This window comes from Melanerpes formicivorus, unplaced genomic scaffold, assembly GCF_026170545.1.
Source record: "Melanerpes formicivorus ecotype bairdi unplaced genomic scaffold, bMelFor1.0.p_v2 SCAF_19, whole genome shotgun sequence".
Classification (NCBI taxonomy): Eukaryota; Metazoa; Chordata; class Aves; order Piciformes; family Picidae; genus Melanerpes; species Melanerpes formicivorus.
The window spans coordinates 15,181,671-15,249,572 of NW_027142371.1; the positions used below are offsets into that span (position 1 = coordinate 15,181,671).

At 57.0% G+C, this 67,902-nt stretch overlaps 2 protein-coding genes and 1 long non-coding RNA gene across 6 annotated transcripts in view; 1 reads left to right on the top strand and 2 right to left on the bottom strand.

Annotated features, from left to right (window-relative positions):
* Positions 1–677: 677 nt before the first annotated feature.
* SLC2A4RG (SLC2A4 regulator) lies at positions 678–5,590 on the top strand. Its single transcript, XM_068150313.1, has 8 exons — positions 678–738; positions 2,489–2,691; positions 3,204–3,313; positions 3,400–3,635; positions 4,172–4,272; positions 4,388–4,637; positions 5,318–5,400; positions 5,479–5,590. Exons 2-8 carry the CDS (start codon positions 2,612–2,614, stop codon positions 5,588–5,590), a joined length of 972 nt encoding a protein of 323 aa, XP_068006414.1. The 5' UTR covers positions 678–738; positions 2,489–2,611.
* A 3,537-nt stretch (positions 5,591–9,127) lies between these two features.
* Positions 9,128–58,293, bottom strand: ZBTB46 (zinc finger and BTB domain containing 46). 4 transcript variants are annotated; one of them, XM_068150253.1, is made up of 8 exons: positions 58,160–58,293; positions 48,419–49,382; positions 34,714–34,899; positions 26,580–26,752; positions 24,700–24,751; positions 24,307–24,612; positions 17,616–17,791; positions 9,128–14,931 (listed from the first exon to the last, which is right to left on the bottom strand). In XM_068150253.1, the coding sequence occupies exons 1-8, from the start codon at positions 58,211–58,213 to the stop codon at positions 14,545–14,547; spliced, it is 2,298 nt and encodes a 765-aa protein (XP_068006354.1). In that variant the 5' UTR covers positions 58,214–58,293; the 3' UTR covers positions 9,128–14,544. The 4 variants fall into 4 exon arrangements, with proteins under 4 accessions (XP_068006354.1, XP_068006352.1, XP_068006356.1 ...); XM_068150251.1 differs by having other exon boundaries at positions 34,618–34,899; XM_068150255.1 differs by lacking the exons at positions 24,307–24,612; positions 24,700–24,751; positions 26,580–26,752.
* A 2,169-nt stretch (positions 58,294–60,462) lies between these two features.
* The window catches only part of LOC137447078 (uncharacterized), a 7,963-nt gene continuing 523 nt past the window's right edge, over positions 60,463–67,902 (bottom strand). The window contains exons 2-3 of the long non-coding RNA XR_010988778.1: positions 67,675–67,856; positions 60,463–60,558 (exon numbers count right to left, since the gene is read on the bottom strand). This is a non-coding gene — a long non-coding RNA (uncharacterized lncRNA). The remainder of the gene's footprint in view (positions 60,559–67,674; positions 67,857–67,902) is intronic.

Sequence of the window (67,902 nt, forward strand, 5' to 3'; positions counted from 1 at the left end):
AGCTTGGGAGGGGCAGGAGGAGCTCTGGGGGTCCCCGAGCCGGCGGTAACGCCGCCGTGACAGGCACGACCCCAGTTCCACCCGCTTAGGGCGAAACCCCGACTTTTGGGAGGCACTCCGCAACTTTCGGGGTGCTCCGATTTTGGCGGGAAGGGGGGCGGGGACTTCCCGGGGCCCGCCCGTCGCTGCCGGAGCCCCCAAACTCCCGGGAGGGGGGGTCCCGAAAGGCGGCGCCGGGGGGGGTGCGGACGGCAGGGGCCGGGGTGGGTGGCTGGGGGGGAGGGGGGGGGCAGCGGGAGGGCGGGGCGCGCGAAAATGGCCGCTGGCGGCGGGGGCGTGTCCCGCGGGGAGGGGGGGGCGGCGGGGGCGTGGCGCGGCGGGGCGGGGAGGGCGTGGCGCCGAGCGCACAAGTGGCAGCTGGCGGCGACCAATCAGAAGCGAGAAAAGCGGCGGCCTCGTTCCAACCCGCGGGCGCTGGCCAATGGCGGGCCGCGGGGGGGGCGTGGTTTAACCGGCGCCGACACCGGAGCGCGCTCCCCCGCCGGGCCCGGCCGCGGCCGCCGCCGCCGCCGCCGCCGCTTCTTCTTCTGCCCCCCTCCCCCCCCCCCCCCATGGAGCCTCCGCGGCCGCCCGCCGCGCTGCTGCCCTCCGCCCGCCGCCGCCGCCGCCGCGACCCCCCGCTGCCGCCCCCCCCCGCCCCGGCCCGCCGGCGGCACCGGCACCGGCACCGCCCTGAAGGTACCGGGGAGCGGGGGGCGGCGGCCACCGGGCAGGCGGCGGTGTGGAGGGCGAGGGGGGTGGGGTGCGGGGGGCCAGGAGCCGGCGGTGGGGGGGGGGAGGCGGGGTAGGGGGTGTGGGGGGGCGGTGACAGCTGACAGCGGCCCGCCCGAAACTTTCCCCGCCGATAAGATGGCGCCGCGCGGGGACAAACTTCGGGGGGGTGTGGCGCCCCCGCTGCCACCCCCGGCCCGCCCCCGAGCGGGGTCCGGCCGCTCCCCGGCTCACCGCCGCCCGCTCCGCCGCCGCCCCGGCGGGAAAGGAGGTCCCCGGCGGGTGCTGCCCTGCAGGAGCCGAGCAGAGCCGAGCGGAGCCCCGCTGCCCACCGCCCGCCCCCGCCGGCGCCCGCCAGAGCCCCGCGGATCCCACCGGGGCGGGGAGCCCCCTCACCCTGCCACACACCCCCGGGATCCAGTAGACCCCTGGCTCACCACCACCGCCGGTGCGATCATGTGGATCCCCGGTTGATCCCGGGGGGGTGGGGGGTGGCAGGTGCCCACGTCCGCACTGCCACACACCCCTGCCCCGCCGGGATCCCCAGCTGGGGAGCTGGGGCAATCTGCCTGGTGCTCGGGGATGCTCTCCCCTTGGAGCACCCTGCTGGGGTGATCCTCGTTGGATCCCAGTCGTGGGGAATCCACCTGGAGCCTGGTGGTGAGGAGGGGCCGTGGGCGCTGCTGCCTCAAGCCAGCTCTGCCTGCTGCCTGCCCAGCGAAGCTGCCAGGCTGTTCCCACTGGATCCCAGCGCTGGCCCTGCCTGGAAAGGGATCTACTGAGTGCTGCCACACAGCCAGAGATCTCTTGGAGCAGCCCCCACCTGCTCCCTGCTCTGCACAGCTCCAGGAGGATCCCTGCTGGATCCCAGCCCTTTGGGACTTCCCTGGGATCTGCCCTGGAGGGATCCACTCGGTACAGGCTGCCAGTGGATGTGGTTGTCTCGAGGAAGCCTGCAGCTGCTTCTTTCCTAGGCAAGGCCTGGGGGAGATCCCTGCTGGATCTGAGCCCGGGGTGATCTGTTGGGGCATAGCTTGTAGAGGAATCCACCAGGGGACCAACTCTCCAGTGAGTGTTGCTGGCCTGGGTCAGCCCTGCAGGAAGGGCTGCTCCTTGCTTCCTGGGGATCCCCAGGCTGATGACCTGGGATCCCCCTGGAGGGAGATCCACTTGGTGCTGGCCCTCAGCCAGGGGGTGCTGCTCTCGGACTGGCCTGGCAGGGCCAAGCCTGCTTCCTGCTCTGTGGGGATCTCTGCTGGATCCTGGGTGATCTCTTCAGAGAAAGATCTGCTGAGGGCTGCCACCCTGGAGCCATCCTTCAGGAGGGTATCTGGGCTCTGCAGAGACCCCTGCTGAATCCCCACTGTGGCCCTGGGGAGGGATCCACTGGCTGCCAGTGCTTGTCTGGGGGCTGACAGCAGCCTCCCAGGGGCTGTTAGATGCTCTCACTCCTGCAGAGCCCCAGGGAGGGATCCCAGCCACGATCTGATGGGATCCACATGGGATCTACCCCAGAGGTATCCACTGAGTGGCTGGCAGGATGCCACTGTAACCCTGCCTGGGGGCGCTGAGCTGCCTGCCCAGGGCTGACTCTTCCCTCACCAAGGTCCCTGCAGGGCCCCAGGCCGGGGGTGAGGATCGATGAGCTCTGGGGTCGCTTCCAGCCCTGCTGTGCTGTGTGTGATCCACTTCCTAACTGCCACTTTCTCTCTCCCAGGCTCCTTTCCGGGCCCTGGCAGCAGGAGCTGAGGGCTGGTTGCCACGCCTGGGAGAGCCCCTGGCACAGCGGGACCCCCCGGGCCGGGACCCCCCGGGCCGGGACCCCCCCAGCCGGGAAGCCATGCTGCGGGTGCTGGACGCCGGCGTGGAGCAGTGCCTGGCGCTGCACTCCACCTACATCCCTGTGCCACCGCGCCACAGGTAGTGCCACGTGGTGCCCAGCGGGGTGGCAGTGACAGCCAGGGCCGCGGGGAGCCGGGGTCCTGCTGCCCTCCGGCTGCAGGGGGAGGACTTTGGCCGCTCCAGCCCCGGCTGGGACCGGCTGGCCCTGGATGGCAGCACCGAGGGCTGTGCCTGGCTGCCCCCCTGCTGGGGACGAATGTTAGGTGCCACATCCCAGCATCACCCAAAGATGTACTCCAACCCCCCCCCCCGACTTTGGTTTTTGGCCATTCAGTGCTTTTTGTTAGCTTCCCCCCTCAGCTGCAGAGGGCTTTGGTTGGCTGCCCGCTGGGGATGCCAGCACCCACCCTGGCACGATGCCTGGCTCAGCCCAGGGATGCCCCCAGCAGGGTGGGACCCTGTGCCACCCATGTCTCCCTCCCTGTCAGCAGCCACTCCTAGTCTGGGTGATGGAGGCTCCCTGCTGGGGGTTGTCCATCTTCATCACACCTTCCCTCCCCCCACCCCCCAAATTCTGCTCTCCCTGGCAGGAAGCTCTCGGGCAAGGCAGGCATCGATGAGGTGATGGCAGCCACGGTGCTCACCAGCCTCTCCACCAGCCCTCTGGTGCTTGGTCACCCCCCAGCCACCCCTGCCCCAGGTAAGAGCAGGCTCCTCTCCCTCCCACCCCATCCCTGGACACCTATGGCACAGCCTGACCTTCCTCCTCCTCCTCCTCTTTGCCAGAGCCGGGTGCTGAGGTCTGGAAGGAGCTGCCTGCCATGTCCTCCAGCTGCAGCAGCAGCAGCAACACCAGCGGGGACTGGAGCTGGGACCCCCCCAGTGACCGCTCCACGCCCTCCACGCCCTCGCCCCCGCTCTCCAGCCACGTGCCCAGCACCTTCCTGCCCGCCCCGCTGCCCGACGAGGAGCCGGACGGCGCCCACTTCGTCTTTGGGGAGGCCATCCCGAGGAAGAGGAAGGTGGGATGAGCCTGGGGGGGTGGGGGGGGTGAGGCTGGGGTTGGGATTGGTGCTAGTGGGATGGGGGTGTTAGAGGTGGGAATGGTGATGGGGATGAGGGTGGGGATGGAGGCAGTGAGGGTGGGAGTGAAGGGGAGGGGGAGGCTGGGGATGGGGAGGATGGTGGGGGGGAGGCTGGGGATGGGGAGGCTGGCGGGGGGGAGGCTGGGGATGGGGAGGATGCTCTGGAGACTCTCCAGACCTGTCTGGGTGTGCTCCTGTGAGGCCTGGCCTAGGCTGGGAGTTGTCTGCTCCTGCTCCGCGGGGGAGTTGCAGTCGATGGTCTCCGGAGGTCCCTTCCAGCCCCTAACAGCCTGAGATGGGGTCGGGGGTGTGGAGGATGATGAGGATGAGGTCAGGGGTGTAGATGATGATGGGGATGAGGTTTGGGGATGGCAATGAAGATGAGGATGGGGCTGAAGATGGCACTGGGGACGACAGGAGGGGTGGAGGTGAGGCTGAGGAGGGGCTGGCAGCCTGGCGCCTCTCTCCTGCAGAACTCCACCAAGGTGATGTTCAAGTGCTTGTGGAAGAGCTGCGGCAAGGTCCTCAGCAGCTCCTCAGGGATGCAGAAGCACATCCGAACCCTGCACCTTGGGTAAGCGACGAGGGTCCTGCTGGGCGCCCCCAGCCCCACCCCTGGCGCCCCCTGCAGGGCCCTGCCGTGGCAGCGGGAGAGGAGCTGCTGCAGCCCGGCCCTGCTGTCCCCGCAGCCGCAAGGCCGACCCGGAGCAGAGCGATGGGGAGGAGGACTTCTACTACACGGAGCTGGACGTGGACGTGGAGTCGCTGACGGACGGGCTCTCCAGCCTCACCCCCGTCTCGCCCACCTCCTCGGTGCCGCCCTCCTTCCCCGGCCCCGAGGCGCCGCCGCCGCCCAGCCCCCACCCGGCGCCGCTGTCGCCCTGCAGCCCCGCGGCTCCCCCGGGCCTCTGCCACGTCCACACCGACCACGCATACCAGGTGAGGAGGGGCGCAGTGGGGGGCTGGGGAAGAGCAGCCGTGGTCCCCTCCCCATCACCACCATCACCATCACGAGGGGCAGTGGTTGGAAACCGGATCAGGGCAGCAGAGGAGGTTCTGCCCCTGGGCTCTGCTCAGACCTCACCTCCAAGCCTGCCTCCGGCTCTGCTGTCCCCAGCAGGGGAAGGACACAGAGCTGCTGCAGAGAGTCCTGAGCACAGAGATGCTCCCAGGGCTGGAGCAGCGCTGCTGGGAGCACAGGCTGAGGGAGCTGGGGCTGTGCAGCCTGCAGGGGAGAGGGCTCCAGGGAGACCTAACAGCAGCCTGCCAGCAGCTGAAGGGATCCTGCAGGAGGGCTGCAGAGGAACTTCTCGTGAGGGTGCCAGAGCCAGGCCAAGGGAGAAGGGTTTGGAGCTGAGGCAGGGCAGGGTTGGAGTGGAGCTGAGGTTCTCCAGTAGCAGGGTGGTGAGGCCCTGGCACAGGCTGCCCAGGGATGCCTCCTTCCCGCAGGCGTTCAGGGCCAGCCTGGCTGTGTCCCTGGGCAGCCTGCTCTGGCTGGAGCTGCCCCTGCTGCCCGCAGAGGGCTTGGACGAGATGCCCTTGGAGGGTCCCTTCCCACCCACAGCCCCCCGTGCCCTCCCAGCTCAGCGCTGACACAGGGCCCTGTGCTCTCTCACCAGGGCTGCCCAACCCCACCGCGGCCACCGGTGCCCCCTGCCGCCGCTCTGGCCCCACCGCCACCTAAGCCACCAACCATTCCCAGGTGAGCCACCGCCATCAGCACCCCCCCGCGCCCCCTGCTGCCCCTTCCCCTCCCTGTGACACCGCCCTCTGCCCGCAGGAGGCCGCGGGGGGAGGCCAAGAAGTGCCGCAAGGTGTACGGCATGGAGAACCGCGAGATGTGGTGCACGGCCTGCCGCTGGAAGAAGGCCTGCCAGCGCTTCCTCGACTGACCATGGCCGTGCCAGGGGTGCCAGGGGTGCCAGCGGCGCTGCCAGCGCTTCCTCGACTGACCATGGCCGTGCCAGGGGTGCCAGGGGTGCCAGCGGCGCTGCCAGCGCTTCCTCGACTGACCACGGCCGTGCCAGGGGTGCCAGGGGTGCCAGCAGTGCTGCCAGCGCTTCCTGGACTGACCACGGCCGTGCCAGGGGTGCCAGGGGTGCCAGCGGCGCTGCCAGCGCTTCCTGGACTGACCACGGCTGTGCCAGGGGTGCCAGCGGCGCTGCCAGCGCTTCCTGGACTGACCACGGCGGTGCCAGGGGTGCCAGCGGCGCTGCCAGCGCTTCCTGGACTGACCACGGCGGTGCCAGGGGTGCCAGCGGCGCTGCCAGCACTTCCCCTGCCAGTGGGGCCAGCAGTGCCAGCAGTGCTTCCTTGGCTGACCCCTGGCAGCGGTGCCACCGGTGCTGGCAGTGCCAACAGTGATGCCAGTGCCAGCAGTGCCACCTGTTTTGCCGGTGATGCCAGTGCCGCCTGTGCTGGTGGTGATGCTGGTGCCACCAGTGATGCCAGTGCCGCCGGTGCCAGCGGTGCTGCAGGTGGTGCCAGTGCTGCCGGTGCCGCCGGTGATGGCAGTGCCGCCGGTGATGCTGGTGCCGCTGGTGCCGCCGGTGCCGCTGGTGATGGCAGTGCCGCCGGTGCCAGCAGGGCGCTCCCTCCTTCTTGCACATTTTGCACTCGAGGTGCCTTTGCGCCCCCTCCCCTGCCCCCGACCCCTGCTGCCGCCCCCGGACTCAGGGACCGGCCCCCCCCGAGAGCTTTATGCACACAGAACCTGCCCCTGCCCCTGCCCCTCCCTGCCCCTGCCCCTCCCTGCCCCTGCTCCCCCTGCCCCTGCCCCTGCTCCCCCTGCCCCTGCCCCTGCCCCTGCTCCCCCTGCCCCCCCCAGCCTGTGCTGGCCTTTGCCGATAAGCTAAACCTGCCCCCCCCCCCGCCTCTGCCAGCGCCGGGCCGGGGGGGGGGGGCAGCCAGTCTGGGGACACCCCTAAGGGGCTGGGGGGAAGGTGGCAGGGGGGAGGCTGCCCACAGCTGCCCTAAGCTGTGCCTGCAGCTGGCAGAGCCGGGGGGGGGGGGAGCTCAGAAAAGGGGGTGTCTGTTCCTGCCCCCCCCCACCCCCCCCATCCCAGGGGAGCGCCCCCCAGGGGGCAGAGGTGAGCATCGACCCCCCCCCGCCCTGCCCCTGCTCCCCGGGGGGGGTGGTTTGGTTTTTGTTTGTTTTTACTCTCTTTATGTCGTTTTCGGGGGGGGGGAGCAGCTGCTCCCCCCGGGGCCGCGCTCCGGGAAGTGCCTGCAGGAACTGCGTCCATTTGCACTACGCCAAACTGCACAGAGGGCTTCGCTCTTCCTCTGGGCGGTCTTGAGGGGAGGGAGGGGTTGGCTTTTGGGGGGGGGTTGGCTTTGGGGGGGGTTTTTGGTTGTTTTTGGGGTTTTTTTTTTTCCTCCCCCCCTTTGTATGTTTTTATTTTTTAAATAAAATATATGGGAAAATGACAACAAAAAAAAAAAACAAAACCATGAAAAGCCTAAAAAGCTGCCCCGGGCCGGGGGGGAGGGGGAGGGCACTGCCTGCGGGGGGGAGGGCACTGCCTGCGGGGGGGGAGGCACTGCCCTAGGGGGGGGAGGGCACTGCCTGCAGGGGGGAGGGCACTGCCTGCGGGGGGGGAGGCACTGCCCTAGGGGGGGAGGGCACTGCCTGCAGGGGGGGAGGGCACTGCCTGCGGGGGGGGGGAGGCACTGCCTGCAGGGGAGAGGGCACTGCCTGCAGGGGGGGAGGGCACTGCCTGCAGGGGGGGAGGGCACTGCCTGCGGGGGGGGGAGGGCACTGCCTTCGGGGGAATACCCCCAGCACTTGAGGGGGGGCAGGGTTCAAGGCCTTTATTCCCTTTTTTCCTTCCAAATTCCCTTTTTTTCCCTCCCCCCCCCCCGCCCCCAACCTTCTTCCTCCCCAAAATTCCTCCTCCCCCCCCCACCCCGGAACAGTTTTTCCCTCCCCAAGGCCTTTCTCCCCTCTCCTCCTGCCCAGGCAGAGGCTCAGGGCTGGGGTTGGCAGAGCCATGTCCCCCCCCCCCAGCTCCCTGCACCCTCCCAGTGCGGGGCTGGGGACAGCCTGGCACTGCCCCCCTTGCACCCCAGCCAGGGCAGGTCCCTACCCCTGCAGGGAGGATTTCCTTGGCAGCAGGGACCCCTCCCCTGCTTGAAGGGTACCCCCCCAACCCCACCCCCCCCCCAGGGGCTCAAACCGCTTCAGCCCCAGGGGCTGGGCTGGCACCAGGATTGGCCTCCCCCCGCCCGGTGCCCCCTCCCAGGGCTGGGAGCTGGCAGCCCCCGAGTCAAAAACAAACAAATGTTTGGAGTCTGTTTTTTAACCCTTCTGGCTCTTTTCTGGCTCTTTTCTGGCTCTTTTCTGGCTCTTTTCTGGCTCCTCACATGGGCTCAGTGCTGCGGGGAGGAGGTCCCGGGACCATTGCCGGCCCCCAGCCCAGTGCTGGCAGCTCCCCTCCTGCATCCCGCAGCCCCCGGGGGTGGCATCGCCCCGGGCTGGGCCTGAGCCCAAATCATGCCCGAAAGTGAGGCAGGGAAAGGGCAGCGACACAGCGGCACCGGCTGGGGGCGGTGGGGTGCAGGCAGCAGGGAGGGAAAGGGAAGGGGAAAGGGAAAGGGAAAGGGAAGGGGGGAGGGAAAGGGAAAGGGAAAGGGGACAAGAAAGGTGGAAAAGGGGACCCAAACGGGAGGAAAACGGGGAGCGAAGGGAAGAAGAGGGGGAAAGGAAAAGGGGGGCAAAGAGGAAAAGGGAGAGGGAAAGAAGGATAAAAAAAGGGTAGAAGAGGAAAGGTAAAAGACGAGAAGGAGGGAAAAATAAAAGGGAGAAGGAGGGAAAATGAAAAAGAAATGGGGCAAAAAAAGGAAGGGAAAAGAGGGAAAGGGGAAAGGGGAGAAGGAGGAAAAAGGGAAAAAATTAAAAGGGGGAGAAAAAAGAGGGGAAGGGGAAAGGGAGAAATAAAAGGGAAAAGAGGAGAGAAGGGAAGAAAAGAAGAGGGGGAAAGGAGGAAAAAGAAAGGAAAATAGGGAAAGGTGGGGAAGGGAAAGGGACAGATGAAAGGGAAATGGAAGCAACCAGCCCAGGCTGCGGTCCCCACGGGGTCAGGGAGGGATTTTGGGGAGCAGAGACCTCACACGGCCCCAGCTCAACACCCAGGAGCGCTGGGGGCGGGAGGGGAGGAGGGGATGGGGGGGAGGCGGAGTGCAGGATCCTGCAGCATCGCAGCGCTGCAGCTGGGTGGTGCCCGAGGCCCCCTCGCACCCCGTCCCGTCCCGTCCCGTCCATCCCATCCCATCCCGTCCCGTCCCGTCCCGTCCATCCCATCCCATCCCATCCCATCCCGTCCCGTCCCGTCCCGTCCCGTCCCGTCCCGTCCCACGACGAGGAGGAGGAGGAATTAAGAATGCTTTGGGGTTCCCCCCCCCCGCCCCAAAACCAAGACCAAAACTGGTAGCAGCAATTTCCCAATTTATTGATCCAGACCGATGGCTGCAGGTTTGCCTAAGCTAAACCCCACCACAAAGCCAGGACCGGCCCCGGGCTGGCCCCCGGGCTGGCCCCCGGGCTGCCCAACGCAGGCTGAGAGCTGGGAGAGCAGCTCCAAACCAAAGAATAAAATAATAGAAAATAATAATATAACAATAATCATCATCATCATCCTCATCCTCATCCTCATCATCATCCTCATCCTCCTCCCCAGTTCTATTCACCTGGACTACCAAAGGGACAGCGAATCAGCACAACAAAGCCACCAACCTTCTCCCACTGGCCCCCTCCTGCCCACCAAACCTCTTCAGCCTTCCCTCCCCCCCCCCCAAATATTCACCACCTCTCTTCAATGCAAACACAGGTTGAGAATAATCAATATAAAGTCAATAGAATATAGAATATTCCCAGCAAAAATAATCCTCATCCTCACCATCATCATCCTCATCCTCAGGCACCCTTCAAACACTGTCCTTGGGTTTATTTATAATTGGGGGGGGTTTAGCTTTGTTTATTTATTGTTATTTATTTATTGAGTTTTTTTCTCCCCCCCCAGAGAGGTTTAAAGCAGGTTGGGAAATAAATAGATCATCTCTGTGGAAGCAGACAGACAGACAGACAGACAGCACTCTCCCATGCAGGGCTGGGGGGGGATATCACCACCAGCACCACCCCAGACCCCAAAGCAAACAACCACCCAGCAGGCAGCAGCGTGGCTGTCACGGGAGGGGAGGGCCCCAGGGGAGCTCAAAGCCCAGAATAGTGCCCCCCAAATTCCAGGGGTTCCCCCCCCCCCCTTTTGTTTGTTTGAGGGGGATGTGCAAAATGGGAGTCAGCATGGAGGGGGCTCAGCTCCAGGCTGGGGTTGGGGTTCCACTCCTGAGGGGGCAGGAGCTGAGCCCTCACCCGAGCCATCCAACCCCACAGCCTGCCCCAAGGCCTGGCCAGTGTGGGGCTGGAAAAGCAGAGTGGGGGGAGGCAGGAGTGGGGGGAGGCAGGAGTGAGGAGGCAGGAGTGAGGGGAGGCAGGAGTGAGGGGAGGCAGGAGTGGAGGGAGGCAGCAGTGAGGGGAGAGGCAGGAGTGGGGAGAGGCAGCAGTGAGGGGAGGCAGGAGTGGAGGGAGGCAGCAGTGAGGGGAGGCAGCAGTGAGGGGAGGCAGGAGTGAGGGGAGGCAGGAGTGAGGGGAGAGGCAGGAGTGAGGGGAGAGGCAGGAGGGGGAGGCAGCAGTGAGGGGAGAGGCAGGAGTGAGGAGAGGCAGGAGTGGGGGGAGGCAGCAGTGAGGGGAGGCAGGAGTGGAGGGAGGCAGCAGTGAGGGGAGGGAGTCAGCCCGGAGCGAGTGCCAGAGGAGCCTCCCCTGCACTCCTGCAGGCCAAGCTGCTGGGTTTCGATTCAAGAGCAGGGAAGGGCAATGGAGTTTGCAAGCCACCATCAGGCACATCAAGCTCTCAGCTCCCCCCAGAGTCACCCCACAGCTGGGAGGCCAGCACTGGGCAAGTGATGCTCCTCTACAAACCAGTCTGGGGAAAGGAGCCACTGGGAAGCCACCCAAGAGCCTCCTTTCTCCTCAAGACCTTCTCCCACAGCAGCCCCAGCCCCAGCCCCCAGCTCCAGCAGGACACAGCCGAAGGCTCCTCGGGGACTCCTTGGGGTGGTTTGGTTTGGTTTGGGTTTTTAGGGCAGGCTGGTGGTGCCCTGAATGAAACCATCCTGGCAAGTCCTGGCACAGCCTGGAGGCCTCAACAAAAAGGAGGAAGAAATCCAGAAGGGACACTCACAGGGAGTTACCAAAGGAGCTGCAGGCTCCCCAGCCCCGGGGCAGCGCTGTCCACGTCTTAGTACTTTAACCTAGGAGGGAGTTGGCTGGGGAAAGTAGGCCTGTCTCTATGCACACACACATCAGACAGGTATAGACATTAGAAAACTGAAAAAGGGACCTCAGAGAGGTCTACAAAGCCCTGAAGGGAAATACAAAGAGTTGGTGCTGGAGGCTTCCCTCAGCGCCAGGGTGGGCAGAAGGGTTTGGGGGTGGGTTTCAACCCCTGGGAGCTGAAGGTTGCATAGGCAGAAGGTTCCCAGAGAGGAGCCCCCAGGGGTCCAGCCAAGCCCTGGAGGAGGTTTGACAAAGTCTCAGCATTAAGACAAAGGCCAAGTTCCTTTTTGCTTTGTTATTTGCTTCCCCCCCTGGTTTTATTCAGTTCTGTCTGGGAAGCCAAAGCATCACCGAGGCCCCCGGCAGAGGCAGGGAGGGAAAGTCCTGCAGCTGGGGTCACAGAGCCAGAGGGGCTGGAAAGGACCTCTGGAGAGCAGCCAAGTCCAAACCCCATCTCCACCTCTCCATCAAACTGCCCCCAGCAGGCTGGAGCCAGGTGGGCTTCATCCCTTCCCCCGAGGAACAGGCATCAGGACAAGAGGGAAGGGCCTCCAGCTGCCCCAGGGGAGGTTTAGGCTGGGCAGGAGAAGAAACTCCTTCACTGAAAGGGTTCTCAAGCACTGGGAGGAGCTCCTGGGGAGGTGGTCGAATCCCCATCCCTGGAGGTGTGGATCTGGTGCCCAGGGCCGTGGTTTAGTGGCAGGAGTGCGAGCTCTAGGGGAGTGGCAGGACCTGATGGCCTCAGAGGCCCCTTCCACCCTCAGCAGTTCCATGACTTCTCACCAGAGCACTGGAGACACAGGTGAGGTGCTGGGAGGAGCTGGCTGGGCACACAGGGATGTGCTAGTGGCAGAGAAGCTCAGGCTGGATCAGGAGGGTTACAGCCACGCTGGAGAGGCTCTGATTTCCTCTCCTTTGATTGCGTTTTGCATCCTCAGCTCAAAGGGCACCGAGGTGGCACTGCTAGGACACGATCCTAAAGCCACCTGGCTCAGTGCCTACCCTTCAAGGGAAGAACACAAAGAGAGAGAGGATGAAGAGAGGATTTAATTGCCAAGTGGAGCTCAGCACCCCCTGGGCAAACTGGAGTCACCCAGGGGCACAGGCAGTGAGCAGAGAGGAAGAGGAAGGCTCAGAGCAATCCCTTTTGTCCTCCTCAGAAGGTTGGAGGAGTGTCAGAGGGAAGCAGGAGGAGAAGGTGAACCAGGTGGGGGTTAGAGCTGACTCTTAAATAGTTGTGGGGGGTTTACATACAAAAAGCAAAGCTCCAGGCAAACTTTAAGTACTGTATTTGTCTAAGTGTAACAGAGGAGGCTGCACCTTGGAGACCTCAGGCCCAGCCCCACCACCCCTCCCTTCCCTATTTACAGGCTAAATGACAATAAATACAGAGCCAAAAGGCAAAACTCAGGGTAAGGAACCAGCAACCCTGCTGTGAGACCCCCCCAGACACCTCAGCTGCTGGCCAAGAAGGGGCTCTCGAGGTCCAGCCGTGACCCAGGGGGGGTCAATACCTTCACAAGAAGGTAAAATGCAAAAGGAGGATTTTTCCAGCCTGAGAGAACTGCTTCTGCAGGACCCCAACTGCTCTGACCTTGGCTTCCAGAGGCTCTCTCCACTTGCACCAGCCACAAGCAAGGCTCACCTCGCTCCTGGGGAGCAGCAGCAGCAGATGGTGCTCCTGGGGCCTCCTGGAGCTGAACCAGAGGAACTGAGGGACCCCTCCCATGCCCACATCATCACTGTGCACCCAGAATGAGAGCAGGAGCCTGGCACCTGCTGGGGGCTCCCAGTGGAGGTGGTCAGGGAGTGCAGAGAGAAGGTGGCCAGCAGCAGGAGGAACCTCAGCTCCTCAGAGGAAGGAACCAGACACCATGAGCCAGGACCTGACTGGAATCAGAGGATGAACAAGGAGGCAGCTACTGCAGCTGCCAGGGTGCCACCCCCCTGCACCACCTCCTGGCACCAGGCAGCTGGGGGGCTGACTGTACAGCATCCTTCACCAGGTGGAACCAGGCCTTTCCCTAAGGCCCACCAGCCCTGCAGGGCTCAGTGCTCCCACCAAGGCAGGAAAATAGCACCTTGAGTCATTGGCTTTCTGGTGACAGGTTGTCTGCTGTGGCAGGTTTCGTGCTGCCACGGTCACAGACCTGGTACAGAACTGCTCCCCAGCCAGGGAGGAGGGAGGGCAGCAGCTTGGGGTCTGGTAGTTAACAAAGCACCAGAAGCAGAGCTCCCAACACACTTTTGGTGCTGCTGTCATTCAAGTGGAGCTGGAAGAAGGCAACAGTGGCCGATATGGAGAAGGAGAAGCCCCCCCAGAGTCTGCTTGGAGGGGCTGGGAGAGAAGCCTGGGCCTTACGTGCCCCAAATGTAGAGACTGCTTTGAAAAGCTCCATGGAACCACTGAGGGTTTTCACCCAGAGCTAAGCAGCTGCTGTGCCTCCCCGTGGTGAGTGAAGCTTTTCAGCCTGCCAAGGAAGAACGAGGTACCCAGGAGGTACAGCAGGAGCAGCAGGACTTCCACCCAGCTGGGCTCTGGAGTCTCCTCACCCTGGCTTCTCTCCTGTCCCACTTCCCCCTGTGCTCTGCTCAATGCCTCTGCTTTTTGCTACTGTTTGCATATATCAATGAAAAAGGCAGCTGGGCACAGGAGCAGAGGGAAGGTACCTGCAGAGAAGGAGGAGAGGCAGAGCGTGCCCCACGTCCCTCAGAGCAGAGGGTGCTCCTGGCAGCACCACCAGGCATGGCAGGGAGCCCAGAGGCTGGAAGACAGGAGGAGGGTAAGACACCAGCAGGCCCAAGGAGCCCCAAGACCTTCCCTTCTCTGATGGTGACTCCTGGAAGGGAAGGATCCAAGAGCTGAGCTCCTAAGGCTGGAGCCTGACTTGCCTCTTGATCTGTTTGGCTCCATAACAAAGCCCAACAGAAGCTCTCCTGAAGTGGCTTTGCCCAAGGCCTGCTGCACAGAGGGAAGCCCTCCAAGGCTCACATCCATCTGCTTCCCCAACCTTGCCTTGGAGTTCCACTGCTGCTGGGATTTTAGCACACAGGTGAGGTGGCAAAAAAAGAGACCAATAACCACCACCCCCAAAACAAAGCCCAAAGCCCAACCAACCAACCCTGCTTTGGCCACACAGAGCTCCCCAGGGCCTGGGGCTGCCCCCAGCCTCCCCAGGGCGCAGTGCTCACCCCTCAGGCTGGCTTGGGGCTGCTCGTGGAGGGGGGAGTGGGGGGAGGCAAAGTCAGTTGTGCTGCTGGAAGCAACGCTGCTGAGAGAGTGTCTGAGTGGGACAGGGAAGGACTTGTTCAGCACACACAAGAGCTGTTTTGCACACAGGGACTACCACAAGGCTACTGCAGGTCTTTGCCCAACACACTCCTTCCTCCCCCTCCCTCCCCCAACAAACAACAGAGCCAAACAAAACCAAAACAAACCAACCCCCAACCAACCAACCAACCAACCAACCAACCAGCCAGCCAAGCAAAGCCAAGCCCCCCCAAGCCAAGCCCCTAGGAGATCCAGGTGAACTCCTTCTCGCTCTCCCCAGCGTGGTCCTGCTCCTGCGGGGAGTCGACGTCTTTGTCCTCGTCCAGGATCACGTCATCCTGCGACATCCCCACGTCCTCCTTCCACTTGATGTCCTCCTCCTCCCCCATCTCCTCGTCTCCTTCCACCTTGATGTCCTCAGGGTCTTCCAGGTACTGCCCCTCCCCCGGGTAGCACTCCTCTGGGGAGCCCCCTGCCCCGTTGTGGTCCAGGTGGGGGGCGATGCCCCTGCCGGAGCAGTCGGCGCAGACGCCGTGGCGCCGCGAGCCGTGCTTGATGCCCACGCTGGCTGCCGACATGAACACGCGGTTGCAGACCTTGCAGACGTACTTCTTGTCTTTGCTGTGGACCTGCAACAGCAGAACCAGCAAAAACCCCAAGGTTAATGCCAGTGGAGATGGAAGGAGAGCCTCAGCTAAGGAGGAGCTCCCCCGTGCCGCTGCAAGGGCAAGACCACCGCGGGCTGCCAACGGGGCAGGGGGTCGCCTGCCCGCCCAGCTGCATCCTCCATCACCCTCTGCTCACCCAGAGCCCTCAGCTGAGCTGAAGGGATTTGAGGACAACTTGATCCATCCTACCCCTCAGCCCTCCCTACCACGGGACACTCCCTCAGGCTTTGCACTGCACCAGCCCAACCACCTTCAGAGCCTGAGAGCTCCCCAGATGTGCTCCAGCTCCACGCTCTCCTTGCTCTGGGTGAGTCCCCACCACCTATTCTTCAGCAGCACCACACAAAGCCACTCAAATGGTCACAAAGCCACTCAAATGGTCACAAAGCCACTCAAATGGTCACAAAGCCACTCAAGTGATTTGAGTTTTTACACTCTGAGCTCTTTCTCAAGCAGCTGGCCAGGGCTGGGCAGAGCCCTCTGACAGGATCTGCAGGTATCGCTCACTTGGAGCTGTTAGCAGAGTGATTCTCAGGCAGGAGAAGCTGAACAGGCTACAGGAGGTGGTGATGAGGGCACAGCAAGGGTGAAAAGAGCCAGGCAAAAAAAACCAACCCAAACCCAAACATTTCCAGCCAAAGTTTGGCCAAAAACTGCAAAAAACCCACTTTTTGATCTGAGTGAAAGCAAAGCAGGGCCTCCTGTCTGGTTACTGGGTGAGGAACTGAAAGAAGCAAAGCTCCTGGGGTGCTAAACCAACTTCCTTTCCCTAAGTGTCATTTTTATAGCATCTACTTTCATCTGATGCTCACCAGCCCTCATCCTTACAGATTTACCCAAGACTTGGTTAACTAAGCCCCAAAACATCCTGGAATCAGCTGAGATGCAAAGTGCCCAGAGCCAGGAGCTGAGCTCACCACGTGCAGCCAGCCAGCCTGCACCACCACCTTGCTCAATGAAGACTGCAGATGAAGGCTGCACCCAAAGCAGTGTGGCCAGAGATGGAGAGAGGGATCCTGCCCCTCTGCTCTGCCCTGGGGAGACCTCACCTGCAGGGCTGGGCCCAGCTCTGAAGCCCTCAGCACAGACAGGACCTGGACCTGATGGAGAAGATCCAGAGGAGGCCACAAAGATGCTCAGGGGGCTGGAGAACCTCTGCCACAAGGACAGGCTGAGGGAGCTGGGGTTCAGCCTGGAGAGGAGAAGGCTGCAGGCAGAGCTCAGAGCAGCTCCCAGCAGCTGAAGGGCTCCAAGCAGGCTGCAGAGGGACTGCTCCCAAAGGCCTGCAGGGACAGCACCAGGGGCAGAGGTTTGAAATGAGAGCAGAGCAGATTGAGATTGGAGGTGAGGAGCAAGTTGTGCCCCAGGAGGCTGCTGGAACCCTGCAGCAGGTTGCCCAGGGAGGGAGCTGAGGCCTCATGGCTGGAGCTGTGCAAGGGGAGGCTGGAGAAGGCTGTGAGCAAGCTGCTGCAGGGCAGGATGTCCCTGCTGAGGGCAGGGGGTTGGGCTGGGTGAGCTCTGGGGGTCCCTCCCACCCCAACCCATTCTCTGAAGATGCTGCTGCTGTCTGCTGCTGTTTGCACACAGGGCATTTCCCTTTTCTTCCCAGAAGGAACTTCAGAGAGTCCCTGAGCTGGAGTCCTTCTGGGGCTTTACACAACAGCACAAGTCCTTGTCCCTTGGTTTGCCCTTTAGTGCACCCATGCCAGGCTAAGCCAGAGCCATTTCTGGCTCCCTGGAAATGAGGACTGCTGCTCTCAGGACTGCACTTCTCAGCAGCTGGTACTAAAAAGTTGTGATCCAGCAGCTGCTCTCCAAACCAGCTCCACTCCTGCCATGACAGGAGTCACCCAGAGATGCAGACAGACAGATATCTCCTCCTGGATGTGCTCACAAAGAGCTGATTTCATCTCCCTGGGTGATGTGAGCCTCCACAGAATCAAATCACTCACCTGGAATGATTCCAGCAGTGAGGGAATAAGAAAGTCATTGGTAGATCACCTCAGTTTCCACCCTGAAGGATATGGAGTCCTGGACTGGTTTGAGGTGAGAGAGACCTTTAAAGGTCACCCAGTGCAACCCCCTGCACTCAGCAGGGACATCCCCAACCAGAGCAGGCTGCTCCCAGCCCCAGCCAGCCTGAGCTGCAGTGGTGCCAGGCATGGGGCAGCTCCCAGCTCCCTGGGCAGCCTGGGCCAGGCTCTCCCCACCCTCAGCACCAAACATTTCTCTCTTCTCTCCACTCTCAATCTCCCTCTTGGAGTTCAAACCATCTCCCCTTGGCCTGTCCCAACAGGCCCTGCACAGAAGTCTGTCCCCAGCTTTCTGATGGACCCCTTTGAGAACTGCAAGGCCACCAGAAGCCCAACTCTCTCAGCCTGGCTCACAGCAGAGGGCTCCCAGCCCTGCCAGCACTGCTGTGGCCTCCTCTGGCCCTGCTCCACCAGGTCCCTGTCTGTGCTGCACTGCAGAGGGGTCAGCATTGCACAGCAGAGGGGCAGAATCCCCTCCCTTGAGCTGCAGAGGCCTTCAGAGGAGCTACAGGGTGTGGAACAGAATCTAGAGGAATGCTGAGGAAGGTGCTGCTGCCTGGGACCCGGGGCCCTGGGCTCCTGCCAGGCAGGCAGGCTGCTGCCCCAGCTCACCAGGGTGTGCCGCTTCATGTGCTCCCGGCGCGTGAACTTCTTCCCGCAGATCTCGCAGGGGTAGGGCCTCTCCCCGGTGTGGGACCTCATGTGCCTCTTCAGGATGCACTGGTGCATGGCTGAGAAGCTGCAGTAGGGGCACTTGAACTTCTTCCTGATGACTGTGAACTCGTTGACTGCAAGAGAGCAAGAAAGCACAGGGGTCAGGCTGGGGACGCCTCGGGGCAGGCAGGCTCCTGGCTCGCTGCTGAGGGAGGGCAGGGTGGGCTCTCACCCTCAGCCCTCTGCACCAGCCCCCACTGGGGCAACTCTTGCACTGGTTCATGGCACTTAGATTATTGAAGCCAAGGACTTCAAGCACCTTCATCACAGCAGCTTTGGAAGCAGCCAGCACACAAAGGTTCAGCAAGTTGGCAGCACAGTGCCTGAACCACAGCAGGGGTTGGGGTGGGGTGGAAGGGACTTCAAGATCATCCAGTTCCAAGCCCCAGCTCCCACCAGCCCAGGTTGCTCCAGGCCTCATCCAGCCTGGCCTTGAACATCTGCAGGCAGGAGGCAGCCACAGCCTCCCTGGGCAGCCTGTGCCAGAGTCTCACCAGCCTCCTACTGAGGAACTTCTTCCTCAGCTCCAGTCCAACCCTGCTCTGCCTCAGCTCCAAACCCTTCCCCCTTGGCCTTTCACCCTCATGAAAAGTCCCTCTGCAGCCTTCCTGCAGGATGCCTTCAGGTACCAGCAGGCAGCTCTGAGGTCCCCCTGGAGCCTTCTCTTCTCCAGGCTGAACAGCCCCTTGCTGAACAGCAGATAGAGAGCTGGGGAGAGCCTGGCACAGGCTGCCCAGGGAGGCTGTGGCTGCCCCCTGCCTGGAGGTGCTCAGGGCCAGGCTGGATGAGGCCCTGAGCAGCCTGGGCTGCGGGGAGGTGTCCCTGCCCATGGCCCATGGATGATCTTCCAAGTCCCTTTCAAGCCAAGCCATGGCTCAGTGGCCATGGCAGGGGGGTTATGGCTGGGCTCAGTCTGCAAGGCCTTTCCCAGCCAGTCCTGTGAACTCTCCACTGCACCACATTCTGATTGATTTCCCTGAAGGCCAAGCCCTAACATTCCAGCACCATTACACCTGTGGAAGAAGAAGAGACCACAGCCACCACACCCAGGAGTGCCACCATGCCTGCAGCCTCCCCCATGGGCTGATGCCAGGGCCGCAGCACACAGCCCGGGAGGCTGGCAGCGCAGGGGCAGAGAGCAGCCAGGGGCCCCAGCAGAGCCAGGACCCTTACAGCCACCCCAGGCAGCACCACCCAGCTCCCAGGCAGCATTGCCAACGTGGCATGGATGCAGAAACAGGATAAAAGGCTGCAGAATGCTGAATGAGAGCATGGCCCCTGCCAGCCAACTGCAGATAGCCTTTGATGGGACTTCTCTTCCACTCTTCCCTTCAGTCCTCTGTTGCTCAGCTAGACAAAGGGAGGAATCCTCTGAAGTCCTTCTGACACTGTTGATTCTTTCCTTCTTGTCATCTCCTTAGAAGCAGAGAGAGAGCAGGCCCAGGGGACACAGAGCAGGCCTGACTGCCTGAGGGCCTAATTTGCCAGCACAACGCTGGTGTTTCCTCCTCCAAACACAGTCAAAGTGCAATGTGTAAAGCACAGCAGGTGAGAGCAGAGGCTTGGCTGCTCCCTGAGGACATCCCCAGCTCTGTGTTTGGAAGCTTATCCACAGGGGTGGGGATGATTTGAAGGCTCCACCCTCTAATAATGCCACTGCTTTCCACCAGGCTGTTAGTCTCCAGCCACCTTCCTGCTGGCTCTTCTCATTTCTCAAAGCAAAACCTTGTTGACATAACAAGGCAGGGGGAAAGAGAAGCCAGTTGTGGTTAATCACCTCAAGGCTGTTATCAGGCATGAAAATGGCTGCTGGTACATGGGAAGGGTGGATGGAGAAGAGCTGTGGGAGTGAGGGCAACACCAGAGCTGCTGAACAGCTCCTGGGATGCAGAGTAGTTGGCGATTACTGAGCTATCCTCTCCCACAGGCACCCAGCAGAGCTGAAGGGACAGGGATGTGGCAGGAACAGCCCAGAGAATGCCCCCAGAGTTACAGCACAGTGCAAGGCAGCTACTGAAGAAGGGCTTTGTAGAGGCACCAGTGCTGGGGGGCTTCCTGCCTCCCCTGCTCTCTCTGCTTTGCTCTACAGCCACCGGGAGCAGAACGGCACTGGGCACCCAGGAGAAGCACCAAGCACACAGCTCTGCTTAGACTCATCCTCCAAGAGGGCAACACAGATCCACAGAGTGCAGCAGGCTGCAAGGGACCCCCGAAGGGCATCCTGTCCAACCCCCTGCAGGCAGCAGGGACAGCTCCAACTGGAGCAGGCTGCCCAGGGACACAGCCAGGCTGAGCTTGAGCAGCTCCAGGGCCGAGGCCTCAACCACATCCTCCCTGGGCAACCTGTTTGAGTTCCCCCAGCCTCAGTGTGCAGAGCTTCCTCCTGCTGTCCAGCCTACCTCTGCCCTGCTCCAGCTTCAAACCAGTGCCTCTTGTTCCACCACCACAGCCCCTTCTGAGCAGTCCCTCCCCAGCCTGCCTGTCAGTCCCCATCAGTGAAATGCAGCTCTAAGGCCTCTCTGGCTGGAGCCTTCTCCTCCCCAGGCTGCACAGCCCCAGCACCAGACACCCCAACACAAGCTCACTCCAGAGCAGCTTTCCATGAAGGGCTTTTGGAGGTCCCACAGACTGAAAGCAGGGTTTGAGATCTTCAAAGCTGCCCTGCTAGGATTTCTGCCCTGGCATTTGGGTTTGAGTGCTTGGAACCAAACACCCAGGGATCAGAAACAACTGGAGATGAAGTTCTTCACAGCGAGGGTGGGGAGACCCTGGCACAGGCTGTCCAGGGAGGCTGTGGCTGTGTGGCTGTCCCCTCCCTGGAGGTGTTCCAGGCCAGGCTGGGATGAGGTTGAGCAGCCTGTGCTGGGGGGAGGTGTCCCTGCCCCCAGGGGTGGCAGGGGGTTGGCACTGGCTGAGCTGCAAGGTCCCTTCCAACCCAACCCACTCCATGAATATTCACAACACACAGTTTCAAGACCTCCCTGCTGCCTGCACTCAGCTCAGCCTCACTGGAGAGGATCACATCCAGCTTCCACCACTCCACAGCAGCCACACAACACTTCTGGCAGCTGTCCCTTCAGTGAAAACCATTGCTCTGGGTGTTTTACACCAGCCAGCCAGGTAGTTAGCTCTTGGGGCTCCACAGGGGAGCAGCTGGGGAACAGCAGCAGTGTCAGGAAGTGCTGCAGAGTTGATGTTTCACAGCACCACTCAATACAGGCACCCCCCCCCAAGTCCACAGTGTGATGAGCACCACAACAGCCCTGCTGTGGGTTTAATCTTCTGTCCCAGTGACACACTGGGTAAGAGTCTGGGGAGAGCAGCATTAAGGTACCAAGAAATGAACTTTAAACAAGATCATCAAGGTCCCTAGCAGCAGAGAACAAGCTCCTGGACACAGCTACAGGGAGAAAAGCAGTGAGGAATGGAGATGGGAGACAGTGCCACAGGGCAAGGAAAACCCCTGTGCTTCAGCAAGGTGGGAGAGGATACCAAGCTGAGTGGTGTGGTGAAGAGGGAAGGATGGGATGGGAGCCACCCAGAGGGACCTGGGCAGGCTGCAGAGGTGGCTGAGAAGATCATGAAGTTCAATAAGGCAAAGTGTTAAGGTCCTGCCCCTAGGTCAGGGCAATCCTAGCTAGCAGCCCAGGCTGGGGGATGATTTGGAGCAGGCCTGCAGGAAAGGACTTGGGGATGCTGCTAGATGAGAAGCTGGACAGGAGCTAACAGTGTGAGCTGGCAGCTCAGGAGGCCAAGGGCAGCCTGGGCTGCACCCAGAGCAGTGTGGCCAGAGGGGATCCTGCCCCTCTGCTCTGCTCAGACCTCACCTGCAGGGCTGTGCCCAGCTCTGGAGCCCTCAGCACAGACAGGACATGGACCTGATGGAGAGCATCCAGAGGAGGCCACAAAGATGCTCAGGGGGCTGGAGCAGCTATGCTAGAAAGACAGGCTGAGGAGCTGGGGTTCAGCCTGGGGAAGGCTGCAGGCAGAGCTCAGAGCAGCTCCCAGCAGCTGAAGGGCTCCCAGCAGGCTGCAGAGGGACTGCTCCCAAAGGCCTGCAGGGACAGCACCAGGGGCAGAGGTTTGAAATGAGAGCAGAGCAGATTGAGATTGGAGGTGAGGAGCAAGTTGTGCCCCAGGAGGCTGCTGGAACCCTGCAGCAGGTTGCCCAGGGAGGGAGCTGAGGCCTCATGGCTGGAGCTGTGCAAGGTGAGGCTGCAGAAGGCTGTGAGCAAGCTGCTGCAGGGCAGGATGTCCCTGCTGAGGGCAGGGGTTGGGCTGGGTGAGCTCTGGAGCTCCCTTCCAGCCCAACCCATTCTGGGATTCTCTGACACAGGCTCCCACATCCCTGAGCTGAGAGGAAGAACAGCACTGGTGATGTCCTGCCTGAGAGAGCTGCTTGGAGTTAACTCTGCAAGCTGCCAGGTAGTTAACAACCACTGAAATGAAAGAGTCACTGAAACAATCACTCATTTGGTTAGTGCAAAGCACTGACCCAGAGAACTCTTCCCCTCTTCATCCTCATGACATTTGAGGTTGTAAAGTACAAGGAGCAGTTTCCCTGTCAAGCTCACACTTCCCATCAGCTTCCCAGACCCTTTCCCAGCACACAAATCCTGCTTTGAAAATGTCTTCTCCATAACCCTGCAAGCCTCTGCTCTCTTCTGTTTATTTATCTGCTTAAGGTTCTGACAACTTTAAAGCCCTCCTCCTCATCCTGAAGGGAAACACTGGCCATTCCCAGTGCTGAAGTCAGGAAGCACTCTGATCTACAGGCCAAATAAAATACTACTTAACCCTCCAGGAGAGGGAATGGGTTGGCTGCCACTATGGAACACCAGTTCCCTGCTGAATTCAGCTCTGCAGTAGAAGAATGATCCAGCATCAACCATCCTCAACTGCTAGCAGGTGAACAAAGCCTCCCAAAGTTAGCTGAGGTGGTTGGTGCTGGCCTCTTGGCATCCAGATCCAGCCAAACCCTGCCACAGTGCTCCCTCACTACCAGGCAGGACTGTTCCCTCCCTGCCAGAGTGAGGGCAGCAGGAGCTGGATGATCTCTCATCCAGCTTTCCACAGCAAACAGCTCTGCCAGAGCCTCTGCTGGGGAGCTGCCCAAAGCCACTGCCTGCACAGCCAGCTGCTGCTCGGCTTTGTCTCCCCGAGGTGCCACAAGGTGACAAGGAAGAGCAGTGCTGAGGAGCTCCAGGGCTGCTTGGCAGGAGCTGCTTTCATCTCCTCAGCTGTCTCTCCTGCACCTGAAGGAAAGCAAACCCCCCCAACTCCAGCTGCTGCTGAGCTGTGCAGTGGGAAGCCCCACTCTGAACGATGCTCTTCTCACTGCAGCTACCAGAACCTGTTTCATTCACATCAGGAGAGAGCAAGAGGCACAACTCTGTCAGCCTCAGAAAGGAGTAATCAGTTCATGTCCTAAACCAGAATTGCAGCAAGACTCTGACACACAGCCCCCCAGAAACAACCCCCCTGGGGGTTTAGGTGCACCCTAACACTCCACAACACTCACTCTGGCCAGCTTCCATGCAGGGACACAAAGCAAAGCCAGAAACAGTCAGAGGATCCCTGAGAACCACAGCCACGCTCACAGGACACTGCCAAAAGCCCTAAAACCCCTCAAACATGACAGAAATGTCACAAAGAAGGCTTGCAGCAGCTTCCAAGCCCCCCCTGTTGCACACAGCAACTCACAGCACTGTTTTGCTCTTTAAAGAACAGAAACCTCAAGAGTTTAGAGAGACCTTACACAGTCAGCAAGCCACAGAAGCCCAGAGTGGAAGGGGTTAGAAAGCAGCTTCTGGAGCTCACCCAGTCCAGGCCTCTGCTCCAGCAGGGCACCCACAGCAGCTGCCCAGGAGCACAGTGCCCGGGGGGGTTGGAAGCTCTGCACACCAGGAGACTCCACAACCTCTCTGGGCAGCCTGCCCCAGGGCTCTGCACCTCTCAGCTCCTCTCTCCAAGCAAAGAAATCCTGAAGTGTGTGAGTTGTCTCACGGACAGAGCCCTAGATCACAGCTCAGAAGACTGACTGCCCCTCTCCACACTCACCAAGCTGAGGTCTGTTATTTCCCAGGGAGCAGGAGGGGAAGGTCACCGTTTCTTTTATAAAGCACTTTGAGATCTACTGATAAGAGGAGTTGAGGGCTGTGCAAGCACACAGGAGGACCACACCACCTGGGTGCCCACTGGCTGCACTGCCAGAAGTCACCTTGGGACAGCAGCTGCCCCGTGGCTGCAGTTACACAGCATCTGAGCCCCCCTGAGCAGCCGTGGGTGGCCCTGGGGCCTTGCACAGCTGTCTGCAGCACCAGGAGGATTTGCTTTTCCTAGTTTCAGAGACACAGCTCACCCCCCCCCAGCAGCCACACGTCCTCAGGAGCCTCATTTGGTCCTACACTGTCCAAAAGCTCCAACCCTCCCAGGCAAGAACACCCTCCGAGGGCTAGTGAGGGCCTTCCGTGCACCCTCGCCACAGGAGAGACAGAGAGAGGTGTGGAGCGCACGGCCAGGAGGTGCCAGGGCAAGTCTGTCCTGTCTCCAAAGAGCCTGGCACAGCCAGGACACTGCATCTTCTTACAGTCGAAGTGGATGGTCTTCTCGTGCCGCTCCATGTTGGACTTGAGGGTGAAGCTGGCAGGGCACTTGGAGCACTGGAAGCGCGAGAGCTGCCTGGGCGGCAGCGCCTCGGCCGGCCCGGGCCGGGGGCACTCAGCCAAGTCAAAGGGGAGAAGCATGGAGAAGGCATGCTCGTGGATGTGCTCCTTCAGCTCTTCAGCACGCTGGAAAACCCTCCTGCAGAAGCCACAGGTCAGCCTCTTGGCCAGGGCCGAGTCCAGGGACAGGCTGTCGGCGTCGGCGTCTTCCGAGCGGCAGAAGCTGGCATCTGCAGCGGAAGGACAGCCGGGTACCGGTCAGGGCCCCCTGGCGTGCCCCTGGCAGGGTTCAAGGCAAGGGGCTGCCCTCTGCTTACCTGAATCAGAGTTATCAAACTGCCAGAGTGCTAAAATCCCATCACAAGTGGCCTGCAAAGGAAAAGCACACCCGAGTGAAGGCAGGCACTGAGGCAAGAGCACAGCTCTGCAGTTAGAGCTCAGACCCCCACCCCTCACCCTGAGCCCTTCCTCAAGGCTGCCCCACCTGCCCTGCCGACCCTGCCTGCTGTGTGAAGCTTCCTCTGGCAAACAGCCAAGCTAACTGGGCCATGCTGTCAGGACAGTAACCAAGAAATGGCCTCAAGTTGCCCCAGGGAAGGCTCAGGTTGGAGATTAGGAACAATGTCTTTGCTGCAGGAGTGGTCAGGGACTGGCACAGGCTGCCCAGGGAGGTGATGGAGTCCCTACCCCTGAAGGGGTTCAACAAACCTGTGGCCATGGCACCTGGGGACAGGGCTTAGTGGGTGATGGTGCTGGGTTGATGATTGGACTCTACCCTTAGAGGTCTTTTCCAAGCCTAAGGACTCTGTTTAGGTCCTGGGTGAGCACTCAGGCTCCAGCCCCACTGAGCCTCTGCAGCTCCCGGTTAGGGCACAGGGAATGCTGGAGAGAAAACCTCCAGCAGACACAGCAGAACTGGAGAACCTTCCCTGAGCCCCCCAGAGCTGGCTGGGGGATTTGTGGTGCTTTGGTTTCTGTTTCCTTTTGTCCCCTTTCCACATAGAGCAGTCCCTAAGAAGCCAGCCCCTCCTGCATAGCTGCCTTTGTGCAGTGCTCCCTGGCCCTGCTGAGCCAGGTTCTAAATAAAACCTGATTCCCCCCCCTTTGTTTTTCCCTTCATGACCCATGTGCAGTATGCCAGCATGCAGCAGATGGCAACTCTCTGTGAGGCAGGGGCATGATGCAGCCTGGACAGGTCTGCTGGAGACCAAGCAAGTGGCTACCAGCTGTTCTGACCACTCTGCTCCAGGGGAAGGCAAAGGCAAAGCTCTGCTGTCACCCATTTGTCCAACAGGACTAAAATACCACTCCAGAAGGCTGAAGAGATGCCACAGAAAGGGAGGGATTTCAGGTCAGACCCCTGACTGCTTCACACAGGAAGCTTCTGCCTGAATTCAGACAGAGAGGGGAAACACCACAAGTGGGCAGTGGACAGTTGGGGTCTTTGCTAGCTTTGTGCTGTGATGTCCTTAGCATCCCAGGCTGGTTTGGCTGGGAAAGGACCTTTCAAGGTCACCCAGTCCAAGCCCCTGCAGTCACCAGGGACATCTGCAACCACAGCAGGTTGCTCCCAGCCCCAAACAACCTGAGCTGCACTGGTGCCAGGCATGGGCCAGGCTCTCCCACCCTGTGTGTCAAACATTTCTCCCTTCTCTCCAGTCTGATCTCCCTCTTGGAGTTCAAACCATCACTCCTTGGCCTGTCCCAAGAGGCTCTGCTCAGAAGTCTGTCCCCAGCTTCCTGCTCAGCCTCTGAGCACTGCAAGGCCACCAGGAGGGCTCCCTGGAGCCTTCTCTCCTCCAGGGTGCACACCCCCAACTCTCTCAGCCTGGCTCACAGCAGAGGGCTCCCAGCCCTGCCAGCACTGCTGTGGCCTCCTCTGGTCCTTCTTGTGCTGAGAGCTGCAGAGCTGCCATGGGATGCAATGGTTTGCAGACCAAGGATTTACAATCTAAAGGACACAGAGACTTCATGATGTGTTTTCTGAATGCAAGCTGTGGTGAGGGAAGGCAGAAGAGGCTGAATGAGGCCAACACCAGCCCTGACCTCACCATACTTGTGGTTTGAAAATAACCTGTATTCAACAGAGCCAGCTAAGAGATCAGAGTGAGGAGCTGCAGCCTTTCCAAGTGGGGAGAGTGTGACTAGCAACCCCCTTGGCATTGCAATGTCTCTCCAGACCCCCCCTGGCTCTTACCTGGGTTGTGGAGGGCACCTCTCCTTTGATCATGGCTTCTGGTGATGTATCACCAGAAGAGGAGACCTCAGGGGGGCTGTGAGTGAGAGGGTGTGATGAAGGCAGCGGGGGAGATGGTGCTTCCACTTTGCCATCACATTCACCCCTTGAAGGATTCGAGTTGGTGCCAGGCCCTGGGGAACACAGGAAACGAATCTCACCCACGTGAACCAGCAGCAGCCTCACGCAGGATCTTCAGCCACGGGAGGGGCTGCAGCAGGACACTGATGCCAGGAGCTTTTGGTCTGGCTGCCTTGGGGGTTTCTGCCTTGATTGGCTCAGTTTTACAAGCTGCCTCCCCACCCAACAGGCCTCCTCCGTGCGTGGGGGATGCAGAGGAGCTCTGTGGCGTGGCACAGGCGCCAGAGTCTGCGGGGAGAAAGCAGCACAAAGGTCCACAGCAGTCACGGTCCTGAAGGACACCTCCTGGAGCAGCACCACGGCACACACAGACATTTCAGGTGGTGAAGGAATGCACACACCCCCCAGGTGGATTCCACCACTCACTGGCCTCAGACTGCAGGGCAGAGCTGCGGAGCTCAGGCTGTGGCCGTGGGGTTTCCTTGGTGCTCTCAGTCCTCGATCTCAAAGTGCTTTACAAAAGAAGGGCAAGAGTGCTCCTTGCACTCCGGGCTTTGCAGGCATGGAAGTTCAAACAGTTGTAGAAAAAATAATGGGATAAACAGAGTGATAGCTGACAGGCCTCACACTGACAGATGTGCCACAGCTGTAAAGGAAAACATCCTTCCTTTGGCCAAGGCACCCTCTCGTCCATGCTGGAGCAACAGCCAGCTGCTGACTGCTGCACAGAGTGCCCTGAGAGCCAGCTGACACATCTGCAGAGAAGGAAAAGCTGTGTGGTGGAGGTCAGAGTGCACCACACCAAACTTTACCAGCCACAGACTGCACATTGGGAGGACACATCCAGCAGGTCGCTCTCTTGGGGAAGCAAGCAGGCAGAACCCAAAGTAAGTATGGTGCAAAAGTCAACAAAAATCATACTCAGAGCACTCCAGCCTCCAAAACCTTCTTTATTTCTAGTTGAGAAGAGTTTGATTGCAAGCTTTACAGATGTCACCCCCACACCCTGTAACACAGCTGCAAAGAACAAGTCCAGTTTCCAGCTGCTGGGATCTGGGTCCCAGCAAAGCCTCTGGTGAAACCAGCACCCAGGTTCCTCACCACCACCAATCCCAAACCTTGTAGCAGCTCCCAGAGGAAGCTCTGCTCCTGGGCCAGGAGCTGGAGCTTTGATTTGCTTCCCTCTGCTTCGCCTGCAGCCAGGAAGCTTTCACTCCCTGGATAACTCTGTTTGAGTGTGGAGTTTTCCTCCTCTCTTGCTGTTGGAGTTTAAAGGCAGGACAACAAAATGCCAGAACCCTGGCCACTCAGTGGAGAACTAAAGCAAACCCATCCCTCAGTACTGCCTGTCAGGGTCTGTTACCAGCACCCCAGCTCTCCAGGGCCAGAGCAGAGCTGCTGCCTACACATGGTTTAATGGCCATGGTGGTGGTGGGCCAGTGCTTGAACTCCATGATCTTAGAGGCTTTTCCCAACCCAAACAGTTCTCTGGTTCTCCTTCCCCCCCTCCAAACATTCCATATGGATCCAAACTGCTCTGCTTACAGTGAAGCTACAAGTTTGACCATGGGCAACTTAAGAGGCATCTCTAGGTTGCCCTTCCTTAACCAAGCAGTGGTTCAGGTTATGGTAGAGAGAAGCCAGTGGGGTCTGGCTTGGTTCATTCTTCAGCAGCATCTCTACAGAGCTCTTAGTGGCAAGCTTGGCAGAGCAGGCTCAGTGCTCAGACCTGATGATCTCAAGGGTCTCCTCCAACCTGAGCAACTCTAGGATTCTCAGACACCATCCACCACTTGAAGTTAAAGGCTGCTGAATGAGCAATGAAACAGAGCAAGGAGAAAGAGGAAACTCAGTCACCCACAGAGATGCCCAGCAATGGGTACCACAACAACAGGCATTTATTTGCTTTCAACAACTGCAGGCAGCACAAGGGAAGGACACCCACAGCAACCACCTGTACAGGCAGCACCCAAGTTTGAGTTGCCCCACTCTGAGTAGCACCATAAAGAACAAGCTTTTATTTTCCTCCCTACATTTCTGTTGAAGTGAGCAATGTTGTAACTTCCCAGTCAGACCCCAGGAGCACTTTTCCCTCAGGCAGCTTTGTGCCCAGAAACAGCATTTCTACAAACACAGGACTCTGACAGCTGGACAGGGGGGAAAGAGACAGGCAGAAGTTATTAGACCTCATTTCAAATCCCATCCATTCTCTCCCAAAGCTTCATTCACCACACACAATTTTCCACCCCAAAACTGAGTCCCTTCAGCTCCCTCTTGGCAAAGCTGAGCAATGCATTCCCTGAAGGGGCAGTGGAAGTGTAAACCATTGGCTCCAACTGACTAAAAATAACATTATTAGCTGCTCTGCCCCAAAGAAGAGGGCTCTGTGTGCCATGCAATCACTTGGACAAGGAGCTGCATAGGCAGGGATTCTATAAACAGTGTCTGTTGCAACAGGGTAAACAGGAAAAGCCAAACTTAGAGAGAGAGAGAAGCATGCAGTGTGCTCTGCTGGCCATGGGGCAGAGCTGCCCTTCATGGCAGCCAGGCACCCCCAGAGCTGAGACTTGTCTGACTCCCAAAGCTGGAAATGAACCAATGAATTTCATAGGTTCACAGCCTGGGTTGGGTTGGAAGGGACCTCCAAGATCATCCAGCTCCAAGCCCCTGCTGTGGGCAGACACCTCCCACCAGCCCAGGCTGCTCAAGGCCTCATCCACAGAATCACAGAATTGTTAGGGCTGGAAAGGACCTCAAGGCTCAGCCAGTCCCAACCCCCTGCCATGGGCAGGGACACCTCACACCACAGCAGGTTGCTCACAGCCACCTCCAGCCTGGCTGCAAACACCTCCAGGCAGGAGGCTTCCACCACCTCCCTGGGCAGCCTGTGCCAGGCTCTCACCACCCTCCTGGGCAACAACTTCTTCCTCACAGCCAATCTCCATCTCCCCACTTCTAGTTCTGCTCCATTGCATTCCCATTTTTGTTCCAGCCTGGCCTTGAACACCTCTGGGCAGGAGGCTTCCACAGCCCCCTGAGCAACCTGTTCCAGTGTCCTCTCTTGGCGTGCAACCAAAGCAAAGTGCCCTGAGCCCCTTCTGCAGGAAGCTGGAGAGATGTGGCCCTGGAGCACCTTCAGCCAGGTGATGATCAGCAGCTCCCCTGCCCACCTCCTGCATACTCCTTGGGGCACACTGTGACTTTCTAATGGGGATTAAAATCCTCTGGATGACACTTGGCAAAACCAGCCACAAAACATTTGAGCAAAGCCTCTGAGAGCTCTGCAGATGTGGTGTAAGCAGACAGACCAAGGGGACCAAAGGTCAGCAGCACAAGTGGAGTTAAGACACACACCCGGGGAGCTCAGCAGAGCAGCACTGCCGGAGCTGCAGGCAGCACAGAATGATCCCAGCTGCACACTGGGAGAACATGGAGAGAGGAGGAAAACTGAGCCTCTGGTGCACAAAGGCATCTGCAAGCACACACTCTGCAGGGTCAATAACCAATGGCTCCCCAGGGGACCTTGCTGGTCCCCAGGAACAACTGACACTTTGCTCCCCAGGTTTCTGGCCAGCCCATGAGCAAGGTCAGTGTGAGCACACACCACCAGCCTCTGCTAGCCCCAGAGCCCCCCAGCTGCAGGCTGGCTGGCAGCTGCAGCACCTCACTAGCAAGGCACTTGGTGATTTCTGTTTCCCCTTCTGATTTTAGACTGGTCTGAGCAGGTTAGGTTTAGAAATGCCCTGCTGCTGTCTGACTGCCTCAGTGCTGCAACAGCCCCTGCACATCCCAGGCTTCAGCAGTTCACAGAATCAAGGTTGGAAGAGACCTTTGAGATCAGCAAGCCCAACCTTTCACCCAACACCATCTAATCAACTACACCATGGCACCAAGGGCCTCATCCAGCTCTTCCCCTACTCAAACTTGGATCTGCTGCCCAGGTACCAGGACCAGAGAACCACTCCTGGCAGGGCAGTGCAGCTCTCCTGCTGGGAGAACTCTCTCTTCTTTTTACTGCTCCTTGCAACTCCTGCCCTTGTGCCTGGAGGACAAAGGGTTTCCATCCCACACTCAGATTGTCTCCATGCTCACACAGGGGAGAGCACAGGGCTCACTGTGGCAGGGACTGTTCCTGCTTAGCTGTGGGAGAGTTCAACTCTGCCAGCTAAACCCATTGGCTGCTCTTCAGCCCAGCAGTGTCCTGGCTTCACACAGCCTGCTCTCAGAAGCAAGCCCCCTCCCCCACACACAGATGGGTGGGAAAACCACCCCAAAACCCCTGCAAGCTGAGATCAAGAGTCTGCTGAGATGGTAATGCTGTACATTCACCTTAGCAGAAGGGCTGAGGGGTTTTGTTTATTGACCTGAATGCTGGGCTAGCAAAGTCACGTTTGGCTTTGTCAGTAAATTATCTGACATCCAAGAGGAGTGAGTGGAGCACCCTGGGAGCAGCCACACGGAGCAGCCAGCAGTCACTGAATGCCTCCTGCTTGGATACTATTTTAACCTCCATTCTTTCTCAACAACACAGCTTTCACTATCTGCCCCTTTCCCACCCCACCACCACCTCATTTTCCCCCTTTTCCCCCTCAAACCCAGGGCACCTGTGCTCTGTTGGGGTCTCCTCCCACCCCAGGTGTGGCCACTTGGCCCTCCCCACCCACCGCCCTATTTATTGCCCACCGGGAGGGGCTGCAGCCCTAAGCTGAGCCCTTCGGGGCTGGAGGATCCTCCTCTCACCTCAGGTTAGTGCTCACGGTGCACACTGGGTGCTGGTGGTGGTGACAACAAAGGCCGGGGGGCCTGGTGGCCCCCCGGCTGTCAGGGCCAACTCCACTACTCCTGCTGTGGATACTGACTGCTGCACTCTCCTGCACGGGTGTGGGCTGGGCTGAGCTCCTCTGGCTGCTCTCTTGCCTGGGTGAGGCTGAGGGGGGCTGAAATTTCCCCCCCTCAACATGAACTTTGCAGAGCAGCTCAGCAAGAACAAATGGAAGCTGTTCAGAGCTCTCTTTGGTTTTCCTTTTCACACCCAGCAGTGATTGGTTTCTATCTTTCTACCTTTCTGCTCAAAGTCTCTAACAGGGTTTTAAAGGCCCAGCCTAAAACCCCTGCAGAGGGTCTTGCCCTGGCTCTGGGCTGGGGGCAAAACGCTGGTGGTGGAGCAGGAGCTCTTCAGGCAGGGTGGAAGATGGTGTGAAGAGGGAACAGGAGCTGCCTGGGGAAGAGGGAGGTGGGGGTGGGGAGGAGGCAGGGGAGTTAAGCTAGGTGACCTTTCCAGGCATTTCCGCCTCTGGTGATTCTGTGACCTCCTGGACACATGGACAACATCCCAAGTGCTGTGAACAGGCCCTTCCAGAGCAGGGAGTGAACAACCAAGACCCAGCAGTCTCCAGAGGTCCCTTCCAGCCCCCATCAGCCTGTGATGCTGCACTGCCTGGGCAGTCACCTGGCTGCTGCTGTATGGAGAGGGCCTACAGGATCAATCCAGAACACAGAATTAACCAGGTTGGAAAAGACCTCAGAGGTCCAACCTCTCACCCAGCACCATCTGATCAGCTCAACCATGGCACCCAGTGCCTCATTCAGGCTCTTTTCAAACACCTCCAGGGATGGGGACTCCACCACCTCCCTGGGCAGCACATCCCCATGGCCAATCTCTCTTGCTGGGAAGAACTTTCTCCTCACCTCCAGCCTAAACTTCCCCTGGTGCAGCCTGAGACTGTGGCCTCGTGTTCTGTCACGGGCTGCCTGGGAGAAGAGAGCAAGCCCCACCTGGCTACAACCTCCCTGCAGGGAGTTGTATCCTAGAATCCACAGTGAATGAGGAGCAAGAGCATGGGATAAAATCAGACCCTTGGGCTATCTTCTAATGTTTTCTACAACACTTTAAGCCATGAGGAATAAAAAACCCAACCCTGTCATGTCTGCAGGAACCTGGGGAGGAATGTCCCCTTGAGAAGAGGCTCATCAGCTTAGACATGGCTAATACACTCTTACTTTTCTCTCCTGTCTATCTCCATTAAGGTTTTTTTTCTTCCTCCAGGAAAGAAAAATGAATGAGAACACAGCTCCTTGACTCAGTAACTCAGTGCAGAGCTGCAGGAGAGACAAGCCAGGGACAGCAGCTCAGATTAAAACCACACTTCATGTTTTTAAACTCAAGTGAGATTGATCACTTAAACTTGTTGAAATTAATGTCTTTCCTTTCCAGGCCAGACAGCTGAAAACTGCTGCTCTGGGCTTTCAAATGGGATCTCTCTCTCCCTCCCTGCTGCCTCCTGCCTCCTCCCCCCACCTGTGTGGTGGTGGTGTTTTGGTTGGTTTTCCCTCATATGACCCAGGACTTCAAATGGCTCAACACCCTCAAAGTGTGTTTGAGGAGAGCCCTGAAGAACACCCACACAGCCAGCACTGAGCTGGAGCCTGCTTCCAGAGCACCAGGATCTGCTCCCTGGGAGTTCCTAGACTGAAGGTCCTCAGGAAGCCTGCTGGCCCACTGCATTCAGGAGCCTCCACTTCAAAGCAACTGAGCCACAGATCAGAACACCTTTTTCCAGTGATTAGGAAGGAATCAATAGCTGTGAATCTGAGTGAGATGAAAGAAAAATGCCTCCCCTCCCTGCCTGCTTCTGTGAGAAATCCTCTCACCAAGACACAGCCACATCTGCTGGGGCGAGAGCTCCAGGCCAAGTGAGCAGTTGTCTCTTTCCCTTCTGCAATTCACTTTGCTCCCATAAAGACCAAGATCCTCAGCCTGCATGAGAGAAGGCTGCAGGGAGACCACCTGGTGGCATTTCAGTGCTTACCAGGTCCCATCAGAAAGCTGGGGCCAGACTTTTGAGCAGGGCCTGTTGGGGCAGGCCAAGGGGTGATGGTTTGAACCAGAAGAGTGCAGCATCAGTGACTCCCCCCCAGCCAGCCAAGCTACAGAACAGGGCACAAGATTTATTTTGCCTCTCTAAACTTAGATGCTTTATAAGCAATCCTACAGCTCAGGCATGAGAGAGAGATCCTGAGGCTGACACTAGGTTGTGCAGTTACTCCCTGTACCATAGGGGTGACAGCTAACAGTTCCCTTTTCCCACTCAGCCAAGTAAAACCAGAAGAAGGGAAGAGAAAAGAACTCCTCATTCTGTTTAACTAGCAGGGTGGTTTGTCCCAGCACAGAGGAAAAGAAACCTTTCCTGCTGGAAGCTCCCACACAGCACTCAGAGGCAGCCCTTGCTCTGCTTTCTGTCACAAGTTCTATCCCCAGCTCCCCAGAGCATGAGCAAGAATCAGTATCTGTTTGCATTTCTGGGTACACAGGAGAGGTTTTTCTGACTGCAATGAAGAGAATACAAAAGCCTGAGGGAAACCAAGCTGCCCCCCCGAGGGCACACCCCAGCTCTCTGCAGCAGCTGACCAGCAGGAAGAACAACTCTCATTTCCAGGTGCAAATACAACACAACAACCCAGAGCTGCTCCTTGCTGAGGGCTTTAGGAGATCAGGCAAGCCACCAAGCCACAGGAGCAACAGGCAAGACTAACATCAGTCAGCCTCAGATCCAAACCCTTTGGAGTCACCTTGCTTAACATAAGGCCCCCGACCCCCCCTGTGGTCACCACAAGGCTCCCAACCACCACTTCTCCTTTGGGCTGTAAGCAGCATTTTGCCATCAAGCAGAAGAGGAGGTTGAGGATGAAGGCTGCAGATACACACACCCCAAATACTACTTCTCATGGCTTCAGCAATGAACACGAAAGCTGGCTCCATACCAGCCCCAGGTTTGCAAGTACTAGGGGACAGGGGACGGAGCAGGACCTGAAGCTGGCTCTAACCACATCAGCGGCAACAAAGGAGGCAGCGACCTGCACCCTCCTGTCCCTTGGCAGCCAGCCACACCCCCCAAAAGAGCTGAGAAGGCAAACTTACGAGAGAGAGAGTGGGTGCCTTTGGGGAGGTACTCAAAGAGCAGGGAACTGTCCTCTCCCAGCATGTCAGCCTTCAGGGACAGCAAACTGTTCTTACTCATGAGCGCTGCGCGCAGGTTGGCGACGGTGGCGGCCTGGAGCGCGTCCTCCTTCTCGGGAGTGAGGGGCTGGGAGATGTAGCTGCCCTCTGCCCCCAGCAGGGCCTCCTCCACCTGGCTGTAAGGGTCTGGCCGCTCCACTCTGCTGTCAGAGCTGCTGGGCTCTGGGGCTGTCACCTCAGCACCTGCAGGAGGGAAGATGCTGTCAGACACAGAGTCCCGAGGCACAACGACCAAGCAGCAGGAACTGACCACCACCGATCCTGGCCTCACTGCCCCTCCTCAGGTGTTGTGACCAGCAGGACAAGGGAGGTGACTACTCCTCTGCCCTGCTGAGACCCCACCTGCAGCACTGCATCCAGGCCTGTGCCCCCAGCACATGGAACCACTGGAGTGGGTCCAGAGGAAGCCATGACGATGATCAGAGGCTGGAGCACCTCCCCTGTGGGGACAGGCTGGGAGAGTTCGGGCTGTTGAGCATGGAGAAGAGAAGGCTCTGGGGAGACCTCAGAGCAGCCTTCCAGTAGCTGAAAGGGGACACAAGAAAGCTGGGGAGGGATTTTTCACAATGGCTTGGAGTGATAGGATGAGGAGCAATGGATTGAAGCTTGAGGAGGGCAGATTGAGACTGGAGATGAGGAAGAAATTCTTTCCAGTGAGGGCAGTGAGACACTGGAGCAGGTTGCCCAGGGAGGCTGTGGCTGTCCCCTCCCTGGAGGTGCTCAAGATGAGGCCTTGAGCAGCCTGGGCTGGTGGGAGGTGTCCCTGCCCATGGCACAGGGTTGGAACTGGATGAGCTTTGAGATCCCTTCCAACCCAAACCATTCTATGATGGTTTCTCATCTACCCTTTCCCACAGGCAAACCTGGCTGCTCAGACATGAAGCACCACAGAAACCCTGCCCACAGCTGAGGGGTTGTGTCCTTCCAGCCTGTGCCCCTCTGCCCACCACTGGGCTGGGCCTTCAGTGCCAGGCACTGCAAAGGCAGGGCAGAGGGGGAGAGATGGGTGCAACCTTCCCCCAACCAGTAAATCACTGATGGCTGGGTTGGTCTGGGGCTGAGACTTCAGGACCCTGCTAGTACTGAAAGGACACTCAAATGTTTGAAGTTCTGGTGGTTTGGGTTTTTTCCATCACTTTATTCCCCTAGTCCAACTTCTCAGTCTTTCATTTCATCCCCAGGATGCAGGTTTGAAACCTCCAGTGCTAAGCAGGGTACAGCAGCAGGCTGCTGATTGGAGTAAATCCCTTTGGGGTCACTTATCTGCAAACCACACAGCAATCAGCAGCTCCCAGCACCTAGCACAGGGCAAGGTGTTCTACAGGGATGGCAGTGAACAACAAAGCCCAAGGACACAGATTAGCCACTTGCCAACAGGTACCTACAGAGAAGCTGTCTAGAGCCATAATGGATTATTAACAAACATCAATTAGTGAATGCAAACAAAACCATGGAAGAGCTGTGAGGAGCTCAATTCCTCCCTGAGAATTGGTTATGGTTTTGGAGGGGCCTGGTCAAAAGATCCTCTTGCTTGAGCTTAATCAGGGGGCTGGAGCACCTCTGCTGCAAGGCCAGGCTGAGGGAGCTGGGGTTGCTCAGCCTGGAGAAGCTCAGCTCCAGGGAGACCTAAGAGCAGCCTCCCAGTAGCTGAAGAGGGCTACCAGAAGGCTGCAGAGGGACTGCCTCCAGCCTGTTTGTCTAGATGCTAATGAAGTTTGGTTTAAAATCAAACATTTGAGCATAAAGGGAAATTCCCAGGGCTTAAAACCCAGCAGCTGCTACAGAAGGTGGTGAGGAAGGTAAACTGCAGCCCATTAGAGGGGGAAGCGTTGCAGACAGCTTCATCAAATCAATGCCTCAGCACCGCTCCTGCCCTGCCCCTCGCTGCCCGCACGGCGAAGCTCAGAGGGTAGCTGGGGCCAGGAGGCTGTTTGACAGCACAATGGTGCTGGCAGCTCGCTGGGCAGGCAGCAGATCACCTTGTGCTCTCTCCAGTCCCATTGCAGAGCCAGTTCCAGATGCTGATTGACAGTTGCCAGAGCCTGCTGCTGCCTGCTGCACATAAACACTAATTGCTAAAGCACAGGCAGATTAATTGTAACCACAACAAGGCATTAAACTCCCCTCAGCAGCCAAGAGCAGAGGCAGCACCGAGAGAGAGGCTTCAGAGCCTCCAGTATTTATAGCTGATGTAACCTAATCAAACACACATTGCAGCAAAGTAAATACCCCACTTAGTCACATCAGGACTAAAATACTCTGGCTACACCAAACCCCCAAACCCCACCAGGTTCCTCCTCACGGTGCCTCCAAAGCCGCTTCTCCCTTTCCCCTTAGTGCAGCTTCTGGGGGAGATTTAGCCAAAGCTTTCTCTGACTCCAAGCCCCTGCTGCTTCCCTGCCCAGGCAGCTCCTCCAAGCCCCTGCTGCTTCCCTGCCCAGGCAGCTCCTCCAAGCCCCTGCTGCTTCCCTGCCCAGGCAGCTCCTCCAAGGCCCTGCTGCTTCCCTGCCCAGGCAGCTCCTCCAAGCCCCTGCCGCTGCCCAGGCAGCTCAGCTGTGCACCACAGCGTTTGGAGAGCCCACAAGCCCAGCTGCAGGAGAGGAGGTGCTGGTGTGCAGTGACCCCAGGCAGAGGGATCAGGTGGAGCTCCATCCAGCCCCCCCCAGCCCATTTCTCACGCTGCAGAGCCAGCCCCTTGCCCCTGCCCTGCGCAGGCTCCGGGCAGCGCTGGTAGGAAATGCCAGCAGGGGCAGAGAGCTAAGCAGGGGATTAATGCTGCTGGCAACCCCTGAGCTCTTTAGTCTCTTTAGCAGATCATTATTTTGCAGTTACTCTGTGACAGCAGCCTGCCTTCCCCAACACAGAGCCTGTAGCAAAGTGCCTTGGGTGGGTACTGTGCTGTTTTACATAGAGGCATTTGGGTTGGAGAGGGCCACTGAGGTCACCCAGGCCAACCACCCAGCCAACACCACCATGACCATTAAACCATGTCCCAGAGTGCCATGGCCACACATTGCTTGAATACCTCCAGTGTCTGAGACTCAGCAAACTTCTCCCTGTGTCCTGAGCATGATGCTTCTGGGCTGTGGGAGAAGGCTCTGGGCAGACCTCACAGCAGCCTGCCAGCAGCTGAAGGGCTCCCAGCAGGCTGCAGAGGGACTGCTCCCAAAGGCCTGCAGGGACAGCACCAGGGGCAGAGGTTTGAAATGAGAGCAGAGCAGATTGAGATTGGAGGTGAGGAGCAAGTTGTGCCCCAGGAGGCTGCTGGAACCCTGCAGCAGGTTGCCCAGGGAGGGAGCTGAGGCCTCATGGCTGGAGCTGTGCAAGGTGAGGCTGGAGAAGGCTGTGAGCAAGCTGCTGCAGGGGAGGATGTCCCTGCTGAGGGCAGGGGGTGCACTGGGTGGCCTTTGGAGCTCCCTTCCAGCCCAAACTGTTCTATGATTCAACCTGCTCAGCATCCATTTCTCTTACACCATTTCCTCCTCCTTTGTCTCCTGTTTCTACCTTCCCAGTAACCCCAGTGGTGTTCCCTGCTGTTTCCCAGACTCCCACTCCTGTCCTTGTCTTTCATCATTTGTTGTTTGGGGCTTTTTTAGTCCCTTTTCCTTCCTTTCCCCTTCCCTCCCTGCTCTCTCATGGACACAGTTGAGGAGCTTCTAGAGTCTGTAGCTGGAGGACTAAACCATGGGAAGAGAGAAAGGTGTGAATAAAAGCCAAGTGGGCTTACAGCTGCTGCAGGAGGACTCAAAGCAGAAACAAAGCTCTGCCCCAGGCACTGCAGGCAACGTTCTGCCAGGTCACTACTCCTCAATATTGCTCTTTTGATCAGAGTCTCAGGGTAAGAGCAGATCCAAGGAGCCTGTCATCTTCCCTTCAAAGCCCCTTTCTCTTTGGCAGCAGCTCAAAGCAGCAATGCTTCTCCCCTGGTCTCCTGAGCCTCCAGGATGAATGGGGTCACACTCCAGGCTCCAGCAAGCCCTTGCCTCCCTCACCAGAATGCCCCAACTGCCAGCCAGCTGGGGGCACCCAGCCAGCCAGCACGCCCTGGGCAGCCCAGCGCTGGCAGCCAAAGCTCTCCAGTCCTCCCTCTCAACCTGCAGCATTTCAGGAAGCCCTCAGGAGCCCTTCCACCTCTTGTCCTGCTTGTTTGTTACTTGAGATGAACTCCAGACAGGAATCAAAGCATTCAAAATAAGCTGGTTTGTTCAAAAAGTTATTCTAAGCCCCAGAGCAGCTCCCCAGCCCAGTCCAGAACAACTGCAGGCCACCATGGGGGTGCAATTGAGTGCCAAGGGGAAGCAGGGGCTGCTTAAACTCAGCTTTGCTGCCAAGGGCTCTGCCAAACCTTCACCTGAGCCAAACCCATCTGGAAAAGCTTAGCTGAAGTTACAGACTTGTCTGAGGTTCTTCTACCTGTGTTGAGTATCCTCCCAGAGCTGCCTGACAGCTCTGGGCTCCCCAGCTCAAGAGAGACAGGGAACTGCTGGAGAGAGTCCAGGGCAGGCTGGGAAGCTGCTGAGGGGCCTGGAGCAGCTCTGGGAGCAGCAGAGGCTGAGAGCCCTGGGGCTGAGAGCCTGCAGCAGAGCAGCCCCAGAGGGGAGCTAAAGGAGCTGTGGGGGCAAGAGGCTGGGGCCAGGCTCTGCTCAGTGGTGCCCAGGGACAGCACAAGGAGCAATGGGCACAGAGTGGCAGCCAGGAGGTTCCATGAGGAGAAAGTTGTTTGGTGTGAGGGAGCAGAGCCCTGGAGCAGGCTGCCCAGAGAGGTTGTGGAGTCTCCTGGTGTGCAGAGCTTCCAACCCCCCCTGGGCACTGTGTTCCTGGGCAGGCTCTGTGGGTGCCCTGCTGGAGCAGGGGCTTGGCCCTGGGTGATTACAGGCTGGGGTCAGAGTGGCTGAGAGCTCCCAAACAGAGAGTGACCTGGGGGTGCTGATTGACAGCTGCCTAAACATGAGCCAGCAGTGTGCCCAGGTGGCCAGCAGGAGCAGGGAGGTCATTGTGCCCTGTACTCTGCACTGGTTAGGCCACACCTGGAGTCCTGTGTCCAGTTCTGGGCTCCTCAGTTTAAGAAGGACATTGAGAGACTTGAAGGTGTCCAGAGAGGGGCAGCAAGGCTGGGGAGAGGCCTTGAGCACAGCCCTGGGAGGAGAGGCTGAGGGAGCTGGGGTTGCTTAGCCTGGAGAAGAGGAGGCTCAGGGGAGACCTCACTGCTCTCTACAACTACCTGGGAGGTGGTTGTAGCCAGGTGGGGGTTGGGCTCTTCTCCCAGGCAAGCAGCACCAGAACAAGAGGACACAGTCTCAAGCTGTGCCAGGGGAGGTTTAGGCTGGAGGTGAGGAGAAAGTTCTTCACTGAGCGAGTCATTGGTCATTGGGATGTGCTGCCCAGGGAGGTGGTGGAGTCCCCAGCCCTGGAGCTGCTCAAGAGGGGACTGGATGTGGCTCTTGGTGTCATGAGGTGCTGGGTGACAGGTTGGACTCGATGATCCTCGAGGTCTCTTCCAACCTTAGTGATGCTGTGATCCCCAGAGGTGGTTCCCACCCCCACCCCCATGCTGTCACTCTCTAACACCACATTTACTCTAAACTTGCAGGGGGGATGTTCCTTGTGTAAGTTCATGGAGATTTGGGTTGATCTCTCTCTGTGCAAAGGAGATCATTCATCCTGAAACTCACAGGGGAAGAAAAGCCCCAACCTGCTTCCATCCCCCAGTGCTCTCCTGGGAATAAAGCAACCAACAACAAAGGAGCAACAAGGCTGGAAGGAAAATGACAGTCTCTTACCAGCTGCTAAAAATAGCCTTGCTGCTTGTATCTCAGATACCTCCTTCCCAGCAGAGCTCCTTCCAAAGTGTTTCCCCAGTCCCTCCTTGCTCAGCAAAGCCAGCACCCTCATGCACTGCTCACAGAGGGAAGTGATGCCATGAGCTGTGTTGGCTTTGATTAGAGCTGCTTCCCAGAGCTCATGCCACATGTGGATGTAATAAGTGTGCACAGCATTCCAAATGAGCTCCAATTTCATCACTCAGGAAACTACCAGGCAAGCTTAGATATTTGATCACCATGTATATGACCATTAAAAACCACCACTATGTTAAAGGCTGTTAAGATCTCTTAAGTGGATCCTTATGGAACCAAATGTTTGGCTTCCTTCAAGGCTGTGATTTCCCAACTCTCTTCTTGCCCCATTGCTCTGGTGAGAGCTCACCTGCAGGGCTGTGTCCAGCTCTGGAGCCCTCAGCACAGCAAGGACCTGGAGCTGATGGGGAGAGTCCAGAGGAGGCCAGGAAAATGCTCAGGGGGGTGGAGAACCTCTGCCACAGGGCCAGGCTGAGGGAGCTGGGGGTGTGCAGCCTGGGGAAGAGAAGGCTCCAGGCAGAGCTCAGAGCAGCCTGCCAGGACCTGAAGGGGGCTACAAGAAGGCTGCAGAGGGACTGCTCCCAAAGGCCTGCAGGAACAGCACCAGGGGCAGTGGTTTGAAATGAGAGCAGAGCAGATTGAGATTGGAGGTGAGGAGCAAGTTGTGCCCCAGGAGGCTGCTGGAACCCTGCAGCAGGTTGCCCAGGGAGGGAGCTGAGGCCTCATCCCTCCCTGGGTACCCTGTTCAGTGTTCCACCACAGACACAGTCAAGAGCTTCTTCCTAACATCCAATCTCAATCTGCTCTGCTCTCATTTCAAACCACTCATCCTATCACCCCAGGACTTCAGAAACAGTCCCTCTGCAGCCACCTTCCAGCCCCCTTCAGGGACCTTTTGGCTGCAAAAGCAGCAGCCCAAGTAGGGCAGGGGAAGCTCTGAGCAGCGATGACTGCGAAGCAGGATTGGATTTGCTGCTGAAATCACAACCCCTCCTGGTTTCTCACTTGCAGCTTCAGGAAAGAAACAACAGAAGTACAAAGCCCATCTCTGGGAGGCCTCTGTGAAAAGGCCTCTGGTGTAACCTTGGCTCAAGGAACAAATAAAATCCTGAGAAGGACACCCAAGAGAGGGGAAGTGCCTCTGATCTGGGAGTGGAGGCAGATTAGCAGAGCCAGGGCTGTTACCACAGGGAGGAGGAAGAAGAGGAGGAGGGCTCTGGAGCCTGGGGAAAATGGAATGCAGGGTGGGGAAAGGAAACAGACACTGAGCTTTGAGCTAAAGCTGGTTTAGGGTGGAACCATTTTAAAGCCAGGGTGTAGCCAGGGGAGAAGTGTCTGGGCTCAAAGCAACGGCTTGTGTTTCCAAGCTTGAAAACAACCTGACCTAACCCTCTGGAACAGGCACTCCAGGGAGCTCTTCCTCCCAAGACTCCTTCCTAATCACTTGGTCAGCCTGCAACTGTGGTGATAGGGAGAACTGGAATGACTCCATCAGCACTCTGCAGTGCTCCTGCAGAAGGCAGCCCAGGGCCACAGAGAGCAGCAGGCTTTGGCCTTGGGTTGGGTTTGCTTTCTGCTGCAGCCTGCAGCCACCCCCATCCACACAGGGAGCTGGGCAGCTGGTGCACATGAAGAGAGGCAAGTCCCAGAGAGGGTCCAGAGAAACCTGGGCAGCTCTAACCAGAGGCATGCAGGACCCAGGCTAAGCTGGGTTTGGAGCTAGGAAAGAACTCTGGGGGTGGCACTGGAGCACAAATCTGTAACCCCCCCAGGCCTGGCTGTGAGAGGAGGCCTGGCACCACCAGCTGCCACTGCTTAAGGCATCAAAATAGCTCCCCAATAAAACCAGCATTAAAACTCCACTGGTGATAGCACCAAGCAGCCTGCACCAGAGATTCCTAAGCCCCATTCTGAGCTCATTCACACTGCATGGGCTTTGTGTCTCCATTAAGAGAACCTTCAGTGCTACCTGCACATCATCCTTTTAATGCCCTTCTTTTAACCACCAGCTCTCCAGGCCAGGCAAATGGATTGGTTCCAAAGCATCATGTACAGCCTGAAGGTGCTGAAGTACCACACAGCTCTTTGAAACCCCTGCAGCCAGAACACAAAGCCCACTCTCATTGTTCTCCCTCTTCTCATTATGGAAGATCACTCTGCCACTCCTGGGACTGGTATGGTCACCAAAAATCCCCACAGGAACAAGGGAGACTGCACTGGCTTCTTCCAAAGCAATTCAAAGAGCAAGGGAAGCTCTGAAGATTGGCACTGAAAAGGTGAAAGAGCTCCTTGAAGCCCAGCAGCCTGCTGAGAACACTTCTTTTGCAAGGATAAAAGCCCCAGAATCACAGAATGTTAGAGGAGACCTCCAAAGATCTTCCAGTCCAAGCCTCCTGGCAGAGCAGGATCACCCAGAGTAGGTCACACAGGAACACATCCAGGTGGCTTGGGAATGTCTCCAGAGACCTCTCCGGGCAGCCTGCTCCAGGCTCTGCCAACCTCACAGGGACAACGTTTTCCCTTCTGTTCCCCTGGCAGCTCCTCTGCTCCAGCTTGTCCCCAGTGCCCCTTGTGCTGTCCTTGGCCATCCCTGAGCAGAGCCTGGCTCCAGCCCTCACAGCTTTATCCCCAGCAATGAGGGCAGCCCTCAGGCTGCTCTGCTGCAGGCTAAGACCCCCAGCTCCCTCAGCCTTTCAGTGTCCTCTTCTCCCAGCTACAGAGACTCAGCTCCCTCATCCTGCCCTCAGAAGGGAGATCATCATCCTCTAAAACAACCTCCACAACCACCTACCTTCACCCAGGTCCAGAGACCTCATCTACACAAAACTGAAGTTCAGCTCCACCCAGCTCCTCCTTGCCTCCCTCTGAAGCCTTCTGGCATGTCAGCTCCCTGGGTAATCCAACTGCTCAGCCTCTCTGCTCGCCAGCAACTCCTGTCAGCATCACTTGCTCTCTAGAAACCCAGAGAGGAAAAGGGATGGGAAGAGGCTCCTGAGAGCAGCTGCCTCCAGAAGCAGCAGCACAGCTCCCTGCAGCAGGCACAGAGATCATCCTGGCACTGGAAAATGCTGAGCTGAACCTCACCATGAGGGAGGAGGAAAGTTCTGCATGGGTGAAGATGTTGATGGGAAAATATTCGAAGGAACTTGGAAGTCTGCAGAGTCAGGAGGTCCTGTCCCCCTCCCCATGAAGGTCACTACTCAGGCTGTGTTTAAACCCTGCAGCTCTTCTTCCAGCACACTGCAGCTCGCTGCACGCAGCCCAGCTGCAGCAGAAGTTCCCAAGCCAGCACAGCGATGGCAGTGCCTGCTCTGGCAGCAGTCACTCACATCTCACAGGCACCTGGCAGAGAAAACCTCACTCACAGCCTCAGGGTGCCAGGGCTCCCCAGACATGTGGGAGTATTTCCTTAGGAATAAATGCCTGAATCACAACTGCTCTGCTTGAAGCAACACAGCAACAAACCCATCACTAAATCCTTCACAAGACACCCTCCAACTGACAGAGTTTTCCATGGCGTGAAGAGGCAAAAGCATCAACACTCTGCAGCTTTTCCAGTGGAGGTAACTGTCCTCTTTGGCCAGAGCCACTGAAACACCACCCAGCCTGGAGCCCAGGCATCTGGGAGGTGTGATCCTAAGAAGCCCTCATCCAGAGATGTTAAAGGAACAGCAACTTCTTCAAGTTCAACAAGGCCAAGTGCAATGTCCCACACCTGGGCTGGGGCAATCCCAAGCACAAACACAGCCAGGGTGGGCAGCAGCTTGAGAGCAGCCTTGAGGAGAAGGCCTTGGGGGTGTCAGCTGGTGACAGACTCCCCAGGAGCCAGCAGTGGTCACTGGCAGCCCAGAGCCAGCTGAGTGCTGAGCTGCAGCCAGAGCAGGGAGAGCAGCAGCACAGGGAGGGGATTCTGCCCCTCTGCTCAGACCCCACCTGCAGCACTGCCCCCAGTTCTGGTGCCCCCAGCATAAGAGGGACCTGGAGCTGGCCACCAAGATGAGCAGAGGGCTGGAGACCCTCCCCTGTGGGGACAGGCTGGGAGAGTTGGGGCTGTTCAGCCTGGAGGAGAGAAGGCTCCAGGAAGACCTTAGAGCAGCTTCCAGTACCTGCAGGGCTCCAAGAGAGCTGGAGAAGGACCTTTTACAAGGGCAGTGGTGACAGGATGAGGGAGAATGGATTGAAGCTTGAGGAAGGCAGACTGAGTCTGGAGATGAGGAAGAAATTCTTTCCAGTGAGGGTGAGGGGACACTGGCACAGGTTGCCCAGGGAGGCTGTGGCTGCCCCTTCCATGGAGGTGATCAAGGCCAGGCTGGATGAAGCCTCAAGCAGCCTGGGCTGCTGGGAGGTGCCCATGGCAGGGGGGTTAGAACTGGCTGATCTTTAAGGTCCCTCCAACCCAAACCACTCTATGACTGAAAGTGAAGCTGCTCAAGGCAGAAGACTTCTGAGTTCTAGCTTGAAAAACATCAGAGTGCCTCCTAACAAACCCCACTGAGCTCCTTTCAGGCAGCCCATCAAAGTCAAGCATAAAGGGTTAAAAATCAAAGGCAGAGCTGTTGCTTTGGCAAGGCTGTGAAGGAAATTCTTCTTGGCTTGTTTAAAGTCCTTCTTTCTAAAGGCCATCTCCAGGTCCCTTTGGAGAGCTGCTGCTCGGAGTCCCCGTGGCCAGCACAGCCATCAGTGCTTCACACCCAGGCTGACATCCTCAACAACCCAAACAGGATGAGGAAGATAAAACCCAACCTGCTTTATGCTAAGCAGGGAACCCAGATTAGGAGATTGACAGTAGCAGGAAGAGATGAGATGGTGCTCCTCAGGCTCTGTGCCTGCCTGAGAGCACCCTGGAGAGGCCAGGAGCTCATCATGTCCCCCGTGACGTGCTGGGGGTGCCTTGCAAGCCCTCTCTGATCAGCCTTCCTGGGAGGAAGAGGAGATTCTCCCCATGGCAGAGGCAAAAAATCCCTTGCTGCAGTGGCTGTTTCCAGGACCACAGAGTTGTTTTGGTTGGAAGAGACCTTTAGGATGAAGCCCAGCCCTTACCCCAGCACTGCCAGGGCACAGCCCTCAGCACCACATCTCCACAGCTCTGAAACCCCTCCAGGGATGGGGACTGCACCCCTGCCCTGGGCAGCCTGGGCCAGGCCTGGACAAGCCTCAAGGGGAAGAAATTGCTCCTCATGGCCAACCTAAACCTCCCCCGGGGCAACTTGAGGCCATTTCCTCTTGTCCTCTCTTTTGTTCCCTGGGAGAAGAGATCAATCCCAAGCTGCCTCCTGCCTCCTTGCAGGGAGCTGCAGAGAGCCAGGGGTCTCTCTGTTAGTCCCCCAGCACAGAGGCATTTGAGAAGGGTACCCAAAGCACTCCATGCTGAGGGCTTTCAGACTGAATCAGCAGCGTCTCAAAATAACCTGAATCGAGCAGAAAAGTGAATGGGCCTCAGAGAACAAAGAGTTCCAGGTAGCTGTTGTCCTCTGAGCCACTTCTGAAGGAACAGTCAACACCCATTTCCTCAGCCAAGGAGCACCTCTGCATCCCAGCCACCAACACCACAGGCAGGGACACTTCGGAGTGACTGAAGTGGGAAAAGGAGAGAGCCTTGCACGGTGATGCCTGGTGTAAAGAATGGAGCCTGATGGTGCTGAATCAAAGACAGCTTCCAGCTGAAATACATCCTGAGTGCTCCTCACACTGCAGACTCTGCCACTGTCTGTGTTCACACAAGAGCATCATTTTCCCTTGGGGATAGGACCTCAGCCTGCAGCAGCCCTCAACTGCTTCTGAGAAGATTGAGTCTGGAGATTAGGAAGGAATTGTTGACAGTGAGGCTGGGGAGACACTGGCACAGGCTGCCCAGGGAGGCTGTGCCTGCCCTCCTCCCTCTGGGTGTTCAGGGCCAGGCTGGATGAGGCCCTGAGCAGCCTGTGCTGGTGGGAGGTGTCCCTGCCCATGGCAGGGAGCTGGAACTGGATGAGCTTTAAGATCCCTTCCAACCCAACCCATTCTGGGAGTCTAGGAAGGAATCTGGGGCACCAAGGATGAACCTCAGCAGCACCCCAAGCTTGGCAGCCTGGAGATGGAGCAGGTCCCAGGAGGGCTGCTTCTCCGTGCTGGAGATGGGAACCAGCGAGGGGAGCTGCACCCCTGCTGCACCCCTGCTGCACCCCACACCTACCCAGACCCACTCCCCCACCTCCCAGCAGCTCAAGTGACAGAGCTCTTCTGATGGGATGCCATGAAGTGGAGGCCTTTGGGGGGCGAGCAGCACCCCAGGGAACCCAGGCTGCCTGCTGGCTCAGAGCAACCCTGACCCAGGTCTGTGGTAACAAGAGGGCTTGTCAGAAGTCACTCTTATCTCACCTGATCTTGCATTTGGAGTCTAACTGCCATGGGGGAGATGTTATCAGCAGCCAATCAGAACAACCAGAGGCAAGTTTGCTGCAGCAGGTAAGTGCAGACCAGCAAAGACCTACAGACACTAGCAGAGAGTTTCCCATTCAGGGAAAGCCACATTTGAAGTTCAGTGTGTAAGCAACTTCAACATCCTTTTTTCAGCCCACAAAGGCCCTTCAGACTTGCAGTGCTATTTATATTGCTCTTTTCATCTGCATTTGGCAGCATAAGGGTTTACAATGTCACACACCCTTCCCCTGGCTGCCTTGGGCTCTGGTATGTCATGAAGCAAGGCAAACTCACAGCACAGACAAAGCTTTTCGAGTCAGCTTGAGGAAATTCAGTACCACACTCCCTTCAAGTCCTGAGGAGAAACACCCAACCTTCCATCCCAGGGCATTCCTGGATCCATTAATTGCCAGTGATTAATGAGTGAAGTGAGCCAGTTATCTCCAGACAGAAAAGCAACTACTGGAGATCCAAAAAGAAGTCAAGGAAACAAATCTCTCTGCCTGGTGCTCCACCTCAGAAGCAGCCACTCATCTCCACTTACAAGCAGTCACACATCAAAACACATTTTAAGCCCTAGTAGCACCTCAAAAATCCATTATTCTCCAGAGCTCCCAAGCACTTATCTTGGCATGGCCAGCAGCAGGCTCTGGAGCTTCTCTTGCCCATGAGAAAGCGACACCTGAGCATCAGGAAATGCTGAAGATGCTATCTCCCAGACTAAATTACACCTGGGGGTGCTGTAATTACATCATCAATCTCCTGGGCAAGGGAAATTCTTCAACCTTGACATCAGTTTGTGCACCTGCTAAAACAAATTCCAACCTTTTCTCTCATTAAGCTCAACCATTCCAATGGTGGCTGGGGGGGGGGATGCAGGTTAAAACGAAAGGCAGCAGCTCCTCTGGCAGCCTGCAGTGCTGAGGCTCTCAGCAGGGAGGGGGTGGTGTATCCCCAGTACATGGTGGGTTTATTTGGGATAGCTAAACAGGAGCAGACACTGTCACAGACACCTGCTGACAGCTGTGAGCCACCTCCACAGCCTGAGGAAGCACAGGACCCCAGCATGCCCAGGGAGAGCAGTGGGCAGGGGCAGATGCCCCTCCATCCCTGGCACTGCCGCGGCTCAGGTTGTCTGGGGGCTCTGAACAACCTTTTCTAGCTGCAGATGTCCCTGCTGTCTGCAGGGGGCTGGACTGGATGACCCTGAAAGGTCTCTTCCCACCCAAAGCAGTCTGGGATCCCATACTTAAGACAAATGCAAGTGCAGGCCACAGTGCTGGGCTCTCTTGGCTTGCCGGCAGCACAGGCTGCTGCGTTCCTCAGCTCCCAGCCAGCTGCTGCGCTTCAGAGCCTGGTAAGATCACACCATCAACAGCTAATTAACTCAACTCCTCATTAACTTCAGCCATGACAATGGGGGGGGGAACCAAAGCACAACAACTTACTTGGGTCTCTGCCGTAGGGCCACCCTGAGGCAGGTAAGAAGGACGGCACTGGCGATGCCCTGCTGTCCTCCTCCACTTGCTGGGTGATGTGCCTCACCGTTTCCTTGTTTTTCCTGTTCTTCCTGCGCCCGGTGGGCTGCCAGCCGTCCCCCCCTCCTTGCTCCGGGAAGCCAGTCTGTATTGCACTATCCTTGGCAGAATGCAGCTCCCCCCCCCCGCAGTGGGAGGGGGAAAGCTGCTCCTCTTTGATGCGTAAGGGCCCATAGCCCGCCTCGCCGGGCCAGAGGGACTGGGAGGGAACCTCCTCGTGGCTGTCGGCTTTGGGCTCCGGCTCCTCCTTGCCGTAGCCGCTGCCCCCCTCGTGGCAGCTGGCGATGGCCGAGTCCCCAGAGGAGTTTGCCGGGCTGCTCCTCCGAGCCAGCCAGGGGGATATGCTCCTGCCGGCCACCACGGCCGAGAGCAGGGCGTCGGCGCTGCTGCTGGACGGGGCTCCCAGCTCGTAGTCGCCCAGCTCGTCCGCGGCGTCCGCCTTGATGCTGATGTCCAGGGCCGCTTTGATGAAGCTGTGGCAGGCCTGGACGATGTCCGTCATCTGCAGGTAGCTGGCGGCAGACATCACCTCGATGACGTTCCTGCTGGTCAGCGCCAGGTGCGCCGAGTACATGAAGTCGATGATGGCCTTGAAGCCCTGCGCCGTGACGATGTCCAGGTGGGTGACGGTGGCCTGCTCGGAGCTCTTCTGCACCTGGCAGTAGAGGGTCTTGAAGTAGCGACTGCTGCCCAGGAGGACGTTCTTGTGGGCTTTGAAGATCTTGCCCTCGACGACGATGCAGACGTCGCAGAGGATGCCGTGCTGCCGCTGCTCGTTCAGCTCCCGCAGCAGCTGCCGGTAGTGCGAAGCTATCTCCATCTCTTCCTTCCGGTTGTTCATCGGGACGCCTTTGTGCTTCCTCTTCCACAGGTCCTGCGTGGGGAAGCAGACCACAGCGTCAGGGAGCTCACCCCGCGCTCCCCAAGGGCTGGGAGAAGCCCCAGCTGTGCCAGGCCGAGCGGGCAGGAAGGTACCAGGGGAAGGCCACGTGCCCTCGTGGCCAACGGCATCCTGGGGTGCAAGAAGAGCCTGGCCAGCAGTCAAGGGAGGCTCTCCTCCCCTTCCACTCTGCCCAGGTGAGACTACACCTGGAATCCTGTGACCAGCCGGGGGCTCCTCGATTTACAAAGACAGGGATCTGCTGGAGAGAGTCCAACAGAGAGCTGTGAGGATGATGAAGGGACCTGGACATCTCTGCTAAGAAGAAAGCCTGAGAGCCCTGGGGCTGTTTAGTCTGGAGAAGAGAAGGCTGAAAGGGGATCTGATCAATGTCTGTAAGTATCTGAGGGGTGGGTGTCAGGAGGAGGGTGCCAGGCTCTTGGTGGTGCCCAGTAACAGGGTAAGGAACAATGGTGGTGCCCAGGAACAATGGGCACAAACTAGAACCCGGGGGGCTCCGCCTCAACATGAGGAGAAAGTTGTTTGGGGTGAAGGTGCTGGAGCCCTGGAGCAGGCTGCCCAGAGAGGTTGTGGAGTCTCCTGCTCTGGAGACTTTCAAAGCCCACCTGGATGCATTCCTGAGTGACCTGCCCTGGGTGAGTGACCTCCAGAGATCACTTCCAGCCCCTTCCATTCCATGACTCCAAGTGAGAGCTTCACCTGGGAAGATTCCCACGAGTACAACCGCTGCCTAGCGAGGCCACGTGCAGGTCACCCAAGGCAGCTGATTTTTCACCAGACTTCCAGTAATTTACATTAGAAGGGGCTAGATTCAAAGCCCCAACCCCCCAGGGGCTCCCCAGCATCCCAGAGAACCTTTACATTGCTGCAGCCTCGTAAGAACGACCTGGTTTGAGTCACCAGCTGCCGGCGTGCGGCGTTTGGGGCGGGGGCAGCTGGGGTTTCCAACCACTCTGACCCAGACACTCTGTGGGAAGAGCACTTTGTAACCTGACTGCCCCAAGGGAACAAGCACCATGTGCAGCAGGCTGAAGAGCTGAGGTCCTCCAACAGCAGAAGCCAACGGCAGCCAGTTGTTTCCCTTGCCAGGCTGCTGGTGAGGGGCTGGAAACGCTGCCTGCGAGTCAGGAGAGCAGTAGGCAAATATCCCAGGCCCAGGGATGATCAAATTATGAAGTCCCCACCCAAACTGAACTGGCAGGAGAGGAGGATGATGAAACTGAGGTCATTTGAAGCTGAACTACTTATGAGCACAACACACAACTCTGGGAAGTCATAGAATGGTTTGGTAGGTTGGAAGTTCCTCTGTACCAGGGTGGGGAGACACTGGCACAGGCTGCCCAGGGAGGCTGTGGGTGCCTCCTCCCTGGGGGTGTTCAAGGCCAGGCTGAATGAGGCCTCGAGCAAGCAAGCCTAGCTGAGAGGTCAGGTCACAGAGCTGAGAGTCTAGATGATCCCTGAGGCCCCTTCCAACCTAAGCCACTCTAGGATTCTATGATTAGCCACACATTCTGCCCCTCAAGTGAGCCAGCTTCGAGCTCCCCACGCTCCAGCTGTTAAGGATGGATGCAGGAAGCACCAGAAGTGCCTTCATGAAGCCCTCTCCTCCACACCACTCCTCAGCAGTCACTACCTCTGCAACTCCTTACTTGCCTTTGCTGCTAGGGCTTTGCAAATCCCTTGGCACTCATCCCTGCCACTTCCACCTAGCTCACTCCACTGACTTGGAACTTCCTACCAAGGTTTATCTGCCATGTCCCTGTGGTTTGATGGTCCAAATGATGAAGGGCAGCAAGCTGCCACATGACCTGAAGGATATCTTACTTCTTTCCCTCAAAACCTTGAGTTAGCTCCCACAGAACTTCCAGCTGTAATCCAGAGCTGTGGGTCCCATGCTGGGTTAATGCCTGCACTTGAGGAGCTTCAAGGTCTTTTCCAGCCTCAGTGATGCTGTATGTCAACATACAGCTGTGACATTGCTGTCTGCTGCTGAGACCAGCTTCCCAGTGTAACTATGGGCAGGCTCACACATCAGAATCCTGGACTGAGGCTACAGGTGGCTGCTGCTGGAGGCAAACATCACTTTAGTCCTGAGGTCCCCTGGCTCCAAAGCCTACAAGGCTAAGCACGAGCACTCTCAGTGAGGAGGCTGATGTGAGCCTGAAGCAATTTCCTCACATACAAGCAGTGCAAGCACAGATTCAGTCCCATCTGTTCAAGTCTGCTCACAGCAGTGGGCAGCCCTAGGACAGCCATGGGTAAGGAAAGAGACATGCAAGTGGGTTTCTCTTCTCCTGGTTCATGCTATTATTATCATCCACAGGACCAAAAGAGCTAAGGTTCAGCCAACACCACTGGGTAGGAAACAACCTCTCTGCTCACAGAACACAGGGGACACAGGGATCTTCCTTCTGCAGAGCCACCTGATCAGTCAGAAACTCAAGCTATGCAAGACTGACTCCAAGAGCTTCTGCAGGGCTCTCCTCAGCAGTGTCAGAAACGCTGATTTGTGAGACCAGCTGGGTCCTGATCACCGAGGAGCATTTGCTTCCCTCCAGAGAGGAAGGACCACCTTCCTGTGCCACCAGCAGGCTGAGCTGAGGCTCTGCTAGCTCAGACACACGTGGCTCCTCCACAGAGCAGAGAGCACACCATGCAGCCAATCCTTTCTGTGTGTTTGAAATGGGAGAGGTCAGGAGCAGCGCAGCTCTGTGCTGCCTGAACAATGCTACCGCTGCCACCTGCCCCAGGCCTCCACCAAGCTCACACAGAAGGAACCTTCAGCTCAAAACTAAGAGTCAAATCAAGAATCAGTCAGAAAGAAAGAAAAATAATTCAGTGCTCCCAATGTGTTTGGCCTGGAAAGGTTGTGAGGGAAGCAGCCAGCACAGCAGCTCTCCAGCCCAGGCTCTGAAGGTGGCTGCCACCACTTCCCAACATCTTCATCTCTCAGAGCCACCTCCTAAGGCAGATGACAGCTCAGTTTTGTCTTCACTCCAGAAGCCACTGCAGCATCTACTTTTAGGAGCTGAAGAGTCAGCATGGTCCCCTCAGGAGATGTGGATTGCCACCCAGGATCAAGCCAGTCGTCCATCACCAGTCCTGCCTCCCACAGCTGCCACGTCCACGGCACTCCGGGCAAGAGGCAGGGAAAGCTCCCAGCGAACAACGGTGAGGCCAGCAGAAGGCTTCAGATGTGCCCTCTCCTTTGGCTGTTCCTTGGCTGGGAGGGTGCTGGAGCCCTGGAGCAGGCTGCCTGGAGAGCTTGTGGAGTCTCCTTCTCTGGAGGCATCCAAAACCTGCCTGGATGTGTTCCTGTGGGACCTGCTCTGGATCTTTCGAGGTCCCTTCCACCCCCTCACATTCTGTGACTCTGATCAAAAATCCATGTTCCAAACCAGCTCCCTGGAATTGCTTAGGGGGCAGGCTGGGGAACCCCAACCAAATCCAACCCAAAAATACCTCCTGCAAAGGTAATCTTCTCCTCCTCAGCTTCACCCAGAGAAGGACCCAGTCAAGGTCTTCACCCCACAACAGCCTTTCCTCCTGAGTACTTTTCACTGCTTCCCTGAGGTTTGGTTTCTTTACTGCCTCAAGAATTTATTCAGCATGGTCAGGTGGGTTGGATCCCCCCTCACTGTCAGACCAATCTGCTTTAGACTCCCCTTGTCCTTTGTGTAAGATATTTAGGGCAGAGAGCCCAAGGAAAATCTGCCTTTTGCCACCTTTGGGTCAGGCTGCACCAGCCTGGGGTTCAGGCACTGACTGATCTGCTGCTCCTCAAGGGTGAAGCACTTGGGAGCCTCTTTAGGAAACAGCTTCTCCCTGACTTGATTTCCCATCAAGGGATTTTTACTGAATGCACACAGACAAAAATATCTCTGTGAGATTCCTCGCTGGCCTCCCTCCCACCCACCAAGCTCCTGACAGAAGATACCCTCCAGGCAAGCCTTGGATGAAGAGAAGCTTGTCCCCACACGAAGATCCTGCAGGCCCTGTGTCTCACTTGCCCACATCTGGGGACAAGAGCAGAGGAACATTTTGGACAAGAAGGCAGAAAATCCCTGAGGGTCTAAAATAGGATCAGTGTAAGACAACAAGTGGCAAAGAATGGAATCATAGGCATGGCTTGGGTGGAAGGGACCTTCCAAGGTCATCTTCAACCCCCCTGCACTCAGCAGGGATCTGCACCTAGAGCAGGCTGCTCACAGCCCCAAACAACCTGACCTGCATGGTTCCATCTCCCATCTGCCTGAGCAACCTGGGCCAGGCTCTCACCAGCTTCAACCCTTTCTCCCTTCTCTCCAGTATGAACCTCCCTCTTTGAGGTCAAACCATCCCCCTCTGTCCTGTCCCAACAGGCCCTGCCCAAGTCTGGCCCCAGCTTTCTGAGGGATCCCACTCTTTCCATGCTGGTTTGTGGCCTGGTCTTTGGGTTCTCCCTCCCCTTTTCCTGGTAATGCTCATCTCCACTTCCAGATTCACAGAGTGGTTTGGGTTGGAAGGGACCCTAAAGAGTCACAGGATGGTAGGGGCTGGAAGGGATCCCTGGTGATCATCCAGTCCAAGCCCCCTGCCAAGGCAGGGTCACCTGGAGAAGGTCACAGAGGAACACATCCAGGCAGGGTTTGAGAAGCTGCAGAAGTATTTCTTCAGACAAGCAGCACCCTTCAAACCTCCATGGGAGTGCTGGGAAAGGAGGAACAGACTCTGGAGAGCCTTTTAGAAACAGACCTTGAAGATCAATGATCTGGGGTTTGGTTTTGTTTCATCCTGGGTCTTTTTTGAAGGCTGAAAGGCTTCAAAGTTGAGCACCTACCAAAATCCCTCTGATGGCAGCACATGGCCAGGAGACAGCTCTCCAAGGAACCAATGGAGCCTGAGAGCTCCTCTGTAGGTTTTCCACTGCATCCCTCACAGCAGAGCAGCCTCCTCCAGCACTCATTCCCAGTCAGGGCAGCCACTCAACTCCACTGTCCCTCCAAAGCAGCTCCCAGAAACCTGCCCCTGGACACCCCCCACTGGCATGCTCCCAGCAGGAAGAGCAAAGCATGAGCAGATTGCTAATCACTGTCCTGCAAGCTCTGGCAGGCTGCAGCCCAGCTTTTATGTTCTTCAGGCTACCCAAACCTGGCTTCAAAGCAAACATTGCTACTTCATGTAGTCTTTAACCCTAGCAGGAATACAGCTGCTTCAGCAAACACAGCACCTCTGAGAGCTGCTGGGTTTGTGCTATCAGAACAGCTATTTGAGGATGCAAATATCACCTGAACAAGGCACCAGGCTCATCCAGGCTGGAAAAGATCTTCCAAGTCCTAGAATCCAACCCTAACCCCAGCACTGCCAGGGCACCACCAACCATGGCCCTCAGCACCACAGCTCCATGGCAGCTCTGAAACCCCTCCAGGGATGGGGACTGCACCTCTGCCCTGGGCAGCCTGGGCCAGGCCTGGGCAGCCCTCAAGGGGAAGAAATCCAATCTGAACCTCCCCTGGGGCAACTTGAGGCCACTTCCTCTTGTCCTGTTGCCTGTTCCTTGGGACAAGAGCCCAAGCCCCACCTGGCTCCAGTCTCCTTTCAGGGAGCTGCAGAGAGCCAGAAGGTCTCCCCCCAGCCTCCTCTTCCCCAGGCTGAGCACCCCCAGCTCCCTCAGCTGCTCCTCCCCAGCCCTGTTCTCCAGACCCTTCCCCAGCTTCCCTCTTCCCTGCCCTTCTCTGGACCTGCTCCAGTCCCCCAGGGTCCTTCTTGGAGTGAGGAACCCAAAACTGAACACAGGCTTTGAGATGTGGCCTCAGCAGTGCCCAGCAGAGAGGCACAATCCCTGCCCTGCTCCTGCTGGCCACAGCAGTGCTGATCCAGGCCAGGCTGCTGGTGGCCTTCTTGGCCACCTGGGCACAGCCTGGTTCACATGATGCCATGAAGAGGATTTTCACCTGGTGCTGGAAAGGTTTCAGGAGGGAGCAGTAACCCTCACAGAGCCAAGCTCTCAGCACACAGCCCCAGGACTCCTGACCAACATCCTCACACCAGACACATCCTGGGCCACAACTCTGCTGCCCCTTCAGCCCCACCAAGCTCAGTCCTGACAAAAAGCCACCGAGAAGGAAGGGAGCACAGAGGAAAGCCTCTGCAGCCCAGCCCCTGGGGAAACAGTGGGGACAAAAATAAACTCCAGAGTGATGGAAAACAGGAAAAGCAAAGGACTGGAGGGGTCTGGGGGGGGGGAAGGGGTTCTTGTTTGTTTACTTTTTTGGCTCTCTCAGGACACAAGCAAGGCAAAAATTTCAATTACATGACACTGAGCCTGGTAGAATTTTCTTCTCTTCAGACTAAAGGACAGAAGTTAGAGAGTACCAAAATATTCACTCAGTGCACTCCTCCAGCAGGCACTCTGTGCTCCCCAGGGAGAGCTTGCCAACTGGAGTTTAACCAAAAATGTGTTGTTTCCTCCTCCCCTCCTCTGCCTTCAGAGGAAAGTAAAAACAGATTAAGGCAGAAGTCAAACTCCCTCCAATGGTTCATTGTACAGAAACCCAGCACACACCCCCCACTCCCCTGCTTCCCCTGTGTCCTGGCCCTGTCTCCACTCCCAAGGCATTCCAACATGTTTTGAATTCCTCTGCAAAGCTGCTCTCAAAGGTGAGGTTGGGCTTGGAGTGCCTCCTGCACAGGACCCAGGGTCTGAGAGGTTCACTTTTATACCGCTGAGGAGCAGAGAAACACAGAGGATTCCTCCCATCCCTGTGCTGAAAGGAAGCAACAAACATCCCCACTGTGACCTCAGCTACTGAGGAGGGCACCCAGACTGCCCCAAAGTGAAAGCAAAAGCAGCAGGCTCAGAGTATTTAGGGAGGTGAAGCCCCTGCTCAGGAGCTTTACAGGCACAAGCCTCCTGAAGTGTCTCTGAGGAAGAAATCCATACCACAGAATCCTGGAATGGGCTGGAAGGGACCTCCAAGGGTCCAACCCCCTGCCCTCAGCAGGGACATCCTGCCCTGCAGCAGCTTGCTCACAGCCTTCTCCAGCCTCACCTTGCACAGCTCCAGCCATGAGGCCTCAGCTCCCTCCCTGGCATCCTGCTGCAGGGTTCCAGCAGCCTCCTGGGGCACAACTTGCTCCTCACCTCCAATCTCAATCTGCTCTGCTCTCATTTCAAACCAGGCTGAAATTCCCTCTTCTGTAATTTCCAAACAGGTTCCCCAGGGATGTGGCTGATGGTCTTAGAGACATCCAAGGCCTGTGTGTCACCCTTCACAGAATGGGTTGGCTTGGAGGGACCTTAAAGATCAACCCCAGTGCCCTGGGCAGGGACACCAGGATAGACCTAGTCAGGAAACACAACACTTAGAGCCAAACCATCAGCTTACAACTGCAGAAATCCAAAGGGAACTGGGAACTAAAAAGGGTCAATTTCAGCAAGAAGAATAAGGACATGCAAAACACTACACACTTCCAGTCACTCACACCATCAGAGCTTTGCTCCCACAACCCAAACACAAACCACAAGCAGAATCCAGCTCCACTAAGCAGAACATAAACTAACAAGGAGCTGCTGCTGAACATCTCACTCCACCCCAGAGCTCTAAACCAGCAACTGGGCTTTGACTTGTGAGCTCTTAAATCACCCCCATGGGTTAGTTGTTTAGGTGGGTTGGATGCAATGATCTTGAAGGTCTCTTCCAACCTGGTTTATTCTGTTCTATGTTATGAGGCCAGCTGCAGTGTGCAGAAGCTGAGCACTACAACAGTGCAACCAGAAGGAAGGAATTCAGAAGGTATCTCAGAACAATCCATCTCTTAACCTGCACTGACAGCACATGGAGAGCTCCCAGAGAAAGCCAGGCCTGAAAATGAAAGCTAAGGGAAAGCTGTCAGCCTTCAGGCTGTGGAAGGAGGGCAGGCAGCAATTACAAACTAGAAACTGGAAAGCTAAAAATAGATTGGGGGGAAAGAAAAGAACACAAACAAAACCAAAGCCCCAACCAGTAAAGAATACAGATCAGAGAATCTTAGGATGGTTTGAGTTGGAAGGGACCTTAAAGACCATCTAGTTCCAACCCTCCTGCCATGGGCAGGGACACCTCCAGGCTGCTCAGGGAGGCAGCCACAGCCTCCCTGGGCAACCTGTTCCAGCCTCCCCACCCTCATGGGGAAGAGATTCTTCTTCATGCCTAACCTCAGTCCAGCTGCTTGCAGTTTGGAAGCCATCAGCCCTTGTCCTGGACTCCATACAGGAAGGCCCTTTTCAGCTCTCCTCTAGCTGCACCTTTTGCTATAGCATTCAGAGATTCATAGAATGGGTTTGGGGTGAAGGGACCTTCAAAATCATCTAGTCCAAATCTCCTGCCATGGGCAGGGACACCTCCCACCAGCCCAGGCTGCTCAAAGGCACCACTCAACCTGGCCTGGGACACCTCCAGGGAGGGAACATCCACAGCCTCCCTGGGCAGCCTGTGCCAGTGCCTCACCACCCTCCCTGGAATGAGTTTCTCCCTAATGCCTAGCCTCAGTCCAGCTTCCTCCAGCTTGAAGCCACCACCCCTTGTCCTGTCACCCCATACAAAAGGTGCCTGCAGCTGCCAGTCTTGCTGTAGGCCAAGTCCCTGCTCAGCCCTCCTCGAGCTGCCACTGCTGCTGTAGCAGCCTCCAGCAACGAGCAGGGCAGAGCTTCTCGCTGGGTTTGTAGGAGGAAAACACCAACTTACAACTAAAACCAACAGCAAATGAGCTCCAAGACCAAGCCTGCTTACCAGCAGCAAACTGGGTTCCAGGTCTAGCGTTCCTCCCACTGCAGCTGAGGACATCAACAGCCCTGGGGCAGCACAGGTAGTGCAGCGTCCGCGACCTGCCGACAGCGCCGGGCTGAGCTCTTGGAGGGGAAAGGCAGAGCTGTGGCACAGAACAGAAACAGCAGGTTTGAGCCTTAAGCTACCAAATCCCTGAGCAACTGGGAGACATTGGGAGGAGTTCTCCCTCCCAGCTCACTGTGCAAAACCCTCTGTTCATGACTTAATGATCCCCAGCAAAGGTTAACTCGAGGCCCACCAGCGAGCTGCAGGTAATTAAAGCCTGGTCATGCTTTTTGCTAAGGAAAGAAATAAGTTACTTAAAGCATGGGAAAAAGGAAGGGAAAAAAAAGACTAATTTTAGCTACTAAAACTTCAATCAGATCCTTCAAACAACAGTGTTTCCTGTTTGGGAGCTTTTCAAAACATTCTCACTTTAATGGCTTTTTGAAGAGAGGTTTGTGGCCTGAAGGGCACTAAGTCACCTCACCTGACCCACCAGCCACCGAGGGGGAGCAGCTACCAGCACAGCTCCTGAGGAGAAGCCAGCCTGCAAGGGAATCTGGAAGGGAACTGCCTCTTCAAGTGTTTAATGCACACTTTTATTTGAGGTTAAAAGACCAAACACTCCCAAGACTGTGAGAGCTCTGTGAAATGTGCAATCATGGAATCACTGAGGCTGGAAAAGGCCTTTGAGGTTATCAAGTCCAAGCCTTGACCCAGCACTGCCAGGGCACCACCAAACCATGGCCCTCAGCACCACAGCTTTGAAACTTTTCCAGGGATGGGGACTCCACCCCTGCCCTGGGCAGCCTGGGCCAGGCCTGGGCAGCCCTCAAGAGGAAGAAATTGTTCCTCATGGCCAACCTAAACCTCCCCAGGGCAACTTGAGGCCATTTCCTCTTGTCCTGTCCCTTAGGAGAAAAGGCCAAGCCCCATCTGGCTCCAGCCTCCTCTCAGGGAGCTGTAGAGAGCCAGCAGCTCTCCCCTCAGCCTCCTTTGCTCCAGGCTGAACACCCCCAGCTCCCTCAGCTGCTCCTCACAAGACCTGTGCTCCAGACCTTCCAGCAGCTTTGGTGTCCCTCTGGACACACTGCAGCCCCTTGCATCTCTCTAAGCACTTAGGCAAAGTAGAAGAGAGAAATGTTTGGCACTGAGGGTGGGGAGAGCCTGGCCCAGGCTGCCCAGAGAGCTGGGAGCTGCCCCCTCCCTGGCACCACTGCAGCTCAGGTTGTCTGGGGCTGGGAGCAACCTGCTCTGGTTGGGGCTGTCCCTGGGGACTGCAGGGGGTTGGACTGGGTGACCTTGCAAGGTCCTTTCCCACCCAAACCACTCTGTGATTTCTCTGCATTTCAGCCTCCTACACCACCCAGCTCAGCTCTCTTAATTAACTATCAATCAATAGCTCTGATTGGAAGACTGACCCCCTGCAGTAACAGATTGAGAAAGAAACCATCAGAAGACAGAAGTGAGGAGAGCCTTTCCAGCACAGCCTGATGTCACTGCACATGCTGAGGGAACTCAGCTACCAAACACATGAAGTCACCAGGAAAATCCAAACATTCTGATGGCACCAAGCAGAACTGGGAGAACCCTGCAAACAAATCTGACCCCCTTGAAGCAAATCCCACAGACTCTGGTGGCTGATTTCTATTTCCAGAGTGCCAAGCCTTTGCCTTTCCCTGCTTCTGATTGCTTCTCCACAGCAATGGTTTTGGGTAGCTCCTTCTATTCCTCTTACTTAGACAGTTAAAATGGGGGAGGGAGGGAGCCAGACAGGCACAGACCCACGGGCAAGCACTCCATGAGCAAGGTGTAGAATTCATCTCTTCACTCCAGAGCTGGGGCTGGGGCTGTTCAGACTCATTTGCACCTGCCCCTGAGTCACACCACAGCCACAGCAGTGAGAATGGTGAAGCTGAGCCACTGCTCTGCACTGCTCTGTGTTCTTGACTGCTTGCTGTAAGCTCTGCACCTGTTTCCCTCCTCTCATGGCAGAGATGAGAGCCAAGTGACCATGATTAATGGAGGCAGCCCTACCACAAGGTAGGAAGCAGGAGAACAGCCAGAGGCATTTCCTCAGCTTCTGCTGCTGGGTAAAATGTCTCCAGGAGCCCTCCTTACCCATGCTGAGGCAGGTTCTGCACAGGACTGTGAGCTCTCAGGGCAATGTCATCTCCAGCTCCTCCCCCCCTCCCCACACTGCAAAACCACCTTTAAATGCTGAGCACTCACCAAGGTTTGAAGATGTTTCCTGTCAGCAAAAAGAAGAGTCAGGATGTCTCAGGGCTGGATGCTACATGATTTAAGGAAGAGAGGAGGCAGGTCTCTGGTAACAAGCTCCAAAAGGATCATCAGGTGTCCTGCATGTGAGAATGGAAGGACTTAGGAGGCAAACATTAGAAAGCTACATTTCCACTGAGTGCAAAAGCCTTCAGTGGCAGCAGCATCACAAAGGAACTGCTCACTTACAGCACTGTGTGGCACTTCCAACCAGAAATACTCTAACAGGCTTCCAGAACTGAGCAGGCAGAACTTGTTAAACACTGAGCACACAGACACCATCAGAAGACCTTTCCTGAGACCAACACAAACTCTAAGGCTATTACCAACCTCTGGCTGGGCTTCCAGAAGTGCTCTGGAAAAGCTACTGCAAGAACCCAGGAGTTTGAGAGCATGTGGAGTTTAAATCCATTGCCTTGATTAGTACCAGTTCAGCTCATGCTCCTGCCACACTTGCAATGGGCTTAGGATTCATCTCCCCCCACCAGCCACGCTGATTCCCCTCCAAAATCTTTGCCTAAGGCTACAGAAAAATTCTGTGCCCACACAATACTGAAGTAAGAGGTTTGAGCTCTGCTGCCACCCACCTCCATCAAGTCACAGCCTCCAAAAGCCAGCAGCAGCCTCCCATTGAAGAGCAGCCTGCCCAAGGTGCTGAGGACAGCACTTGGCCTCTCTTACAACTTAAAACCTTCTGAAAGAAGCAAAGCCACAGAGGTGCAGAGAGGGATACAGACACCTCACAACAGGGGGAATGTTTTCTTCCCCATGCTCTGAAAGCCCAGCAGCTCAAACCAGAATATTGCAGTGGGTAGGAATCTGCCAGTACAACAGGATGCACCTTTCCAGCAGGGCAGGAGGTGCATGCTGCCAGCCCCAGATGCTCCTTTGCATTTCCTCTACATTTCACTTACTCATTTCCCCTCATTTCCAACCCTACCCTCTTGCCCATCTCTCCATCCTGGTACAGACACAGCTGTACATAACCATTTCCCTGGTTTTGATCTCTGTTCTCCCTCTCTCTCATCTGGTCACATCAAAAGAACAACTGCAACCTTAGCCACACCTTGCAGAGGCAGCAAGAACATGGAGGAGCTGACCAGCACCAGAGCAGAAAGTACTGGAGAGGGTATCAGGCTTGCAAAGTCTGCTGATAGCATCAGTTGTGGCCTTTGGCCAGCTCTGGGCTCCCTTGTTCAAGAGAGACAGGGAACTGCTGGACAGAGTCCAGGGCAGGCTGGGAAGCTGCTGAGGGGCCTGGAGCAGCTCTGGGAGCAGCAGAGGCTGAGAGCCCTGGGGCTGAGAGCCTGCAGCAGAGCAGCCCCAGAGGGGAGCTGAGCAATGCTCAGCAAGAGCTGAAGGAGCTGTGGGGGGCAAGAGGCTGGGGCCAGGCTCTGCTCAGTGGTGCCCAGGGACAGCACAAGGAGCAATGGGCACAGAGTGGCAGCCAGGAGGTTCCATGAGGAGAAAGTTGTTTGGTGTGAGGGAGCAGAGCCCTGGAGCAGGCTGCCCAGAGAGGTTGTGGAGTCTCCTGGTGTGGAGAGCTTCCAACCCCCCCTGGGCACTGTGCTGCTGGGCAGGCTGCTGTGGGTGCCCTGCTGGAGCAGGGGTTGGCCTGGGTGAGCTCCAGAGGTCCCTTCCAGACCCTCCCTGCTGGGATTCTGGGGTCTTAAGCTTCCACTTAAAAGTCCCACTAATAATTTAACCCAAGAGCCTTTGCCTCTGTGCATCCTTAGGCACAGCACAAAAAGCACCTTCAATGGAAACAAAAAGAGGATCAAGAACTGCCATCAGATCAGACTGAGAACTGCCCTGAAGAATGAGTTCCCCCAAACTTTCTCACTGGTTTTGGGGTTTTCACCAAGGGGATCTTTGCTACCATTCTCAAACTCAGCAGATCCAAAGGGTGGGAACCGCAGGAGGAGGAAGAAGAAGCATGAGGTAATTTTCAGAGAGAGGTACAGCAGAGGGAAGGACTGAGAGAAGGAGCACCCCAGAGACAGAAAAGACTCTGCAGGAGTTAGGAATAATCTGGGAGGGAAAAGAAAATAGCAACAAAATCACCCAGTGCTGAACCCTCCCCCTGGGTAGCTCCCAGCACAAGCACTTGGTGCCTTGGGCAAGTTCCTCTTTTTACTTGTAAGCATCAATCTCATCCCCCAGATTTGATCAACCAGTGTAGAACAAGCAGGGAAGCCAAGACAAGAATTACTCAGTGGTGTGAAGGAAGTCAACAAGCCAGTTTTATATTTAGCCACCAGCTCATGCCCCCATGCCACAGTGGCAGGACTTCAGGAGAGCTCTCTCCCAACCACTCTGTTTATCAGTACCTAAATTAGTTGGGTTTGGGTATTTTAAGCACCTAATTGCTAACACAGACCATTGATTCTTCTGTCTCAGAGCATGCTTTGAGCACCAGTCAGGAATGTCAGTATTTGAAGGGGGCCAGTATGTGGAGGGGGCTCCAGGAGAGCTGGAGAGGGACTCTGTACAAAGGCAGGGAGTGACAGGCTGAGAGGTCATGGCTTCAGACTGGAAGGAGCTGGATTTAGATGAGACAGGAGGAAGAAAATCTTTACAGTGAGGCTGGTGAGGCACTGGAACAGGTTGTCTGAAGAAGCTGTGGAGGCTCCAAGCCTGGAAGTGTTCAAAGCCAGGCTGGATGAGGCCTTGAGCAACCTGGGCTAGTGTGAGGCATCCCTGCCCATGGCAGTGGGGTTGGAACTGGATGATCTTTAAGGTTCCTTCCAACCCAGCCCCTCTGGGAAGGCATTTCCTCCAATGGTGTGTTACTGTAAAGGGAGCCAATTGCTGGTTAACTCTGTCCACAACACCAGCAAGCTGGCTGAAATACTGACTCTTCTTGCAGAGCTGCTCTTCACAAGGGGGGCAACACCAGGAAGCAAGCTGCTTGGGAATAGGCAGTTTGCTCAACACCAGGGTGAGGACACAATGAGTTAAGGTAACTAGGTGTGGAAGTGTAGAGAGGTTTGAACATATTCCCTCCCGTGTAAAACCTCACTGACTTCTCTCAGCAGAGCTCTTAAGCAGCTAAGCTCCTGGAAAACTCTCTGACAGTGTTGTTCCTAAGTTTATTTTAATCCATACACAAACAGCTATGTTGGTGGAATACATTTCTGACACCATGCTGCCTCCCTCCATGGCAGGAGCCCCCCCTCAGTTCTACTCCCAAGCCAATGCCAAGCAGCTTCCACCACCACCTGCAGAATGTTTTCCTTTCGGAGAGCAAAGCAGAGCCAAGCGAGGGGCAGGGCAGAAGGGACCACCAGCCTGTGGGCTGGGAACAGTGAGCCACAGCCCCCCAAAATCAAGGCACTAAAGGGTGAGTTTCAACTGTAACTCAGCATCTTGCATTTCAAAGCTCCTGCACAGGTGGGACAGCCTCACCTAGGTGCAACAGAACACCAGGGAGCGGAACACATTTCCATCCCATTAGAATTACTGCCAGTGATCTCACCCTGCCCCAGCAGCACTCAGCAGCTATTGAAACCCCACTGTTTCAGCAGCACTCTGGTGTTTCTTCACTGTGTGGGCAAGAAAGCAAGCTGAAGTGGCTGCTCAGGAGCTACCTGCACCAGAGGTGGCCTGGTAAGGGGCAGACAGACCCGCCGTGAGGCTCGGACCTCCACCTTATCCTGTAGGAACTCAGTGAGGGCTGCACACTGCTTTGTGCTCAAACACACTTACTCTCCACAAACACAAGGCTGATTTTCATCAGTGTAACAGAGGATGTTTTGGAGAAGCCAAGCAAACCTCAGCACCCCTGTTGCACAGAAAAGGAGGCCGATAAAAAGCAGCTGCACCATCAGCACCCAACAGCTACAAGACGGGGACTGGATCCCAAGCAGTGCTCCCTCCACATGGGACATCTGGGTGTATCCAAACACACCCAGGCAGCACCAACCCCGTTTAGGCATGCTGAGGTGCTCTCCTCTTGCATCTCAAGTGAAAGAAGCCCTGCAACACACTTTGGTTTCTCATCCTGCTTAAAGGATCCAGAGGGAACTGAGGAAGCCAGCGACAGAAGGCTGTGTTTAAGGCAGGCTCTAACACAAACATAGCCCTTGCTGAAAGAGAAAGCCTTCATGAGGGAACACAATCATGTTCTGAGGCAATGAGTTTTAACACTGGAGTCCTGACTCTCAACTCTTCTTGACCAAAAGAGGCTAAAATCGCTCCTGGAGGTCCTTAGGTAAGGAGCAGGAGCGCAGCGCGCCCCGCAAACGCCTCCCAGCCGGGGAAGGTGCTTGGTGCTCTCGCCTAAGGTGACCCCCAGCAGGCTGCCTTTCACTGGGCAGACAGGGCCAGTTTCAAGTGTCACATAAAGCACAGGTAGAAGCCACACACTTCCAAAGGTCCCAGCCAGCCCTAAGCCAGGGGGAAAGCTGACCACAGCCTTTGTCCTTTCTCTGGGCAGTTTCTGGGGTACCTCCGGCAGCCAGGAACAGATCTGTGGCTCCTGGGAATCGGAAGGGCCATGTGGGATAACCATTACCGCTGCAGGTAGCTCTTCAAAGACTCACACTAAGCCCTCTGTGCCCTTTTGTTTGCCTATTAAACTAAGCACACAGCAGCAAGGCAAAGCCCAGTGAATGCTTTTTTGTTTGGGGGGGGGGTGGGGGGGATGTCTGGAGAGCGTTAAGAGGGCTCTGGAGCAGCCAGCAAAGGCAGCAAGGACATGAAGGGGGAAAATGTCCTGGGAAAGGTTGAGCTGTTTATGAAATAATTCTTCTCTGGAAGCAAGCACCAAGCCAGCTTGGATTGGGTGTTAGCCTGCTGCTGGGAGGACAGGAAACTTTGCTTAGAAACTTCAAAAACACATCTCTCTCAAAAAAATAAATAAATAAACTAATAAATAACGCAGACAAGTGGGAGAGCAAAGACCAAAAGCAAAGGCTCAAGCTCCCAGCAGCACAACAGCTTCCCGGAGGAAAGGCAGGCTTAGGAGGAGCAAATAACAGCTCTCTCCAGCACCAGGCATTCTCCCTTTCGACAGAGGGCTGCCAGGGAGGAAGGGGGTGGGGGAAGGGGGGGTGGGGGATGTGCCCCTAAACTGGTTTTCCTCTCAGCACTCCCAGTCATAAAAGCTGCTGTCCCAGAAAACAAAGACCACGGGGAGCCAGTGGCCCATTTTCCTGCCCGCCGCCCAGAGCCCTGCGCACAGGTCGGGCATGAGGAGGCTCAGCCCCGGCACGCTCCAGCACCCAGCTGGCAACCGACAGACCAGCGCCAGGATGCCCACAACGCCCCCGGGGGGGTTTGGTACCGCGCTAAACACTGACTCCGTGACACCACAGTGAAGATAGAATCTGTGAAAGCGACCAGCAGAGAAGTTTAGCTGGGAGCGAGTTTCCCCCTCCTGGACAGGCTGCATCAAAACCCAAACCCTTCCTTTTCTCGCTGCTTTTCTCTTTCACTTACATTTCTCCCAGCAACAAACCAAACCGTCTCCTGGTTTGGGGTTTTCTATTCCTTCAGGGACACACATCTGGGAGCTCCCTGAAGTCCCGTTTTCCAAGCTCCCAGAGCAGACTCCTCTACCCACTGCTCCCCTCAAACCACTTTAAAGCAGTAACTCCTCACCACACGCTGAAAATGTTGTGACTAATCACACACTTCACCCTTTCCCCCCCTTTTCTTCTCCCCCTCCCCATCACTAAGGATCTCAAAAAGCAAGAGAACTGGGGGTGGGGGAAGGTAGATTTGATTTCCAGCTGACAGATGCTCTAAAAGCATAAAGTGTGCAGCAAGGTGTTGATGAAAGAGGAAGAGTTACCTAGCCACAGCAAGCCTCAAAGAGAGTTGGGTTCCCCCCCGCCCCCACTTCACTCTCGATGGAGAATGGAGCTTCTCCTTTTCATTCCCATGGCAAGCAGCAAAGACATCAACCTGAAGAAGGCAAACCACTCCTTCCTCGGGAGGAATTTCACCTCGAGCCTCAGCAGCAGGGCTGCGCTCCGCAGACGGAGAGCCCACGCTCGGGAGAGACACTTGATCGAGTTCAAGAGCCCGGAGCCCAGTCTTGCGTTTCAGCCACCGCATGCCTGGAACACGCCGGCAGCGATGCAAGGCAGAAATGCACAGCACAACTTCGGTACAGGTGCCTCCCGGCCCCGCTGTTTGCTAAACACATCCCCTAATTAGCATGGCTTTAAACAATGCTGATCATAATCCCGGCTCCCCGCGAGCCTGCCAAAAGGAATCCTTGAGGTTGCAAAATAAAATGAAAGGGGATGAGGAATTCATTAAAGAGCTGCGAAAAAACCCAACAGCAGCAGCAACAAGCAAGCAAAGGCGCACACCAAACAACTCTCCTTTGTTTATCTCGCACCCTGTCAGGTGGAAGAGGAAAAATCCAATCGGGGTTGATCTCCCCAGATTTCATCCCGACAACGCTCAGCTTCACAATAAGCAGCAGCTCCTCAGGAGGTACCCAGGCTGCTGCTGCTGCTGCTTCCCCCCCCCCCCTTCCTCTCTTCTCTTTCACGAGAGAAAATCCTCCCACTGTTACAGTCCTGAAAATCTGCTCCCGTCTCTATTTGTCATCGGGGATTGAGTTATCAGACACTACTTGTATTACTTTGGGAACTGACATGTCTATTTACAGAGACACAAAGGCAATCCAGCAGCACAAGCCCTCCTCTCCCACCAGCACCTCTCCCTCTCCCCCTCGGCACAGCCTCACCCCCGCTTGCTGCCGGGGAGGGGGGAGGCAGACACCCCACGAGTTTCCCAGCACGACGGAAAACATTTCCAGGCACTTTTGCACTTGTTACAGCTTCAGGAAAACCCTCTCCCATCCCCACCACCACCAAAAGCAGCTGCAGGAAAATTCTCCTGCGAGGGTTTATTATTATCTCTGGGTTTTTTTCCGGCCGGTTTGTTGCGGGGTTTTGTTGTTGTTGTTTGTTTGTTTGTTTGTTTTTAAGGAGAGGGTCACTTCCCTCGTTCCAGCCTGCAATTAAGATGGAGGCAAGGCCAGGCGATCTATGGCTGGCTTTAGGGGGAGACAATAACCCAAAACAGGCCTGGCTTTAAGGGGGGGAAAAAAAAAGGGGGAAAGGGGAAAAAAAGGGGGAAAGGGGGAAAAAAAAGAAAGAAAGAAGAGAGGGAGCAAGAGAAAAGAGAAACAGGCAGAGAGAGAGAAATACAACATGCTGCACCAGTATTATTACCTCATCCCTTTTTCCAAGCAGTTTTGAACCACACTCCTGACAAACTCTTGGTCCAACTTGCACGGATGCTGGATTTTAGGGGGCGGAAAGGGTTCTAATGCTGGAGCCGGGATTGAGGCTCGGCTCCTCGCAAGTGGAGCTGCTGTTAAAATGCCCCCTTGTCTCTTCTCCTCTCCCTTGAGCTGGGTGTTGACGCAGCAGAAATTACCAGCTGGAAAATTCCCCTTT

Excerpts from the sequence above, each read along its gene's own strand:
- SLC2A4RG (XM_068150313.1), top strand. The coding sequence starts at position 2,612 with ATGCTGCGGGTGCTGGACGCCGGCGTGGAGCAGTGCCTGGCGCTGCAC. Across the intron at positions 3,314-3,399 it reads CCCAGCCACCCCTGCCCCAG|AGCCGGGTGCTGAGGTCTGG; the intron begins GTAAGAGCAGGC and ends CCTCTTTGCCAG. Across the intron at positions 4,638-5,317 it reads ACACCGACCACGCATACCAG|GGCTGCCCAACCCCACCGCG; the intron begins GTGAGGAGGGGC and ends CTCTCTCACCAG.
- ZBTB46 (XM_068150251.1), bottom strand. The coding sequence starts at position 58,213 with ATGTCCTCAGCTGCAGTGGGAGGAACGCTAGACCTGGAACCCAGTTTG. Across the intron at positions 34,900-48,418 it reads GCCCTACGGCAGAGACCCAA|GTGCTGAGGTGACAGCCCCA; the intron begins GTAAGTTGTTGT and ends TCCCTCCTGCAG. Across the intron at positions 26,753-34,617 it reads AGGCACCCACTCTCTCTCTC|GGCCTGGCACCAACTCGAAT; the intron begins GTAAGTTTGCCT and ends TGTGTTCCCCAG.